Below are 72,089 nucleotides of genomic sequence, written 5' to 3'. Positions count from 1 at the left end.
TTGTCCAATTGTGTGGGAAAGAAGCAATTCCCACCGAAGAAAGAACTTATATGCGTTGCAGAATAAAGTATAAATCGAAAATAATGATCACTGTCTTTACGAAATATACAGAGTGTCCACAAAAAATCCTTCTATAACCTGGTGGCGGTTATAAAAGCATCAGGTTTTAAGTTTACTTTTTAGTTTTCTGATTTCTGGTAAAATCCTCACTCTTTATTATTTGTATATTTTTCGAATAACGCAAAAAGAAATATGATCTTATTTACACAATCACATATATACCACACAAAAGAGTAAATTTGAGCAGCGAGAAATATTGAAGGGTTCAATATGTGAAACTTCCGTTCGTTATTATTACAGACTAGCCGAATACCTTGACGGAGAGAATACGTTTCATTTTGGACATAAAGGGCACCAAAACTGTCACCAATGAACTTATGTAGCCCCAAAACTATGAATTTGACACGAATATCGTTAATTTTCAATTACCTTCGCATGTTCCCGTCCCCCCCTTAGGAGTACTAATGGGTCTGAGTTTGTGGACAACAACAACAACAACAATAATAATAATAATAATAATAATAATAATAATAATAATAATAATAATAATAATAAGCATAAGCATAATATATAGAACAATTATCTCCGATTGTTCAGACTTGAAACCCTACACTATGGAGTAGCGCAGCATTTTCATAAAAGGTAATTGAAATATAAGCACGTACGCAGGATTTTATTTCGGAAGGGACAAAGGTACTTGGGGAGGGGTTAAATTCAATTATATTAAAATTTGTAAACTTGCTCCTAGAATTAGACTAAATTTGGACAAAAATCGGGATTTCGGGGGATCCGGACTCCCAAATCCCACCCCCTGTGTGCGCCCCTGTTGAAATATCAACGTTTTGTAGCCTATTCCAGACAGCAACGTAAATTACGAAAGAGACAGCATAATATTTTAAAACATGGTTAATAGGATAAAAAATGTATTTACTCACATGGTCCTTAGGAATTTTAAGAAAGCGAATATATTTTTGTCATATCTGGAAGTAACTACTCGACGTTCCTCTAAACATTACGTACTTATACGTACGTTTAAGATTCAGTTAAAACGTTCATAGTTCGGAAATATTTTCAGCTTTCTTGTCTGCCACATCACACAACATATCACACAACCAACTAAATGAAAGATTACTTATTGCTGAAAATCCATCTTAAGACGTTTTGGTGTCCCCGAAACCGAACCCGCTTGCAAAATCTTCAGATTCACAGGATGTCTTGAGCCGGCGTGGTCGGAACTTCAATCTTTTCACTTGTAATTCAGCACATACAAAATCGAGAGCGCGGCAAGTTAAGTTGCTTCTCAACACGAAAACAAAACTAAGATTTTAGACACAAAGCTTGGCTTACTACATACATTGCTTTTCTCAACGTGTCTGCAAGTAACAAAAGTAAACACGCATCGATATCTAAAGAAGTTTCTGTCAAATCATACAAAGAAACAATAGAACAATAGTTTCGATAACATCAATGTGGTACTTCGGTAGGCTACACTTCCCGTAAGAAGCTCAATCCTAAATTGTAAAAGTGGTAGGAGAAAAGGGTAGTTCGGACTACACCCGTGGCCAAAACAAAAGACTCGTAGTCGGCTAGGATAGATAATTGAATGGACATTTTGAAGTATTTCTGCATCTTAAATGCACATTTCCATTCACTGTTACCCATGTCATGTATGCAACTGATCATCTAAACCTTTCTCCACCGAACTTACAACCTCATCCCGATCATGAGTTTCCTCTAAACAATCCACTCACTGACACTATCACTGTCCCGGAAATCTGTCTAACCGTCTCTCGCAAAAAGAACACTGCCCCCGGCATAGATAAAATCACATATTGTCATATCAAGGAAGGTCCTTATATCTTACATTACCTCCTTTCCGTTATTTTTACCTTCATCCTTCGCACTGGCTTTTATCCCATTCCCTGGAAAACCTCTACCACATTAATGTTTCTTAAAGCCAACAAACCAGCTCACTCAGTTGCCTCTTGTCGCCCCATCCAACTCACAATAGTATTTAGCAAAATTCTTGAACGTATCCTTGTCACCCGTCTCCACATCCATCTCACTGCCTATAATTTACTCCCTCTCCATCAAGCTGGTTTCCGCTCTTCCTTTAGCATCTCAGATCAACTTCTCCGCCTCACTACTTACATCACCAACCATTTCAACACTTCGAAACCATCATGTCTTCTGTTATTTGATCTCAAAAAGCTTTCGACAAGGTATGGCATCTGGGCCTTCTCTATAAACTCTTTCACTTCAATCTATCCTATTGTTACATTCGTCTTATCTATCACTTTCTAACCTTTCGCCATTGCTACGTATCCATTAACAATCAACTATCTCATCCCATTTTCCTTCACTCAGGTGTTCCACAAGGCTCGGCTCTCTCACCCCTTCTCTATCTTTATTATGTCGCAAATTTTCCTACTCTACCCGCCAATGTCACCCTTTTTCAATATGCCGATGAAATATCCTCTCTTGCTACTGGAAATACGATCTCTCGCCTTAATCTCTTACTCCAACCCGCTATCGATTCCTTTCTTTCTTGGTGCCACACGTGGCGACTTACCATCAATAACACAAAAACTCAGGCGATCATCTTCTTACCACCTGGCCAACGGTCCCGTGTATATCGTAACCCCGCCAACCTCCATCTTCACATTTCGCACACTCCTATTGCCATCAGTAAAACAGTCACCTACTTAGGCGTTATTTTTGATCACCACCTCAAATGGACTCCCTATCTTAAGTATATCTGTCAGAAAACCTATTTTCGTCTTAATCTTCTTCGTCGCCTGACCGGTATCACGTAGGGTCTTTCTGCTACCACACTTCTGAATACCTATAAAGCTTTCCTCCCACCAGCCCTCACTTATGGCTTTACAGCTTGGGTTGATTCTCCTCCCTTCTTCTACAAACGCCTACAAATTCTGGAACGCCATGCACTCCGGCTTGCTTTCCGAATCCGTCTTCCTAGCCCCACCCGTGATTTATACGCCCATACACCATATCCCTATATTCTCTATCATCTTGAAACTCTCCGCTTACGATACATCTCTCAGCGCTTCCAGCACCACCATCCTCTTCTCTTCGACACTATGCACTTCGGCGCCACCTTCCGTAAAACGACATTACTTCGCCATACTCCCTTATCTTTATTCTTTACTCTCTACTACTACTCCCTACCGCCAGATAGTTTTCACCTTCCTCTCGTAGCCGATTTTATCACGCATCTTGAATCATCTTTCATTTTTCCATCTACTGCACAGTAGTCCTTCTGAGTCACTAGGGCCCCCCTGTCTACATCACGATCCAGAGTATCCCTGGATCAGAAGATAACATGCATGTGTCTACTCTAACCATCTCCGTGTTGTTGTGATGTCTACTGCACCTCATTCTCATCTCATCCCATCCTAATTGAATGATTATGGTCAAAGGCCATAATGTCCTTGCAGCTCAAAGACAGTCCCGCTGCTGCGAATTGATGCTTCCCTCCACATTGTTTTTTGATTTTATCTAGAAATAAATAAATAAATAAAAACTGGTTTCTAACCATCCACCATTTACCTTTCTCCGTTCAGGTTTCCTTTCCTCCCTCATCCCTCAATAAAGGGTGTGATCCTTTGCGTGGGTGCTAGTCGTAAGTGGCTAGCTATAGAAAAAAAAACAAGAAAAATAGTGGGTGTTGACACACAAGTAACACGCTAGAGTGGTAGTAATTTTGTGTTGTTTCAATACCTCATTTTTTGCTGTGTATCAACCCATTTTTAAGACAGAAAAGTAAATATTTCATCTCATCAAAAATGTGCCGGTACACTGAACCATTGCGTACCGCCAGAATATCTCCTGCCTCCTCCACGTTGGGGACTGAATTTTGATTTAAACGGTATCGGAAGTGTCATTGCTCATTTCAGCGACCCCGAAAATTATAATACCTGTAATACCTGTAATTTTCCATTCTCCCCTACCCTCAAATTGCACCTTCAAAGTGAAATGATAAAAAGCAACCATCCCGAACCTAATATGTTCCTCTATCCTCCTAATATGTTGGGGACTGAATTTTGATTTAAACGGCATCGAAAGTGTCATTATTCATTTCAGCGACCCCGAAAATTATGGATTTGACACTAATATGTCATTTTCCCTCTCCCCTTCCCTCAAGTTGCACCTTCAAAGTAAAATGATAAAAACCTTCCCAAACCTCATCTATGTTGAAAATTTTATCAAGGTCGGTCTGATGATTCAAGAGTTATTACCTTAGAAACATAGTCACTTTTATTTTGATTGTTATAGATAGTAATCTGTCGCACTAGAAAACATGTATTTGTTTACATACAGGATTTTGTACATAAAGTTTTTATAAGTGTCTATATTAAAATATTAAATAATAGTAATTATATGTTTTAGTGCATGAGTATTAGTGAAATTTGCCTACTGTTCTTTCTCTTAACAAGTAATTTGGTTAAAATTATCAAAACTTCACCAGACCAAAGAGCATATTGAGAACTCAGTTTTATTCAAGCGACCTATTTGTTGCAACAGAACACTTCATGTTGGTAGGCTTGTATGTAACTGTAATTAATGCATGTAACTGTATGTAATTGTAACTGTAACTTCTGTAATTAATGCACATCCACTAATAAAGTAAATGAGCATGAATCTCCTTGCCATTCCTCATATCTGTACATGTCCTTTTACAGATATAAGTGAAGATCGCGTTCATAAAAATCGGCAAGGGGTATCATAAAGGGGAATTTTTTCGAGTATTTCTTTCAATATCTCGCACCGTTTGCAGGATTTGAGCTCACTTGTTGTTGGAATTTGTAATTTTTATATAAGGACCAGTGTTTTCTTTCTTTTTGCATGCATAATGTAATAAGTAAATAAATTACACACACAATTTATTATGTCGGTTATATACGGAGTTCATTTAAAAGAAAACTCTCCAAACAATGAAGATTAATCTTAGATTGGAGAAATGGTTATACTTCGTTTTCTTATCATTTGGCCATGAAACGAACACCTGAGAGATATACAACCCCTATATACAACTATGTGATGTTGGAATATATAACTCGTAGGGTATGAAGCTTTACTTTTTTAAAAAATCACTACTTCCAGTGTCCCCTAAAAATTTAATAAAGAACTAATGGCCATGTTTTTTTTAAATATTCATTAGAACTGAACAATGTACACAAAATTTGGAATCGACCAATGAAAACGGCATGTTTCTATCACTTGTGAGTTTAATATCTCATTGTCGAAAGGACTGGAGACAAACATATAAACTTTTCTGTGGGGACAAACATATACGTGTACGTATAAATCTAGTATTTTAATACAGATAATAATTGGAATAGTTTTATTTTCGAGTGCTATATTTTAATATTCGCAATATGGAAATTTTTGAATTTTTATTTTTCACGCGTTTGAAAAAAATGAATATCCTTACTAGTAAAATGTTTCCAATTTTTCCGGAAGGAAATGAAAAAACGGTTTTATACCAACATGTTCAAAATTTCAGGAAATAGTTTCTACCAGAAATTTTAGTACTAGTTCAGACACACTTGTACTTGGCCTAACATTAAACTCTGATGTTAGTTCCGATGCAGTACGTGCCTGTCCTGTTTTACCAGTCTGCTCAGCCTACAACGTCCGACATATGTAATGAAGTGGGGACGCCCAACACCTCGACGTTTCACCGTCGTTTCCCCTTGGTTTCGCCACATGTTGAAGACACTCACCACAGCACTCCTCTAACACCTGACAAATCCTGCCGTTTCCGAAATTCTCGTGCCTAGTGTTTCTGAATGAGTACTTTCTTCAAAATAATATTAAAAATTATAAAAAGATTTTCGAGACATTCGAGTCGAGTCGAGATTTTTACGAGCTGTCTCGAGTCGTCTCGAATTTTACAAAGTGTGTCTTAACTCGAATCTCGACTCGAATTCGAGTCGAGTCGAGTCGAGATTCGAGACATGTCTCGACTCGTGCGCATCCCTAACGAGAAACTACATAATTTATGCATTTTACAAAAAATTGTTAGGGTCATCAAGTCTAGGAGGCTCAGGTGGGTAGGTCATGTAACCAGGATGGAAGAAAGTACGAACGCTTTCAAAGTCTTAACTGGAAGACCAATCGGAAAACGACCATTAGGAAGACCTAGGCGTAGATGGGAGGACAATATTAAGATGGATCTCGCAGATATAGGAATACAAAGTAGAAACTGGATCCAATTGGCTACGGATAGAAGTCAGTGGAGAGCTTTTGTGAACGTGGCATTGAACCTCTGGGTGAGTCTAATTAAAACAATATTTCTTTAATTGTTTCCATCTGAATTGTTTTTCCAAGCATTGTTGGTACTTCTTTCTTTCTTTCATGGATACAATTTTGAATCAGAGCATTGCTCTAAAAAGTTGAAACAAGACGTAGGTACCATTGCTCTCGAGACAAAGGATTACAATAAGGTGATTGAAAACTATATTTTGGAACCGAAGCTGATTTGGAGTCAATGTAAGTGTATAAATATAATTTAATTGTTTGTATATAAATTATAAACTGTTATAAACACATTGTCTATAAGTTATATTTTTTCCTTCACTAATAGATAATACTAAGGACATATAATCACAAGATTCAGTCATCAATATTTAATGTTTATATATTTATAAAAATATTTAAAATTTAGTGTTTGTAATCAGTTGCCTGATTTTTTCCAAATTTAATTCTTCATCTACAGAAATCTGATAATATTTTGAAATATATAAAAAACTGAAAGAATATTTTGTTAAGAAAAACGTACCTTAAAATTTTTCCCTTGTGTCTATTTCTTGATAAACAAAAAAGAAAAAGAAAGAAAAGAGAAGAAAAGAAAGAGAAAGATTATCAAAACTTATGCAGTTTAAGCTTTGTTCCAAAATTCCTCCTATACTTGGGGAAATTTCAGAGGGTATACTACATTTATTATTATTATTTATTATTATTATTATTTATTATTATTTATTATTATTATTATTATTATTATTATTATTATTATTATTATTATTATTATTCCATACCAGTTAAGAAAAGAACAACTTCAGAAACCTTATATTTTGTCGACTTTCTTTGAAGATTAAACTGACAGTTGAAGCGCTTAGAGGATAATGGTGTTATGTTACATTTTTTCGAAACATTGAATTCTGGCAGTTCATTCACTTGTTAAACACATCAATTGGTTAGTCCTCGTCCCACTGACGAGATTTGGAAACGATGAAGGGTGTATGTTAACAGACATAGTTGTGGATGTCAATTTCCCCGAAATGTACATTTTCTTACACAGGGCTAACACCTTTATTTTCTAAGCGCTTCAATGAATAAAATAGATCAAATGTGAACACACTAGGAAAGTGAAATGGATTAAAAGAAAAGTAACTGTACATTCATTTAGTTGACAAATTAATATTGACTATTAATGAGGTTAACTTTATTTGTATGATCCTTTACACAACATGCTTTACAAGTTTGTTGTTCTTTGTTTTCAAGTTATGACTTATGATGTAGTTGCTTATATAGATCACATATTCTAATGTCTTGTGTATAGTAAAAGTCTAGGGAAAAAATTTTCAATGCTATTATTTATATCTTGCAAAAGTTGGAAAAAGAGGGAAATTACAGCTTAAAGTTCAACATATTGTCTCAATGGCTCTTCATTGATTTTCAACAGTTTGCAGTCACTTGCTCAAAATGCAGCAAAATAAGAAAAATTAACATTTTAAAACCTCTTAGCAGATCAACAGATAAAGTCTAGGATACATTATTCAATTCGCTGAAAATTATAGGGCGATTAAACTTAACTGTAGGCCTATATCCTTTAAGTCAATAAATTCGGCTTTGTATTTTAGTATTTACAAAATAATAAACAAGAATACAATTCGAAACTTCAAAGCACATACCGAGTTCTCCAGTAAATTGTTTATATAGCCACATTGTTGAATGGTTGTCGGTCTGGTGAAAATAATTTACAGATCCGATCAGTACATATTGTTAAAATTCTTGAAAATAGTTTCCTTGGTCGTCGGTACACTGCTGCTAACGCGAGTTTTACGCTGCAATGGCTCCCTGGAAGTTAGTTTTAGCTTCCATTTCAGAGACCTTTAAAATATCCTCTTTCAGAGTCTCTGTGACTGCACGTTGAATGGCGGAAACATCGTCGAAATGGTGACCTTTCAGGTCTCTTCAGCTTTGGAACAGATAAAAATCTTGTGTGCTCACATCAGAACTGTACGGTGGCTGCGGCAAGGTTGCAACCCTATCTGGGCGATAACAACGAAGGCAGTGTGTACTAGAACGTTGTCGTGGTGAAGCTTCCGGCTATCGGCAATCTTCGGTCGTTTCCGTTTAACAGCTCTGTGCAGGCGCGCAAGAAATTCTTTGTCGAAAACGGCGTCGATGGTTCGTCCTGAAGTGACAAAAGCTTAAAAATACCTTTGACGTCACGCGTGATCATCACTGCGTCAGAGCTGGAACGCGGCTGCCAGCCAGTGCGTTGCTTAACTTAGACCTCCACTGCTATCAAAGTAAGAAAGTGAGATAGTTTCTGATGAAGCCAAAGTGGATAGTTGGCGAAACGGTTACATGCTAATGTTTGTTGTTACAATAAAGATATGGTTTTCGGTCAAATAGTAGTTTAAATAACTTTTAAGTCGGTTAAAAGCAAAGCTTACACAGTGGAAAATAAAATATCAAACAATAGATTAATGCGATTGAAATGTAAAACAGACGTGTAACACTTTCAGAGTCCAAGAAAGTAAAAATTATAATACCTAATTACTTGAAGTAATCTTAGTCTCCAGCCACCCCATTTCTACCATCGTTCAGGCAACGAAAGGTGTCTATAATGCGATCGTTCTTAGCTCTACTTTGCTCCATCGAAAAGCATGAAGAGGTTGTGGTCGATTAAATAGACGTCAGGAGAATAAGGTGGATGAGAAAGGGCTTCATAATGCAACTAAAGAATGGTTTACCTTGGAACATGAAGACACCATGTTTACTGAGAATAACTGGACGCTGGCGGACAAGTCTGTTGTGCATATCATGGAGTTTAGCATTGTAATGATTCGCAGCAATGGATTCGCCTCGAGAGAGAAAGATACGACGAATAGCATCTACCCTAATGGCTCGATGGCTTAGTGATAGAGCGCTCACCTCTAGTGCTAGAGGTCCCTGGTTCGATTTTAGGCCATTCGAATAAGTGCTATTTTATTGATGTACAAGAGTGAATCTGTTGATTTTCTCGAGGTTCTCCGTTTCCTTCTACATTTTCATTCTACCAATTATTTCATATAAATTTATTAATAATCCGTCTCGTTTAGCCTAATGAGCATAACAGTAACACGGGTATTTAAGATTAATTCCTAACATTAGAACTAAGTATAATAGGCCATGGGGAGGAGAATCCTTTGATATATTGGTCTACAGAAGTAGTTGCGGTTAACTAAATAGAACAATTAATTGATGAGTGCTGAGCCTAATACGAAGGCATAATTCTAGAGACTTATTATTTTTCTTTCTTTTGTGTACTTAGTAATTACTGCTTTTGTTTGGGACTGACAGTTGTTGCCGTAGCCATAATGGCGTCATAACTGAAAAACACTGCCAACATCATACAATTGGAAAGACTAGTATGTTCGTGGGCCGGAAAACGGGGGAAAATGTAGGTGGCGTACTTAAAAAGATAAGTTATATGCGTAATTCCTGAAGTTTTTGGACTTAACGTACAGCAGACGTATAAATGAAAACGCATGTTTTATAATACTTTCTGTATAAGTGTTCCATCTATACGTACTTTCCGTATGAAACAATGTAGGCGGTCAGGAACTCATATACAAATGGACGTATATAACATGTAGGTGACGAAGGTAACATAAGTATATGCATGTGATATATGGAAAACTGTTAGATGTCAGACATCCTGCAACGGCATGATGTAACATCTAAGGGCAGTGCCTATGTAGCATACGGATAAGGTATGCTCCGTACTGATTTCTATAGTAAGCAAGAGGATACCGTATATTTGTACAATATACCGCTGTCCGGAGAACGGATTTTTCTCTGTGTAGAACAGACGCCATTATCGTTTATTAAGACTGTCGAGAGATAATAAAGACAATGCTAATAAGTGCGTACGTGTGTGTTTACATTTTTTATTACTTTTATTATCTTATTGGCTTTATCATTTCAATGATAATGTTCATAATCAAATGGATATACAGGGTGAACAACTTACAGTGACCCCTCCTTGTAACTTGTAAACTAATTGACAGAAATAGCTGAAATTTTATACGAAGCAAATATCAGAAGGTAGAAAAAGTTTCTTATACTCGACTATATCATCAGATTAACAGCAGTTGTCATCTCACTATAACGTTTCATTCTTCAAACACCACTACGTCAGATTGTAACGTATTTCAAATTTACATATGAAACGAAACACTACAACAGAACACTTTTTATGCAGTGTTGCTAACTAAAGATGGTACAGTATCACAAATATTCAAAGTTTGAAGAACTCAACAACAATAATAAAGGAATTGAGATGAACGAGGCGGTGTATATCTAAAGTGATTTAGCATTGGATACTATGACTATGATATGATTTATTTCCGATTAATAGAAACAAAGTTACAACAAATTGAATTTTTTTATACAGGTATTATTTCGAAAAAAATGCTAAGATAAGTAAGGTACGGAATCTAAGAAGTTTCAATAGACAAAACAATCAGTAAATTGGAGTCTCAAACAATTCCGAAGATATGATAAACTTTGATAGAGTTTGCAACACTGCTTAAAATTACGATTTTGTACGGAATGTTTAAAATTATCGTATTTCTTAACAGCGATAATATTTAGTAGTTGTAATTACAATAATTTTAAGCAGTGTTGTAAACCATAGCTATGTTTATCATATCTCAGGAAAGGTTTGAGATATCAAATTGCTGGAAACGGTATAATGACTATTATGTCTGTTGAAAACCATCTAACTCCTTAGGTATGACAGTTACCTTAGCACTTTTTTTAAAAAAATAAAGTCTACATAAAAATAAATTTTCAATTTCTTGTTACTTTGATCTCTTGGCACCGACCTTACTTTTTTTTTTTTTGGACAACTCCTTACCCTGCCCCAACGGACTTAAAGTTTATAAGTGTTTGGTTAGGCAACACGCACACCACCAATGAAAGAAAAGTTACTTGTCGTTTTTAGAGTTACCTGATGCCTATAATACAATTGAGTCATAAACTAGTCAAAGTACAACTTTATTAGCTCAGTTGTTTGAATTAATGTCCAGATTTTGTTTGGAATGCCACGTTAACGATGATTATAGGCATAGCCGTTGATATAATAAGATTTTCTTTGTGCAACTCTTCGCTTATTTTGCTCTGTACGCAAAATAACCCACAACTCACCACGGGGAAATGGTTGCACATCGAGTTCCGCCCACCCAGTAGGCATACTTGACATTTGACCTTAGGTCACGTAGTTTTTCTTGGTCTCGAAGCGGGGCATTCTTGTTCTAGACTTCAGTTTGGTTCTAACGTAGATATCTCTTGCGTTCTGGCCGCACTTTTTCGACGCTGCCTCGGACACCAGCTTCACTGTGCGTTCCACAGCTTGACTATGGCAAGGGAATGTTGTTGTTAGAGTAGCTGAAGTTCGGATGTTTTCTTCAAGCTGTTGATCCGTTATGTTTCGTGTGATTGGTGGCTCTGTTAGACATTTAGGCCAATTAATCATGTTGTAGTAATTTTCAGCTGTAAAGTTTAATTTCGGAACAATGAAGTCACGTGGGCGGCTTGATCTCGGAGTCTGCTGGCTGCGGCACTTCTTTTTTATCCTTCTCCAGCCTAACGTTCGAATTTGCGAATTTTCGTCTGCTGTCATCGCTATCAGCAGGTTTTCATAATGAGCGTAGTATCCGTTTGTTTGTAGAACAGAATGAACTATGTGTTGTAGGTTTTTTTTGGCAGAAAACGTGATAGCTTAACTATGCTAAACAGATGCATGACGCCCATTTAGCACGAAGGATTTCGCCGTATTGAAAACCAGACGGGAGCGTATAATTTAACAATGTACTGAAAAGGAAGCATAAACTTGAACTAGGTTTATCAGTACTGATGTAGTGGCGAAGCATCCTACAGGCCAATGTAAGCCATCGTGAATGTGATAATCATCCTGGTTTTCTAGATCGGTAGTACACATTCCTGTAGCAACAGCCTTACAAATTTCAAAGAGATAATTCTGGTCGCTGCTTAAACCATCTGTTTTTTCCATTTCAGACACCATTCAACGAGAATGGGTTAAAGGAGACGGTCGGTGAACCTTCACAATCCTTTAATTTCTTTCCAATGGGGCCGGAAAAAGCGTTGGGTCCGGTCGTCCCACCATCCAATTCGGTAACCAGGTGTCGAGATGGCAACTCGTTGGTATGAAGAAGACAAATGAGATGCTGCAGTTCCTTTCCCAGGAATCTTTGTATCTGACTTATCACGCCGTTATTCCATCCTGTGTTCGTGGCTTCACCATCGCTGCCGACTGCCTCAAGACTTGACACGTCGTACTGGTTCTTCTCTAAAAGCTCCAATATAGAGTCGGCAATATGCTTGCCAGTGCCTGACTTAGGTGTGGCATGACTCAAGTATTCTGAACCGGGCTCCGATAGAACTGTGATATGCTTTTCTGTAACCTCTGGTCTTCGTAGTTTGCCGTTAATTTTTTCTTGCACAAAAGTTGCATAATTTTTTCCTTCGAAGTAGATACTTGTAATCGCCCGGCCTAGGTGAGTCTTTTCTTTCTGGATCTCCTCACCCAGTTTTTTTCCTCTTCGTACCTTAGATCTGTCAACAACAAGATTTTTGTTCTCTGGCGGTTATGAGAATTGCGACCTGAAGTACGGCAGAAGCGATCAAATCAACCTATCTGTCTGAAGCTCCAGTTCTAAACGCTACCTCCGCTGTATTTTGAAGACAAATGCACTTTAGGCTATGTATCCTTCTTGGTCCCCCCTGGAAGTCAGATCCCGACGTGCTTCCCGATTCAACAGCTTCGCTGAATTTCCCTGACGACGCCAGTATCTTTGACCTGTGCCTATGCCTAATCCCACTAGTTGATGGACTTGTTTCTATACTTCCAGCGTCTTTCTTGGTTGTCTATCCCTTAAATCTGCTCACTTTACGAGAAAACATCTTTGACAGAGATTTGCTTGTTCGGACGTCAATGTTACCATTGCTCATTTTCCGTGATGTTCTCTGGTCCAAAGGAAACTTGAATTCTCGTTTTGGAATCTCGCGTGTCCTCTCACAGTTGCAATATTCGGCGGTTTTACATTTGCAAGGGACTTTTCCGCGTGTGCAACAAAACCTGCACGAAGTGTTGCTTCTTGTCCTTGTCGACTGAGATGTTTTTCCTTGGTGCGACACTTATTATAAAATGTTTTCAGCAAGTCAAAAACTCTCTTTTCTGGAACTATAAGAATGCTTGCTTTACGCCAAATATGTACAACTCTTTGTGCAACTAGTTTACAAATGTCAGTCACTGGTAATTTAGTTACACTTTCGTCACCACATAAGCCACTTCGAAACCAATGATAATGTCGCATAACTTCAGCGTACGTGGGTAACTGCACTTCACTAATTTCACTTGGAGTGCCAAATAAGCCTTGTTTCACACTTTCCCGCGTTAAACTGCTATGAGGCTTTTTTCATCTTGTTTTCCATTGCTTCCGAACTTGGAAACCAAAGTATACAAAATGTCTCTGAATCGTATCGCACTAAGAAAACTGTAACTTTAGGTACAATGCATAAACTCTCTGTCTTAACAGAAAGAGTAGCGAACTAAAACCGTTAAAGCTTAAGCTGCAATAAACTGGCCTGTTGGATTGGTTGGAGGAAGTACGGAATATTTATACCACCGCCGAACTTCGAGCAAAAATATTCTAGAAACGTCGGCGTGGATTCTGGAGCCAACGAAGAGAGCGGGAGGTGCACGAATCTTCTGGCGGAGCCGGACGTTGGAATGACGCTCGAAGAGCGTGGCCAAAGTAAGCGACCACGAAGTTGTGTAGCTTTCCGCTAGATGGCATTTGCGATGTACATAACAAGCGAAGAGTTGCCAAAAACAAATCGTGTTATATCAAGAGTTATGCCTATAATCATCGTTAACGTGGCATTCCAAACAAAATCTGGATATTAATTCCAACAACTGAGCTAATATGGCTTTACTTTGACTCATGAACATTTTAAAATTATTTACTGGCATTGCTACAAGTTTCTTTTAATAAAATAATTGTATTATAGTCATCACGTAACTCTAAAAACGACCACAAGTAGCTTTTCTGTCATTGGTGTTGTGCGTGTTGCCTAACCAAACACTTAAAAAAAATTAAATCTGTTGGGGCAGGGTAAGGGGTTGTCCAGAAAAAAATTAAAAAATCAGTAAAGTCGGTGCCACTAATGGCACTTTTTCTGCACTAGCCGTCATCGAATTTCCAACAAACGTGTAAAACGCTCCACTCTACTGTTTAGAGGTTATACACTGTAAATTGTGTTAAGTCGTACGACGTAATAAATACTATTCGACAAAACACGTTAAAATTTGAATTTGTTAAGAATTTCCGTCAATTACTACCATCTCCGGCGGAACTACAGATTTGGTTAAGTGAACATTTTCCTGATCTTATGAACAAGTAATTGCTATCCAATTACACAATGACGATTTCTGTGTCTATATTAAACTGGATACTGCTCTGCATTTTGAGCATGCTTTACGTACTTTGCCCGATTCTGTTCCTTTCCGTCATTCGACTGGTGTTTCCTCTTTGGTGCATATATTTGATGCTACAACCAATTATACTAAAGTTCGCATTTTTGAATTACCGTGCGAATTTAGTGATGGTATAGTGTGTGATACTTTGCCCGAATAAGGTGAGATTGAACAAATAATGCATGAAAAATGGGGAGTTCACTTAAAATATCCTGTGTTAAATGATATCTGCGCTGTTTATATAGAATAGGGAAAACATATCCCATCTAAACTTCACTTCATGGGTTATAAGGCGTCTATTGTTTACCCTGGACAACTTCATACATGTTTCCGCTGCTTAAGTACTGATCATGTAGTTTCCAACTGAAATGTCCCAGCTCGATAGTTGCCCTGTCCTCAGCAAAAAACGGAGGAACATCGTATGGCACCTTTATCCAATGGTACTCTCCCGAAAACTCCCAATACTCTTTAAGCCATCGGTCTATTTCCTTACGGCCCGGTGTTTCTACAAGTGTTCCTGATATGTCTCCAGCTCCCTCTCCTCCGTCCCCTCCCCCAGTGAATGATCATACTGAATTTCCTATTTTAAGTTCAGAAGCCATAAATAATCCTGTATCCGGCCCTACAAGAAAGTGTGGGACCGCATCAACGGACCTCGACTAGTCCAGTGTTACATAGTTCCCCGCTAAATTTGGCAACGTCGCAAAATGATACTGTGCCCTTATCCACCTCAAAAGTTCTTCTAATCAAGAACCCAAAAACAACTACTGACACTCCATTTGAATCTTCTTCGCCCCTTACTAGAGTTCCTCAATTCAGGAGGTCATTACGTAAAAAACGAAAAGTGATTTCAATTAAAACACATAACGGCAGCCAAGCAACCCAAAACTGTATGAGTGATCCGGAAATACATATCGGTGGTGGTGACCTTAACTGTAATATGGTTTGTAACACACACTCTGGTACAAGCAAGTCTCGTGATCAGTGTGTTGTAGCAGAACCTACTGTTTCGTAAGTTCTTGTGTCGCGCTTCTAGTCCTCAACATTCATGTAATTTCTTTCTGTCTTTCTTTTTTTGTTTTGATGGTGTATGCATTCTTTTATACGATTCATCCACGTGATGTTTCCCAGACTGTTTATTTTTATTTCGTTCTTTCATTTTTTTTTATATAAATGTTGGGACAGTTGGAGGCGTATGCACTGTTGGAGAGAGAAAGATTTTTCTTCCTTCATTTCTGTAGTATGGGGTATTGTTACACAGCTTCTCTAGTTTTTATTGTTATTTTTCACGTTGGTTTTCTTATATTTCATTATTCACTTAATGGCAAACCATTCGTATATTAATCGACCTAATGCTCGCCGTTTGTGTTTTATAAACATTGCTGGCATTCACCATCCAGCGAAGCGAAATAGTCTAAAAACTTTTGTGATTCAAAATGATTACGACCTGGTTCTACTTCAAGAAGTCAGCATGTCCAAATTTGAATTTCTGCCTATGTACACTGCGATTGTGAATCTTGGTACTCAGAACCGAGGTATTGCTATTCTAATCAAAAAAGATATTGTCGTAGAACGTGTTAAGCGACTTCCTTCTGGCCGTGGCATCAATATCTTTTGTGATGGATTTAATATTATCAATGTATATGGTATTTCTGGGAAAGTTAATGAGCGCTCTCGTGAATATTTTTATAATGAAGAAATTGTCCATCTTTTGCCAGATAATTGTGCTTCTATTATTAAAGCTGGGGACTTTAATGTCTGTGAATGACAAATCGACACCACTTGCATTTTCCACCCTAGCGTCACTTTTACCCGCCTTCTCAAACAGTTTAGCCTTCGAGATGTATGGTGGCAACATTGGACTGTCCCAAAATTTATCTTTAAGAATAGTTCCATGATGTCAAGACTAGATCGCTGGTACAGTCCGCAGCAAAAAACTTGCAACATGAGCATGTAAGTTTATTGTAAAACTACGCCTAACAGCGCAGGAAATCAGAATAACATCTAAGTGGCACGAATCCCGCAAGGAGAAACCTCCGCGTCCTCCCCTGCACATTTATTTTGCAGCAAAAAACTTCGTCGTTTCACAATAAACTTACATGATTAAGTTGCAGGTTTTTTGCTCGGACTGTACATAACGTCTTCTCAGTGTTCTAATATAGTTGAAACGGACATCCGTGCTATCTCATTCGGTGACGACGCAGCAGTTTATTGTGTTCCTAAGATTCGGACAGGTGTTTCCCATACGCATGGTAGAAGTTACTAGAAATTAAATGCTCAACTTCTCCATTCAGATACTATTAAGAATGATTTTCGACAACGTTGGCAGTTGTGGATACAACAACGTTATTTTTCGACTATCTCTCAATGGTGGAAAGGGGGAGAAGTCTGTCAACCTCTGATTTTCAGATTTCATTGGGCGCCAGCAATGTTTTTAAGTTACAAGATACACTAGTATCGCATTAAAACGTTTCAAGCACTCAAGAGCATTTAAAAGTTTTAGGCATGGCCTAACATAAAATAAAATGAAACTTTTTAATTTAATTTCGCATGGTTACGCCTTTTAGACTAGATGAGACGGATGATTAATGAAAATGACTCTTTGCAAATTGAACTTTTGTATTGCTTTCCGGGAATTGAACCCAACACCGCGTGCACCCGATCCAAATGCGTTTAATTCTTGACAAACTTTATCCCCATGGATGGGGTGATTGGAAACCCTAAAAGAAAGTATATGCCATATTGCATCAAAATTGAATCCTTGTTGTTATCAGAGAAAATTATATTCTTAGTATCATATTACTTCAATAATGAAACTTCGAAGTTTTGGAAACTTACATCCTTCACCAACTTATCCTTCATCGGTTTCAACTACAACCATTAGGAATGAGTGAGATGCCTTAAAGGAAATGTGTGCTACATTTTATCGAATTCAAATCATGTTTACATAGTTTCTACCAGAAAATGATTTTCTGTATGTGAAAAACTGCAGCACGGAGAGGGTTTTATTCCCTTTCACTCCCTTATTTTGATAGATTCTTGCAACATCAATCAATAAAGTTATCTTCAAAGATTGGCGGAAGGCATATACGAAGTTTAATTAAAATGAAATAAGTTTTACTAGAGTTATGCTGAAACAGACAGACAAGTAGACGGACAGAAACACAAATTTTAGTTGAGATAGCTAGCAGACACTTGCTACTTTCATATCAAGTACTTGTATATTTAGTTTCGGATGTAAGCTTATTTTTATATTTTATTAATGGAAATAAATCTGGAACACACTTACTTCTGATCTACGTAGGTGGAATCATACTTGCAGCCTTATATTATTACATTAGACAAGAATAAGAAAAATTTAACAGAATGAAACTACATATAAAACTCTAATACTTCAAGTAATGGCTATTCCTTCGACGAAAAGAAGGAAGGTGAACTTGACGAAGATTCGATCACGGATCAAGAGATTAGTAGGTTAGAATGTTACCCACTCGCCACATACTCAGGTGCTTATTTTCTTGTTATAGACTTTAAACATCCAGCTTGTGATTTCTGTTTCTGTTGTTAACAATTTCTCTGCTTTCTCTATTTGCCACATTATTCGTGTTGTTTATTGTGTAAACTGCATTTGCAAACATAATATATTTTGTTCTTTCACCAGGATCAACAGCTTTAAAAGTTTTAAAGGCCAATTACGTTGTTTAGTGAACTGATTTTCTCATATCTTCCATCGCTTCACGGGGCAAGAGATACTATCCCGCTAAAACATGCATTATTTTATGTGACAGATAATACATATATTGAAACTGAAAAAGTAACAAAAATGAAGGTAACGTTGAAACGAACAATGTAAAATATTCAGAGATTTTACAAAATACTGTAACATGTGAAATAAAATGAATGCGTGACCAACATTGACTTTTCCATGGAATGTCTATGGTTAAATAAAATCTCTTTCTGACTTTCTCGTGATATCAATCACTTTGCAGATACTAAACGGGGGCTTCTACCCGATTTTTCTATTTGTTTGCCGTTTGCTACACTGACATTTTTCGAGCAAACTAGAACACTTGTAGAACGACTAACGTTGTTCTCAACCAGCGCACTTTACGTGCATTGTTGGTCGTTTAACGTTGCAGGATGGAAAGATTGGAAGTGTGAATGCACTTTTGCTCGTGGTTATACAATTACTTGGACAAATAGGAGAATATCTCATCCAACTGAAGTCTTGAGAGGAGTGAAGATTTATGTATATGTGTGTATGTAGAGCATTCGTGCTCAGTGGTAGAACGTTCACCTCTGGTGATGGGAGTCCTTGGTTCGATCCCAGCTGCCGCAAAGTGAGCTTTGTGGTGGACAAACCGTATGCCTGTGTTTTCTCGGGATTCTCCCATTTCCTCCCACTTTCTTCATTCCACCATTTCATTCATTTCTCATTATCACCGTCTCCCTTGGGCTCGGTGCATAATCGTGGAACGTTAAACTAAATGTTTTTTCTTCATTTTTTGGAACTACATCTCTTGCCTATGATCCTTCCACTTCTCTCGGAAATGAATGAATGAATGAATGGATAGGGGGATTAAATGGGACGTCAGCATTTAGGCTATATGTGCTCGTCACGATGAAAATGGTTGCTCAGAACTGTAAGATTAAAAGAAGAAAGGCTAAAACGAATAGAGTTCAGTGAACGAAAACGCTGATAAATGATAAGAAGGAAAAGCATAAGCAAAGGTAGAGAATAAAAGAATATATAGAAAAACATTAAAAGGCGACAGAAATATAAAAATTTAGCAGCACTAAAATAGTAACAACAGACTAAAAGAGCTCGGAGGACGTGAGCAACCCCAGAATCAAGAATGAACTCAAGCACCCGGTTAACTATATCACTGGCACCCCTCAAAGCACGGGTAAGATGAGAGAGCAGTCCATAACGTTCTCTGAGATCTGAGTATTCAGGACATTCAACAAGAATGTGCTGAATACTCAGGGGGACAATACACTCTTCACAATACGGACGGTCCGTACCACGCAGCAGATAACTAAGCGTTAGATGAGAGTGTCCGATACGCAAACGCGCCAGGAGCACTTCAACTCTACGACTGAGGCGTGAAGACGTTCGCCAATCCCCTAGAATTGGCTTAACTGCGTGAAGTTTATTGTCAATTTCCTGTCCCAAACTGCTTGCCAGTGAGTGCGCATCAAGCTGGAAACATGGCGGCAAAGATCGGAGCTAAGAAGGCTATGCTCCAGCACAACTTCGACCAAGGAGGCGTTCTTGGCAGCAGTGTCAGCACGTTCGTTTCCACGGATGCTGACATGACCCGGCACCAAGCAGACAACGATGACAGTACCCTGTTGCTGTAATTAATGGCATGTCACAAGAATGTCTTGAACGAAGGCGTGCTTACTGAAGACATTCTGGAGACTGAGAACCACGCTCTGAGAATCAGTGCAAAGTAGCAGACGACGTAACGAAATCGTGAGAGCATGGTCTAAGGCAAGCTTAATATTACCTGACTAGGATAGCAGTGTAGTTTTGGGAGGATGGCGCTGCTGTTGTGTTTACATCAGTTTCTTGGCAAGCGCCGTGGGACAGGGGAGCGGAGAGTTTCACTCTGCAGTGTATCCAACGATTTTTAAAAGTTGCAGTTTGGATGTTATGCATAGCCTAATCTCTTTCCGCTTAATAAAGAACGCCGTAAGTTATGTGGTTGTAGTGAACCATTCCTGCAGTAATGCAGATGTATTGTGAATAGTGATATATGAATGGAAATTACCAATTTAAGAACAACATAGCACAATTGACAATTCAGTGAGCTCCTACCGTGTATTAAGCAGATTGTATAAAAATTTATCACGTTTTATTTGGTCATTATAAAACAGGAGCAGCCTGTAAAACGCTGCTCGCTACTTTGTTCGCAAGTTAATATGGAGGTTGTATTTTTGTTGTAGTTGTTTCTTTGCTTGTTACTTAAGATATTCAGCAAATAACTTCAATAACTTTTGAAACTGTTTGTCTTAACTTGAGCCAGGCGCGGATCCAGGCTGAATGTTTGGGGGGCGCTCGTCGAAGTCAAATCAAGGCAAGAGTGTATTGCATAGACAAAAGTAAAACAACTTTAGAAAAGAAGCTACTATTCTAACTATTTAGAAAAGTAGCTATTGTCTACAATTTCTAGAACAGAAATGGCGACCTGCAATTTCGAAGGTGGACATTTTTTTTTTGAGCAAGAATGCCAATGTAAGTAATTTTTTGCAATTTGGTGCTTTATTTGACTTCTGCAACGTAAAACAAAAAAGTAAGGCCTACCTATTTTAGGTTTTATTTTACATTTATAATACAAAGGTGAAAATTCTTAAGTTTTATTTTTAAAATTAAAATATGCTATTCTGGGGAGGGGGGCAATCGCCCCGATCGCCCCACCCCCTGGATCTGTCCCTGACTTGAGCATATGCGTGAAGTGGTTTATTACGAACAGGACAAAAAGAACTGCGATAGATTGATTACAAGTAATCCGGTTAGAAACACTGCTGCTTGAATTTTAGTTCCAAAACCGGCCGCCCACACTCGTTCGCTGGTCAGGTAATAGCAGTTAATTCTGTAGCGAAGACGGAACACAGGTGATGCAGTTGGAATTCTGAGCTGCCCTCGTCGGTGACAAAGACACACCCAACAGAATCCTCATCCTTAGAACCGTCCGTAAAGAACATATTAAAATCGGGGTACTGTTCTAACAGTGCAGCAAACTCCTGCTGGTACATCTCTGAACTAGTGTGCTGTTTCGAATGTACAAATGAACTTAAATCATGGCGAGGTAGACATCTCTCGGAAATGAACTCAACGGCACAATGACAAACTGACACACTCTGCCTCAACCCTCCATTGTTAGGAAAGTTATTTCTTTATTAGCGAGCAATAACCGAAATCCACTTCGATTGTCACGTAGAGTACCATGCTAAATACTCCAGTTCATAGAACAATTTGACCGATGGCGATAGTGAATTTTATAGCATTTAGATAATTTTGATGACAACAGTTATATGTTGACTTCATTTTCTACTGTTTTCAATGAAGATGGCATGAAATGACAAAGAGAAAATCCCTAATTGGCTGCTCTCTGACCTTACAATAAGAAGATGCTTTTAAATCTCGAAAGATGAACGAATACCAACTCAATGACAAAATATTAAGTAAATTTCGACCTAGCAGCAATTTGTAATTTCCAATTGAAACTCGAAAGAGCAGCAGCGCAAATCTGTCTTCAACATTGGGGAGAGGTGGAACGGGTTCCCATAATTTTTTTTTAACGTGATGTTGAAAACATATGTCTAGTTGAAAAACAATGCAGTTTAGGATCAGGAGAGCAGAGTTGTCTTCAACATTGGGAGGCGGGTAGATTTGAGCCTTATTCTAGAGGGACATCAATTCCATCTCACTTTCGTTTCTGGCAATCGGAAACAAATCATCACATTTCAAATAGGATTATTTGGGGGACAGCCCAGCTCGAAGATTGGAGGGGACATGTCCCCCCTCATCACCCGGGATTTGCGCCAGTGACAAAGCGCTTGTCTATGAAGACAAAATGGCTGATTTTTAGAAAATTAAATTTTGAACAAATTATATAAGGAGAATCTTGAGATTTCTTAAGATGACTTCCTATTGCAATTTCTCCTCACAAACAATGAAAAATGACAAAATACTCCTTTAAATAATAAAATATCCTACTATTTGTGACAAAATACATAAAATATAGGCTATTAATTATACAGGGTGGTCCAAAACTGGGGAAACACCCAAATAAAATCCAAATCGTTCAGAATTGTGAAAAAAGTGATGATAACAGACGAGGGGGAAAATCTTTTGCGACATATGCTATTATCTGCCTCCACCTTAAAATGGCGGAACTTTTAAAAATGGGTACCCTATCTTGTGATACATAAAATAGGATTGAAATTTTCCCATGAATCCAGTGGTGAAATATCTTTGGCTCTACGTCCAATCGTTGCAAAGTTTTAACCAATTTTCTTTTGTTTCAGGTGGCGTAACACGGAATGACACTAACATGGGATGAGCAGATAGAGATCGTGTTAATCTCAGAAACAGACATATCGCAGACGATTTCAACGCTCGTCACTCAGAACGGGAGCGCAGACGATTTCCCATAATGCAGTGTTGAAAGTTACAGCGAAATTTAAGAAAACCGGGTCGGTGGAGAACAAACCAAAAGCACGCAGGCCTCGCACAGAGACGGACGAATCTACATCCACTGCTGTGTTGGCATCATTCGCAAAACGTCCCACCCGCAATACCCGTCGCCTAGCCCAAGAATGTGGTGCATCCCGTACGTCCATCTTGCGAATTTTATAACTGTGCGTAAGTGGCACCTATACACGATACACCTATTCCAACATCTAACCGAGGATGATCGAGACTGCCGAGTCGAATTCTGTGAGTGGGCATCGGATTGAATCAGACAGACTCCTCGATTCGCATATGACCTGCTTTTCTTAGACAAAGCCAATTATTTTTTGACGGGCGAGGTGAAAAAGCAAAATCACCGATATTGGTCTGACAACAATCCACACAGTTATGACGATTCTCGGGTTGTTGTCTCTGACAAAGTGACGGTGTTGTGCGGTGTGTAGGGTACCTGTGTGATGGGCCCATTCTTTATCAAGGGTAATTTAAATGTAATTACACGCAACATACTTGAGAAGGAGATCCTGCCGTCCGTCGCATTAGAGAATGCCTCTTTCCCTTTGTTCTATGAATGACGGGGCACCATCTCATTTCGAATTATGTGCTCGTGAATACCTTGATGACCAATTCCCACGGAGATGAATAGGCCTGCAAGGACGTGTGAAATGGCCACCGCGATCCCCAGACCTCACTCCATTCGATTTTCTCTGTGTGGCTAGTGAAATCCGTTGTGTATGCTACCAAGATGATGGACATTAACCACTTTCAACGCAGGATCATTGACGCATGGGTTAGCACTCCTGAGGACATGCTGGGCAGGATAATAGATGACTGGCAGCAGCGGATACATTTAACGATTGCTCAGGAAGGATAGCACATTTAACGATTGCCGTAATATTGGTCAGTGGCCACACATTACCCGCAGTGTAATGTCCAGGTAAGTGAAGAAAATCGGTTGAAACTTTCCAACGGTTCATCGTAGAGACAACAACATTTCACCACTGGATTCCTCGGAAAACTTCAGTCCTATTTGATGTATCACATGATAGGGTCACCATTTAAAAAAGTTCCCGCCATTTCAAGATGGCGGTCGATGACGGCACATGTCTCAAAGGATTTTCCTCTCGTCTGTTATATTTTTTCCATTTTTCCCAATTCTTAACGGTTTGAATTTTATTTGAGTGTTTCCATACTTTTGAACCACCCTGTCTATATACTCATAAATGATTTAACATAGTAAAACTATTATCCTACAACAAATAAAATACAGTTTTCAAGGTTACTCATAAAATAATAATATTATACAGAATATATTCGTTCATTTTACACTAAGATCTTAAGGCAAATCTTATATAAGGTGTTTCACAACTCATGAATACGTAATGTATCAATAATATATCAAGGGAAATTACAGGGTAATTCTGAAGATTTCTCCTGTCATATACAGGGTGCAACCTCCAACTGTTCGTCCCCCGATTACTAATTCACCATTCCTCTTTTAAAGGAATCACCCCGAGAATCGAACTTGTGTCCACAGATAAAAACGGCTCATTAACATCTGTGTGCACCCAGGAGGAATAGCATAATTGAATTAAACAGAAAAATCAAATAAAAAACGAGCCCCCAAAAATCTCTCTCCAAGCAATGTACCGAATCCGGTTTAGAAGCACCAGATTCAAACAAAAACTTCAATACACCAAAACAGCAATCAAATAGGTAGATCAAAAAACCGTAATGAGGAAGTTAATAATATGAAAGGATTACGCCCAAGGATTAACTTATAATAAAACTTTATTCATACTAATAACTAAAAAAAACTCGCATCATTCATTTCGAAGAAAGAATCCAGCCGTTTATAGAAGAGAACCATTGAACGCGCATATCTCCCCAAAATTGGCCGAAGGATGCTAAACAAACTATTTCAACGAAAAAATTGGGTAAGTCTAACTTCGCCTCCTACGTGAGGTGTCAAACGGGACTTGAACCCATAGCCTCTCCTCCCACTAAAGGAGTGGCGTGGCCCCGAAGCCAGCTAAAAAAACGGTTCAGCGACTTAATTCGCTTCCCCCTTCACACAACCCTCTTGCTGTGTGGTACAGTTTAAGACCAACAATTTCCGTAGCCCCCCAGACTCTCTTCCTCTTAAGAGAGTTGTGGTCTGAAATTGTGTCAAAAACTAAACTTTTAGCATCGCGGCGATACAGCCCTCTTGCTGTACCAAGTTAATCTCTAGCCGCCTCTTCGGCAGAGAGTCTGAGAACTCCAGAAAAGAGATCCCGTCCCCTCTTTGGACAGAACCCCTAACCATTTACCTCTTTAGACGGTTGAGCTGGAATCCTCCCCCACCTATGATTCTCCTGCTCTTATATAGACGATACAACCAACGGTCACCAGACAGACGCTTGGTTTAAAAATTTTAAAATTAACAAACAAAAATATCAACGGGCAAGATAGCGTTGGTTTCTGGCTCTCCCCTAAGTGAGCTGTTTAAAAAAAAAAAAAAGAAATCCTGTTGGGAAAGAAGGAAACTGCATGTTAGTTAACAAGATATAGAAACAAAATCACACAAAGACAAAAATAAAAATATAGATTAAATGAAATGTAATAATAATTTTACCCGGCCGGGATTTCTCTCTAAAGCTATATTAACTGATAATACAATACACAAGAATAATTAAACAAGGTAATATATACAAATATAAATAGCAGCTCCCAAAGAGGGGGCTGCAAGGGTGTTTCAAAAGTTCCTGGTATACAGTAACACTGTTATTATCAGAGTTACAACAAAGTGTAAGAGGAATAACCGTTTCCAAATATGATGTTTTAAATTTAAAGTGACCGTTTTTTTTTTAAGAAATCGGATGAGTCGTTTGCGCAGTACGTTCTTTATGCGTCCAATGTTAAAAACGAAAATGCAACGTTGCCATTTACCTGGACCCACAACATAAGTGAACGAAGTTACTGTTTGAAATGGGGGCTGGCCATGTGCACGTTATCGTAAAAGGCAGAATCTTCATTCACTCATGTTGTGACTCTAGGTAAATGGCGACGTTGCATTTTCGTTTAACATTAGGCGCATAAAGAGAGTACAGCCCAAATGGCTCATCCAATTTAAAAATTATTTCACTTTAGATTGAAAACATCATATTTGGAGACGGTTTTTCCTCTTACATTTTGTTGTAACTCTGATAATAACAGTTACCCTGTATCAAGGAACTTTTGAAACACTCTGTATATTGTGAAATAGTGTTTCCATATGTTTTAATATTAAGAACTTAGGATAGGAAATTAACCTAATATATTCATTAGTAATTTTATAATCTTAGTTATGGAATACTTATTTATTTACAGATAGATTTATTGTTTCTTGTAATATTTGTTTCTTGTATGTTTAGAAACTAACTGGTATTATGAGGTTTTTAATAATTTGTAACAAACAATTGTTTTACACGTTTAAACAATACATGTATAAATGTTCCCAAGGTTCTACATCGCCAATATTAAAACAAATTATATTTTTTTGAATTTTCACAGTGATGTTGACTTAATCAACTCAGTCATTTGATGCCTTTCTGAAACAATATAACTGAAGACTAGCGTATTGAGGATTATTTCAAGTTGTGTCCGAAGATATTAAGAAATCATGAATCGGATAAAGTCATGTATCAAGTTGACAAAATGGAGGTCCGAAAGACAACTATCTGAAATACATGCTTCCTCTCCTCCCACATGTAATATTGATAATCATGCAGAACAAAATTTCAGTCTAAGATCAACATCTGACAGCTTCCTGTATTTGCCAACTAAGAGGAATCTGGAGTTTCGGGAAACTTTCAAGTGGGAGGCCGGCTATGAACGGGAAAAGAGTATGAAAGAAACACAACAACACCTGTTGATTCATTCAAATACTCTGAAGATAGCTAAAGAAGAGGAAAATTCTTTCCAGAATCTAGCGTCAAAGCACAACGTAACGGAACCTATTTACGAAAGCCAAATCAGTTCTAATGTAAAACGTTCTCTCTTCGAAGATCAAGAATCTAAGTCATCGGGTACTTGTTTTGAGAAAATGAATAAAGCACCAACTTCTAGGGATGCCAGCAAAAGTGGTCTGAATTCCTCTAATGTATTCTCTAATACGTTATTGACTAATACTTTTTCCAAAACTACGCAAACAGAAGAAACTAAGGTTAAAAACCGAAAACTCCAAAAACATCCAAACACTTGTTCCAAAAAGATTCAGAAGGGGAGGAGCTATATAGATTATAATCATGGTATTGCTGTAAAGAAAGACAAAAAAGTTCAAGTTAAGGCACAAACAATGAATAAGAAAATACAGGAAGGAAAAATAGGAAAGGACAAATCAACACAACTAAATGTAAATGATCATTACGATGAGCTCTTTGAAGTAGAAGAGGAACTTAATTTTCAGCAGAGAAGGAGTCCAATATTTTTTGTATTAGATAAAATTGAATTAAAATTAGAGAAGAAAGAAGAAAAACTGAAAAGAGACCTGATGAAAATTATCGACAAGAAGGACACAAAATTCCAAAAATACAATTTGTATGAAGAACACCGTCTTTGTGTTGAGTTAAGAAGTGAACTCCTAAATATGCTTACCAATGGGATTTGTGGCATTAAAGTTTTAACAGCCCAATTGGAGGAAAAAGGAATTTCAATTCGAATCTTGGAACTTATAGTAAAACAAAAACTACGGGATCTTCAGATGGAACTTAAAAATTACATCACTGCCATTCTGGAAAATATTAAAACTGACAAGAATAAAGAAAACTTGAGCAACCGCATGGACCGGATCTTCACCACGTGCTGGTGGATCATCGTGAGTACAATCTCCGTCGCGGGGATTGTGCTAATTTTTGCATAATCTTTTCGATAAAGGCTCCCTCTATTTAAATTAGAGGTTGAGCGCGGAATTGTTTGGTTTCGGACTACTACGCTGAAGATTATTTCAGCTAAGAAATTTTTCCAGTGAAATCGTGTGAACTATTAATTTGAGTAAGTGTTTGACAATGAACTCCAACTTGCGGTCTCATGTGATATCTTACGTATATTAATTTTAGTTGGATAAACTTTTGGAATTAACTTCTTACAACAAGCAATATATGGATCAAAGAAGTCACAGAAAGTGTTAGAAGAACGATGCATTTGAATTAGGACTAGCCACGACGACATATTCAAATACTATCATTATGGATGGATTCTAGTACACTTCAATGGATTTATTGGTTTCCTCTATCATTCTATTTTGGAGACGAATAACTGAAATACTGCATTTATCTTACGTCAATGGATTTGTTGTTTTTCGATGTTGCATAATTCGATATTCATGACGACTCATTGACATATTGCGTTAATGGTTAGCAAGTTCACTTGAACTCTTGTCTTTATATAATGCTATTTTGAATTTCATAAGCTTTCCCAAACGTAAAAGCATTATTTTATGGCCAAATACTTAACAATAGTTGTGGAGCAATAAAAGATTTAGGACCATAGAAATATTTCGAACATCGATTATTATGAAATGGTATTAATAAATGTACAGGTTATTTAACAAATTCAAGACCAGTAGCCTGATAACTCCTGGCACACGATTAATTGAAACTTCCAGTTTCTGCTTAAAAGAACTTTCCATTGCCTTAGTGTCCAATAAAAGTTCAGATTTTTTTTAAAGTGATATTTGGCGGACCTTCACACTTCTAATGACGACGATTAATTTGAAATTTTAATTTTTAAAAAAAGTTGAATTTTTTCGTAATTTTTGGACGTTATTAACAATAAAAGACCATAGTTTATTTATTTATGGCTGTTCTTTCATTTCATCTTATTTCATTTTTCACAATGCCTGTTTTTCTTAGTCTTTAAAGGATGTAACAACGTATCGCAGCCTTACGGAGCCTCGCAAAATTTATTAAACTAATAAACATATAAGTATGAAGTACTATTTTTATTTTGATAGGTCCGAAAGGATTAGACCAACGTAAGTCTTTTCTTGATGCAGAAACGCACAAGGATATTAGGAGAAATATGATAATCCTAGCGTTAAAAAAATTGAAAATGCAAGATCAAAAGGATTTCTAAGCAGTGACAATTTAAAGGGTGGTTCGAGGGAATTTTCCCGGGGGTTTTGATATTGTGCTTAATATGGGTTGCCAGATTTATTGTAATACTGCTTACACACCCGTATATTGAAAGTCGCCTTAAGGATAAGTCTTCTTAAATCTCAATTCTTGTAAGTTGAATGTTTCAAATGCTCAGTGGATAGACCAGAGAGGTAATATGAATGTTTCTTGTACTGTACAATTGTTATAAATATGTTTGTTTAACTTTGAAAGCATATTGTATACAGGCTATTATATGCACTGAGAAAAAAAATTGTAGGTGGCGTACTTAAAAAGATAGGTTACATGCGTAATTCCTGTAGTTTTTGGACTTAACGTACAACAGACGTATAACTGAAAACGCATGTTTTATAATACTTTCTATATAAGTGTTCCATCTATACGTACTTTCCGTATGAAACAATGTAGGCGGTCAGGATCTCATATACAAATGGACGTATATAACATATAGCTGACGATGGTAACATAAGTATATGCATGTGATATACGGAAAACTGTTAGATGTCAGACATCCTGCAACGGCGTGATGTAACATCTAAGGGCAGTGCCTATGTAGCATACGGATAACGTATGCTCCGTTCTGATTTCTATAGTAAGCAAGAGGATACCGTATATTTGTACAATATACCGCTGTCCGGAGAATGGATTTTTCTCTGTGTGCTCGCATGGAAGAGAGTTTCATAAGAAAGTTAGACATAGCTAAAAATATGTGGAAAATATAAAATAATGGGTTCAAGATTCCACTATTTTTAAGAGTTGCAAACTATGCTATGCACAAGTTCGCAAATCTTATAGAATGCATATGTTCGTCCATCGATCCGTCCGTCAGCCAGTCTATCGACAATTATGAGAGCAAAACATGGTAAGATGTATCAAGAAGCGGCGTTTTGCAATCGATCCAGCGTCCCAAGAGAGGTTTACATTTCCTCCATTAATCCTCATTTGAAACCGAAAGTGGTTCAAACTATCCATTTTCCACTTTCAATATTTATAGCCATTAAACAAAAATAGTAAGGGATTGCGAGTATGTGATATCGATTTTAATATCGATTCAGCGTCCAAGAAACATGTTCTATCTATGATCTTTGCAATCAGTAGCTATAGCGTAGTACTACTTCAAGCAGTGCCGAAACTTATATTTATTTCTGGAGGGGCAAGCATTAATGTGCTATTTGGGCCCTCTAGAGAAAATTGTTTTTCTAATTCTTGGCCCCCCTCTTTCCATCTTTCTCTTACTCTTTATGGGACCCCGGATTATGTGGACCCTACCGCACAGCAAGGTGTGCGGTACCGTTAGTTACTCCCCTGGGCCCGTTCCATACATAACAAGTTAATTAAGAGGACAATATTGACAAATCTCAAAGCTATACGACTAAATATTATTTCTAGGGCCGGGATCTGAGGGGGGTTGAGCATGCATGGAAAGCCTAACGCAATTTTATTTTTGATTATTGTTATAGGCACTATAGTAATCGTGAAAACCGATGTCGTCGCCCCCCAGCGTGGTCGACAACTTGGGGGAGGAGGGAAAAGGGGTGGGGCACAGAAAATCGTAGACCTTCATGTTGGCGGTCCTAGTATCCCTCCTAATTGTCACACAGACATGAACCATACCTCGTTGGAAAGCATATAGAACGCAAGTTCTGACGAGGTAACTTTTGTGCCCCCAGTGCCCAAAACGTAAAAGAAGAAGAAGAAGAAAATAAAAATTAGGAAGAAAAACTATTTTTTGTAAAATTTGTGGGACGCTGGCAATATTGTTGTTTGTCGTACGTAGGAAAAAAATAAGCTCACAAGTACGCCATACATAGGCAACAATGGTACGAGCTTCCGAAATTTTATCTCCCTTGCATTGCACCTACGTCCTTCATTGTTTTTATTTGAATGTTCCCAATGTCTGGCGCATGGTGGAAAGACTACAAGGTAGTTGCATGCGCATGTCGTCTGGAGCGCTGTCGTGGCTGTGACGTCATCTGGTTTGCAAGAGACAACGGGAAACGGCGCGGCTTTAAGTGACAAGTGGAAATTCTTTGTTACTTTGTTCTTTTAAATGATATCGAAAATGCCTAACTGTGCAGTGTACGGCTGTAGTAATTATTACATAAAAACTAAGGAAACTAATATAAAATACTTTAGATTTCCTCAAAAAGAGGGGGAATGTCTCCAGAAATGGATTTTAGCTTGCAGGCGCCAGGACAAAATAAACCGTAAAATATGGTACATAAAAGTAATAAATAAATGCAATGTTAAATGAAACTATAAAAAAGCGATTTCATTATGTATAAATAGTTTCTTTTTAGTATTAATAGTATGTAATAATAGTATATAGAGCTACAGTAGCTTGTGTTGATTCTGCATACAAAAATCCAATAGTACGATTTAAAAACACGAACTTTGGGGCAAGACCCGGATTTGAAATCATGAGAGAGGGGAACCGACAGAGGTGATCATTTCTATCGTCATTTCCTTCTAGATAAGATATTGAGATAAAATTTTCCCCACAGAGGCAGGCATGTAACTCGAGAAGGGAGGCTTACCTCCCTCGAGTTACGCAAATGGAGAGCATTGAACGCGTTAAAGTAGTTCAGGTCCCATTTCATTCTGGAGGTCTGCATTCCCTGTAGCCTCGGTGTTAAAACGGGACGTTGCACTTCAAATTAACTAACGAATGGAAGGTTCGTAATAACGATTAATGGTTACAAAGATATATAACAATGTGTTAGACCAAGAGAATAAACTATCCACCTACCATGTCAGGGCGACATTGTCGGGACATTTTTACACTTAGATTTTGACATTTTTGTTCATTTTAATCATAACTTTGGATAATTTACTTTGGATACATATTTAGGGGTTCCCTCCAGAATTACAAAATTAAGAATGACTGCAGTAAATTTTAAAATATGGTAGATTCTTAACTAATCAAGGAAGCACGGTGGCTCAGTGGCAGAAGGCTCACTTCTGGTGCAACGGGTACTGGTCCGCTTCTCGGTCAAGTGAGTTTCTGGTGGACAACATCGTGTCCGTGAGTTTCTCGGGGCACTCCTGCATTCTCATTCCACCAAATTCCACATAATCATTCATTTGCATTTATCTTTTGCCTTCTTTAGTCCACGGGACAGAAAAGAGAAAACTTATCAAGAAAATTATGTAATTTTATGGTTTATATGTTTTCTAGTCTAGCTGAAACACCCCTACATCGTCTTCACCTACGCCTAGCAATTTGTTTCTTGCTTGAAATAGTCATGTTGCAATTTCTTTGTTTGAGGTGCTTTGTATATACATATTTATTTCTATATATTTTTAGAACACAATAGTATATGTAACGTTTTATTTCGTACAAATGTTTAATAATACAGTTTGTTATGGCGTAAATTTTGACACTAATATTCAGAGAACTGTCAGTTTCACCAAACCTTTTGTTCAGATACAAATTCTATAAATAAGCGATTTCAAATAAGATGATTTTTTTATAAATCAAAAATAAAAACGATGTTTAAAATATTAAATACGTGCTTCCCTGCTCAATAAAGTCTTTAACCTCCCCTGGGATTTTGACGAAACTTACATGGGAGCAACCTCTTTTTTTTTTTTTTTTTTTTTTTTTTTTTTTTTTTTTTTTTTTTAAAGTCCAAGCATAAGGAAAATATACGTACTTGCATTTCTGTTTACGAAAACCATGAATTCTCTTTTGAGATATTCTCAAAATTTATATGGGGTCATCAGTAAAGAATTCTCTTTCAAGCAAAATAATAATAATAGTAAATCAAAACCGATCAATGTGTTACGAAAATATACTTGAGCATACATAAATATATAATAATGAAATGCATTAACGACATACTGTTATAGATTATTCAGGCCTATACATACTCGAGTGTATTACTTCAGATGTTTAAAAAAGAAAAGAAAGAAAGAAAGAAAAAGCAGAAAATGTAGTGAGTAATATTGGCTTGTTCAAGCTTCAAAGTTGTTGAATAAATGTATGAACTGATATTGCTGTTTCTTTTGCCATTGTAAATATCTTCTTTTGAATTCACTTAGCTTAAGCATTGATTACATTACGTTTATATAACTATTGTTTGTACTAAATATTTAACTAAAATTTAAAAGATCACTATAAATAGAAGTTTGCGTGTAAGATACCAGCGAGCAAGCGCTTGTTAAAAGTTCACCTGACTCTCGCTGGCCACGTGAGACCAAGATGACGTCATGCGCCAGAGCGACAAGAATGTAGCACTGCATTGCATCCACCTTGTAGTCTTTCCATCATGGTCTGGCGTGCATATTTTCGAAATATACTCAGCCCTAGCCAGAAGGCATTAGGTTTGGCAACATCGCACGGAAACGAATGCTCAATTGCATTCTAACCAGTTCCTACTACTACTACTATTATTATTATTATTATTATTATTATTATTATTATTATTATTATTATTATTATTACTACTACTACTACTACTACTACTACTACTACTACTACTACTTTTACTATGGATCTGTATAAGTACAAGGGCAAACTTATTTTAAGGAAAGAAGTTTAATGCAAATTTTAAAAAATAATCGTTAAATCACTTTTTCAATATTATTTTAATCTTATTTTAACGAAAGAAGTATTATAAAAAATGTTTTAAAGTAGTAAAAAAACTTTCCTAAAGCAGGACTTGAACCCACGCCAACAATGATTTACCTTACTAGTATGTTGCGCTAACCCACTTTTTTTTACCATTTTTTTTTATTTCCGGAAAACATGTTACATGACCAAGCTATTTAGCATATCACATTGATGCTTGGTAGACGTGATATTGTCACTGAACAATGTTAATTTACAAAGAAATTGAATGGTACAATAACAAAGAAAAAATCAATTGTCAAATATCACCTGTAAAAAGCGAGCGAAGAGTTGTTGTTCTTGAGATTGAGTGAAAGTCTTTTTTCTTACCCTGTTGAGATACTCTACATATAGGCGAGGATCACAATAAGGTCTGTATTGGTCTATAAAAAGAATAGTAGTACCAATTAACCAAACTACTGCCCGTCGTTTCATAGGAGGATACCACTGAAAGTCAGGGAAGAAGAGAATAGTAGATGTAAAGGCGGACGCTGGACAGCGGCAAATTAGTCCGAGAAAGCCGCATAGCCTCTGCCACACAGGTTGAGTGTCAACACAAGAAGTATAGCGATGCTCCAGAGTATCTATGTGCGAACACAAGTCACAAAGTTCGGATGTACTGCGGCCTATTTTAGCAAGTCGTACGTTGGTAACTACGAGATTATTCACAATGCCATACCAAACGTCCGTGGCTCGTCCCATGAGGTATGGTGCATGAATTGTTTTCCAAATAATCATCCAATTACGCTCTGGTGTTCGTTGCTGGCATAGGGGTATGACACTTTGAATAGTCGGCGCAAGTAACACAGTATAGAGGAGTTTTGGGGTCCAATGTTCCGGCATATCCTCAAAAGGCACTGTGGACCATGCGAGTGCTAACTGTAAAATATACGAAGGACACACATTTGGAAAGCGAACATATGCGGGATTGTTGTTAGGCCAGAGATGAGGCACCCAACAATGAAGCCACTGCGCTGTCTGTGGTGCCAATAGTTCAGTGTCCATATGCATCTTGGCTGTGGCCATATATAATGCTAGGCATTTGTGTCGGACACTAAAAAGATCAAAACCTCCTTGATTACGTTGAAGATAGAGCACCTGCCTTTTCACACGAAACATGTAAGTTTTCCAAATGAACCATCCATAGAGTGAATCAATTTGGCGCGCATATTTTTCTGGCAATGGAAAAAGGCGGGCAGTGAACCATAACTTTGAGCTGACATACACATTTAAATATTGAATTTTCTGAGCAAGCGTGAGAGAGCGCAGGTGAGTGTCTGCCAGATGCATACGCAAAGTTCGAAGTAATGGGCTCCATACGTGATCATAGGAAGGAGTCAGGTCAGCTGTGAAAGGAACACCTAAAATAGTCTTGTTAGTTGTGTGATCAAATGCTTGTAACAAATGTTCTGGTAACAAAGTATGGAAGTTGTTTACAGAAAGGATGGTTGTTTTCCGCATGTTGAGATGAAGGCCGCTTGCGCGCGAGAACAGCTCCACTTGCTGTGACGCACACATGAGTTGTTGAGAGGTTGAGCAAGAAATAGTTAGATCATCCATGAAGGCAATGGCTGTTAATTGCCGAAAGGGATGAGTGTCGCCCGCATTAAGCGTCGACAATCGATGGAGTAAAGGCTCAAGGGCAAGACAAAACAGAAGACCTGAAAGCGAACATCCTTGACGAACTCCTCGAAGGAGTTCAAACGGTGGAAGAAGATGCCCATTTATTTGTAGCTGCGAGGTCGCTCCTGCGTATAGGTGACGTATTACAGATATAATTTGGGCAGGAAAGTTGTATCCTTGCAAGACCCTGTATAAATAGTCGTGTGACACGGTGTCGAAAGCTTTGTGGAAATCGCAAGCTAATAAACCTACTGGGAGTCGTTTAAATTTGAAATAGGCTAGAATATCTCGAATGGTTGCAAGAGCTGTATGGATGTTCCGTTCAGAATGAAGCGCCGTTTGAGCTGAACTGATGTAAGGTTGGACAATCTTCTTGATACGTTGAGTCATGATAGCAGTGAAGATTTTATAGTCTGTATTGAGCAGAGTGATAGGTCGATAGTCAGCAACTCCAGTTTGGTTTCCTCCTTTGGGTATTAAAATAATGATTCCTTCGTGCTGATACATTGGACCACCTTGCAACAAAAAGTTATATATATTGCATAGGGTCGGACCTAGTAAAGGAAAAAATGACACATAAAGCTGGTAGATCAATCCATCTCTTCCAGGCGACGTGCGTCGCTTGACCGTGCGGAGAACGTCCTGTATTTCTTGAACCGTGACAGGTGTGATAAGTTGTTGTCGTTCTTCATCGGAAAGGCTGTGTGGAATGCTGGCAACAAAGGGATCTGACAACGAGGTATCGCATTGCTGAAGTGAGTACAGTTGGGTATAAAATTCCTGAAAATGGGCATAGAGTCCATCAGCTGTCGTAAAGGTTGTGCCAGTCGTGGACGTCACCTCTGTGATACATTGTAAATTTTGGCGTCGTAACCTATGTATGTAATGGTATAAGGAGATAGGTTCCGCAACCATTCTGCCTGGTGTCCCTTCGTGAACGCAGACACTGAGAGAATGTTCCAATTGTAGCTGTTTTAAGTGATGTTTCACTCGCATGATGGCGGCCATATATGAAATACTGCTTGGTTGTTTCCAGAGATCGCATAAGGTGGCATATAAGAATTCAAAAGTTTCTCTATATCTCTGACGTTTTTGTTTGCCCATTCCTTGAAAAAACAAACGAATTTGGGGTTTGACAAAATGACACCACCACATATTTATATTCGGATAAACTGTCTGGGTACGTGTCCACTGTTCCCATCTATCAGCAAAGAGTTGTTGTATTACGTCATCAGTTAAGAGCTGACTATTTAATTTCCAAAAAGGACGACCATACAACCGGGGAATGTTCTGAGGAAATCGCAATATGAGCTTTAATGATGAGTGATCCGAAAAGCTCAAAGGTAAATTTTGAATGTCAAACACGCTAGAAAGATATTCTTTTGAAATAAAACACATATCTAAGCGAGACTGAACTCGCGCCGACTTATATGTGGCTTGGTGATTATGATGAGTAGGTAACCAAATATCAGCGAGACCTAGTTGAGTGACGAACTTTTGGAAAGCTAAACATGGATTAAAAATACCAGTTGTGTCCTGGGGGGACATAATACAGTTTATGTCCCCGAGAAGAAGGAGTGGGTAACGTGTGGTGGGTAACAGTGATACAACCTCTTCCGCATAAAAGCGCTCGCGGGCCACACGTTGAGCTGTTCCAGAAGGCCCGTAAACACAGAGGATACACAACTTGTCTACGACACAACTAATCGCTCTACAAGACGAGGAGAGTTGTATGTGTGAAGCTACTAGTCCTCGTTTTAATAAAATTGCTGTACCTAACACGTTGGGAGCCACATTCGTTATTGCTGTATAATTGTAAACAAATGATAGATCACTAAAGGTCAGTTCTTGAAGGCAATATATGTCACAATCTTGCTCGAGTAAAAACTGGGCTAAAACCTGTTTATTGGCCATGCTACTAAGAGAATTAATGTTCAAAGTCATATATGAACGTCCGTTAACACTGGCTATCATCTTATAAACACATAAGATATAAACAAAAACATGTTTTAAAACGCCTATCCAAAGCAGTGACCCTTGTATAGACATAGCACCAAAACGTCCAACCGCCGTAACTGGAGGCGATTAATAGTAAACAGAACACAATCGTAACTCACCTGTTTATGTGTGTAACAAGGCAAGAAATATTGCTCGGGAGTACAGGCTGTGGACCATGGAACAATCATAACACTAACCCCAATAATAATAAGAATAAAAACACTGCCACAGTGCGACAAGAAACAGAAGCACGTTATAATCACAAACACCTTGGATTCCTTCTTGTTGTGTAGAGCGCTTATCTAGACACAACTTCCGTACACCATAGACTCACAGTTAACATCCTGAAGGTCACCTTGAAACTCACGTTCTTTTGTTTTTCGTTTTTTAACATGTTTTACGGATAATATTGGAGAAACACTATGTACGGCACTACTCGCGTCACTAGAAGGTGGAGGGGAGAGAACGAGCCGACATATCCGTGTTAACGTCATGCTCATCCGTTAGTGCCACGGTCGTCTGTTCTGGAAGCACGTTAGGAGTAGGAGATAGGCTTCTATCACGAAGGTCGTGGATGCGATCGTCGTTGTTGGTATTTTGCATATTCTGGTTCTTTTCGTCGTTAACTTCCTTGAGTATGGTTCGAGGTTTTAGTACACTAGCCATAGTTTGCGATGTCAACATTAGCGGTGGAAATTCTGTGGCCGTAAGAGCGGGAGGTTCTGGGACGGAGTCCCGCGTATCATCCACACTGGGAACTAGGGAAATGGGATTTCGGGCAGGTCCCGAATTTGTTTCATGTAACGTGGACACTTTCCGAAGATCCGTCATCACTGCTGGTTCGATGTCTGGGTTCATTAGACGAGCTGGACGCCGGCGCTTTGGGCAGAAAGAGATAAGATGTTGCAAGGAACCACAAAAATGGCAAGTTTGAAGTTGACCTCCGTAAGATACACAGCATTTCACAGTATCAATAATGAGTCTGGTAGGAATGTGTTTTTTCAAGGTCATAGAAAACACTCGATTGCCATTATAGATACGTGTAGGAAAAATAGTATTCCATACTTCATGCTCAATTTTGAGTATGTCACCATAGTCACTTAACACTTGAGACACTTTCTCATCGGGATAATCGAAAGGGAGGTCCATGATCTTTACACGGGTAACATGTACTTGTGCATCCAGAATGTAAACATCACTGGTGGTCTGATCGAAATGGGTAAAAGACAGTTTTTCCGGTGCGTGGTCAAGAAATTGTTTATGTAAGGCATTAGTTTTGAATTGAATGTACATGCTGTAGTCCTCATTGTGCAATTGTAAGGCTTGAAGATCCTGGAATATATTCTCGAAATGTATACATAACCAGGAATATAAATCGGCTGGCGAAGGTCGTTTACTGCGCGTGGTTTTGTCAAAAACAAATTTGACTGAGTTTTTCCTATGTTCTTGCATTGCTGGTATCGAACTTGATTACAGTACTTCTCAAACACAAAACAAAAATTACTGAATTAGAGTGCACACACTAAATGTAAGAAAAACAAAGTCACTTGCTTAAACAAACTTAGTAACACAGGTATTCGGAGCTGTACTTCCACACGTCCGCTCCGTTCAACCGTCTGTAACCACCCACTCGGCTACCAGGACCGACACCAGCTGGCGTTTACTTTGTGGTATATGTAGGTCATGACTCGTGATCGCGATATAAACGTCATTCATTTTTCCTACATTGTTGCCAAGCGTAACCCCGTTCACAATGCCTTCTGGCTAGAGTTCAGTGTATTTCGAAAATATGCGTCTGGCGTATATGTAAGATTTTTTCCTGCGTACGACAAATAGCAGTGTTGCCAGCGTTCCTCAATCGTTCAAATATGTGGCTTTCTTTTATTAGAAAATATACACTTTAGAAACGGGCAAATTCAGTACCCCTCCACTTACCCCTCGTAAGCCCAATGACCAAATATAGGGTATCACTAGTTAGAATATTGATTTATTTAATTGATACCAAATTTTTATGTTTGTAGCTCCTTTGGGTTAAGTTAAAAGACAATTTGAGTTTGGTATGGATAACATTTTTTGAAATGCATCTTTGGTTGTAAAGCCATTATCATATTGTTAATACATGTAACTGAAATAAAAATATAATATTAGTATTACAACAACTTTATTTGCATTTAACTTCATTTGTTGAACATTTGTGTTCCTGATGCTAACTAATCCAGCCAATTTCCAGTATCTGGTAGTTTTGAAAAACGAAAACGACAGTGACTTAAAACATGAAGATCAATTAATAAGAACGTATGAAAACTTGAAAACTAACCAGAATGGAGCACACAGAAGAATTTTTCTTCGTATGTTTGATTCAGTTAGAAACAAAGGAATATAACCCTAATAATTCACAGCCCAGACACTGGTGTGTTCGTGTTAGCCAATCATATTGGCATGATTTGAAAGACGTCGGTTGCCAGAGTGTCTGGTTAGTCGTTGGTGTTGGAGAAAGGAAAAGAGGTCTAGGATGTCATATAAATTCAGAAGCACTTGGAATAAAATTCTAAAGTTTACCAGCTCTTCATGACTTTACAGGCTGTGACTCAATGAGCAAAGTAGAAAGCAAACTGTATGCCTGCAGTTTATCAAGAAAATCGGATTCTGTTTTACATGGGCTACAGTTGTTACAGCAACAAGACTTGAATGATACGCAACTTCACCAACTAGAGTTTTTCAATTTAAAGATTGTTAAGAAAAACGGAAACTCCTTTGATGAAAGTATATACATTCACCTTATTGCAATACCCATCAGCAGCTAATGACATTGTTTGTTTACCGTTCACCTCCAACTCTTTCCGACATGTGCTGAGATGCACTGTTCAACTGTACTATTGGAATAACTCCACCATTCCGTTTGCAGAACCTTTAGATTAACCAAGTTTGTTTTCTTCTTAGATGACAATGAAACCATATATCCTCTTCTGATGACACAGCCTGCCATACCAAATATCATAATTCCACCTTGCACATGCAAAACTAACCTGCAAAACACTGTCTTGCAGATGGTTTGAAAGTAAGTCGTCTTGCAGCAGTTATTGTGCTGGTGAGGACAATCGCAAAAATCCTGTGACAAAATATTACTGCGAAGAAGCTGATAGTGACTAAGTACATTATATCCAATTGCAATAATTAAGAACAAACCATTAGTAGACCTATTAGATTTATCTTTTAAATTGATATGCAAACTTTAACGCAACAGTTACCATACGTTAGGTCTCAAGTGATTCATGTTTAGTTATATATATATATATATATATATATATATATATATATATATATATATATATATATATATATATATATATATAAAAGTGGAAATTTTGAAAATCAAGAACAGTCGTTTGTGAAATGAAGTGTTATTAAACTACACGTGAAGTTGTGGGCGTTATTTGTTATTGGAGAATGGCTGGATTAACATCAGGAACACAAATGTTCAATAAATGAAGGTAAGTGCAGATAAAGTTGTTGCAATACTAATATTATATTTTTATTTCAGTTACATTTAATAACAATATGAGAATGGCTTTACAACTAAAGACGCATTTCAGAAAATGTTACCCATAACACCGAACTCAAATTGTCTTTAAACTTATCTCAAAGGAAGTACAAGCATAAAAATTGGTATCAATATAAATAAATGAATATATGTATGAGGTAACCAAGAAAGTTCTGTGCTTTTTCATCCACCACCTTCGAACATCGATATGTCATCTAACAGTACGTGGAAAATCAAAAATAGTCCCCATTAACATCGATGACCTTCTGCCAACGTTCTGAAATGCCACGGATTCCATCGCAGTAGAACATTGTGGGTCGTGAAGCAAAGAAGGTACCAAGTGAATTTTCCACCTCTAACAGGGATTTGAACTGGAGTCCTCTAAGGTGATTGTCCAGGGAATGGAACAGGTGATAATCGAATAGTGCAATGTCCGGTGAGTATGGCGGATGCAATAGTGTTTACCATCCAGGGCGCAGAATGGGTCCCGGGTCATCCTAGCCACGTGCGGCTTAGCGATATCTTGTAACAGAAGGATCTCTTTGCTATTCAGAACTACTGTCTCCAGAGCTTTGAATTTTTCTTGAACAGGCTCAATTGCTGACAGTACACAATTGCATTGATGCTCTAACCAGCTGGCAGCAGTTCCCAATGCACGATGCCGTGATAAGTCAACCAAACACACAGGAGGACTTTCTTCTTGTGCAATGCTGGTATCGACTGTTTTGGAACCGGTCCATGTGATGCCAACCAATGATGACGGCGCCGTAGAGCTTCGTGCAGTACCCACTTCTCATCACATGTCAACACCCTCTCCAAAAATGGCTACTTCCACAGACGAGACAGCAAACAAACACAGGTGTCTGCTCGCGTTGCCTTCTGGCCCGGAATCAAATCATGTTGGACCCATCGACCCAAGTTATAGTGCTTCCAAAGTGGATGGAGATGCTGCCGAATGGTAGTTCAGCATTGTCCTGAATTGTGTTCCTCATATGTCTGGTCACTGTTCGCTTCAATTGCTGCCTGACGATCGTCATTTTGTACATGTATTGTTTTTCCGACATGTGGTGCGTCTTCGAGTGTTCCGTCACCGTCCTTAAACTTGTTAAACCGCGTAGTCCGCGTAGTCATGTAGCTATCCAGTAGCTATTTATTATGTTTGAAGAAGGTAAATTTAAAAATTGACATATATGCAAAGACATATTCATGATGTGGCTTTTTAGCGTCTTACATAATAATTTATATGGATAACAAAATGTTCATTTAATAACAATAGCAATGTAATGTAAATAATATTGATTTGAATAACAATTCATAAAAGTGGATAGAAAATTAATAATAATATGCCGGGTTCAGAGCATGCTTGTAATCACAACGCTAAGTTTTGTCGAGTTGAATTGAGCAGAGTTGACTTTAACATTCCTTTCAGTAGGGAGGCTATATGAGACGGGACCTACTGATTAACGTGGAATCCGAAACACATGAGCTCCCGCCGGGAATCCAAAGTGGGTCTTCCAAGTCAAAGGCGCGTATGCTAACCGATTAGCCAGGAAGGAGCTCTTTCGTCGAGTTGACTCCCAGCACCCTCCTTGTATTTTATAGCAAAATGAAATGAAATCTTTGAGTTTTACGTCCCACGGTTATGCCGGTTAGGCTAAAGGACACGGTGATTATGAGAAATGAATGAAATGGTGGAATGAAGAAAGTGGGAGGAAACGGGAGAACCCCGAGAAAACCCACGCACACTATTTTATAGTAACTTATCTACCGTAAATACGCGCGTAATTTTCGCCCTCGCATAATTTTCGCATCCCAATTTTGAAGGGCATTTTCTGTATATTTTATTTTCCTCGCGTAATTTGCGCACGCGGAAACTTTTTGTGAAACAGCATTTTTCCAGGAATCAATTACGGTAGCTAATAAACAATTGGCAACGCAGCAAAGCCATTGTTGTAAGGTAAGAAACCACACGACTTCTTAATCAATTTTTTAATGTTATTTTTCTACAAATTTAGAATTAGTCGTTTGTTGTCAATTCTTGCTACAAAGAAAATATGTACCGGTATTTTAGTGTTATTTTGAGTGGGGAAAAATTAGATGATGTTCACTGATGTTGCTAATTTTTTTCCCCGCATAATTTACGCACCCTTGTTTCAAAACAACTTTTTTCGTCTAAAAAAGTGCGAAAATTACGCGAGTAAATACGGTATATCTTTTTCATCACAGACTATTTTTTTCACCGCATTTTAACGTATTATACATCAAATTAAAGTACTTTTTATGATTTTTCAAACGTTATAGGGTATATGTTTTCATAAAATGGACCATTTTGAGGAAAATCCATTTATATGTAAATACGTTTTATAAAATCTTAAATATTTCTAATTTTCTCGCTTTTATTATACTTTCTTGTTTTCGTTACTGTTATAATCGACTACATTCGGGCTTAACCTATAAATAAAAAAGAATCATCAAAATCGGATCATTGGTTACCAAGATAATGATATTTTGAGACAACACTCTGAAAAGTTCAATATGGCGGCACATTTCAAAATGACGATCAGAAGGACATTTTGGCACCCAATTGAAAATAAAATAAAATGAATTGAATACTAAAGTGCTTTCAGTCTGCCAAGTTTTATACTTGTGACCGACCTGTCACAATCCGAGCCTTTTTTGTTGTTAAGAGACGAGACGAATAACCATTGTTATTGTGCGTTTATACACAATTTATATGCAAAACTTCCATACCGACGTTACTGAACGAGAGATAAACAAAATATATAGCATGTGCTCTAAGACATGAATGATTGCTTTACGGAGAAAGAAGAAAAACGAGAAGGTTGTATATACTCATGCACGCAGTTAAACAAAATTATTTGCTTAAATAAATCATACATTACTCAGAATGGAAGCTTAGAGTGGATGAGGATGAGATGCCTATATGTCGAAGATGCCTACAAATGTACTGCTTTGAACTTATGCAACAAGATGGTAGGGGAATGCGAGCAGCAGCAGAGATAATTGTGTCTGTTATTTTGCCAAAACCATAAGGTGATTGAAGTAGTGTGTGAACGAAGAGAAGAGAAAAGTGCGGTAAGTACCATTTGTTATAACTAAAAATGGTTGGTGGAGTGCACATAAGTCGTGGTTAATAAGTAGCTATTAAAGTTATAATTCTGAAACTGGCCAGGAAACATAAAGACAGGTTATGCCATGAACTGAGATGAGTCAAATGCAGTTGGAGACACATGGCGCGTAGATAAGGGATTAGGCATCTTGAACCGCTGAATCGGATAGATGCCTAAAAGAGTGCGGTGCAAGATGCCTTAACGTTTGAGTTGCATGCTGTAGTACAAGATGCCCAGGGTAGCAGAAAATGCAAGAGAAATATGTGGATACCTGTAGATTGATACAAATGTAAAAGCTAATATAACAGTTGTTTTTCTGATTCGATATACACGAATATACTGTTGTCATAGTGACTAAATATGCCCCTTTTTGTGTTTGCAGACAATTCCATGGATATATCAACGAATGTCCCAACGAGCGGAGTGATCGAAAGAAAGCTTGCAATTCGCAGTAGAACAAATACTAACAGGAGGGATGAATGCATTCCAGGCATCACAATTCTACCAAATTCCGTCGATGTCGATGAACCGTCTCCAGATGAGCGCACGTGCAGAACACGTTATTGGTGTTAAAGGGTCTTCAACGAACCAAGTTACGTCTGGCGAAAAAGGTGAAACCATTTCTGTCATCATATTCTACAAAGCAGAAGATGTCTTTCTGCCTCCTGCCTCCTACATGCATTTTTAAACATAAGAACAAAAAAGCAGATTCGGCAGACTCTATGACCAATGGTGCAACCATAATAACGAATCCAATTCCGACATTTACATGACCTGGTTACAGCAGCCTTCATTCCAGGTAGACCTTCGCAGATCGGGAAGGTATTACTCATTCTTGACGGCCACGCTTCCCACTGTACAAACCCCGATAATTATGCTAAAAAATAAAATAAAAAAAAACTACTGATGTTGAAGATATCGCCTGACCAACTTTCACATGAAGATACTCTAACGAACTCTGCTTCTTCTGACCGGTCTTCGACCAATGTAGAGTTGACCGCTGCAATTCAAACGTCTCCGCAAGTATCTTTCAATGATATTTGTCATGTATCTGTTCTGGTACCAAGAAACGTTCGATGTAAATGACAGGCGTGTGTATTGAATTATAATGTTCCAAATACGTCTGCGAAACACAAGAAAAAGAAGGAAAAGTACTTATGTGGCACAATCGAATAACTATTGCAGTGTTTGTGTGTTGTATTATTTTGATTCAGATAGTCCTACAGTGGATTGGATAAGGAAATTGACAGTCAGCAATGGTTTCATGGTACATGTTATGAAGATCCTGCTGAGTGCTCTAGTGTTTATAATCGTACAGGCTAAGGAATCTTAGGTCCTACTTGTTTTTGCTTACAGGTTAATGAGCGGATAAGGTTGTGCTCATATCACACTACGTTCCAAAATAATACACCACATTACGTATACAAGTGCCTGTTTGTACGTTATAGTTTTCAGAACATTTTTAGTGCCTAACGGTTTAACATTTATGTCTTTGTATTAATTGTCCAAATGTTTATTGTACTTTCTGGTATTGCCTTAATATTTACTTAATCTGTTATAACTGTATCAAAATTACTTTGTTTTCGTAGTAAATCTACGATTTTCTTTACGTTCGATGGTTTTTCCTACAGTGTGTTGACTGTTGTACTACTTACACGCATTCCATATAGTTTATTTGTGTACATTACACTAAACTCCTGTCAGTATTATATCGGTACATAATTTATTAGTCATCACAATAAATAAAAGTCCATGCCAAAAAGGTGTAGCATCTTACCCACAAGAAATAGGCATCTTTCACTGACAGTGCAGCAAAGATCCTATTTGGACATGTTTACTTATCCGCCCCTGTATCACTTATCGTACCTAGTTCTTTCACGAATGTCATACAGTGTCTAGAGGAAGGACTAAACTACTTATTCTGTGAGTGTCAGTCTTGAAATCGTATTTTTCTGTTTGCTGTTGTTTTATGATTAAAAACTATGGCATCTTCCCCCCACCCACCCTATTCTTTTTTTTTTCGAGTTCCAAAGCTTTTTTCTTATTAGATTCTGATTGAAATCTGGAATGCTGCTCACCAAGTATCTCTGAATAGAAAGCATCGCTATCGCAAATATTTACCACTTTATTTTCTTGAGGGAAGAGAAATACCTCTCTCCTCAGACAATCAGCATTTTGTTAGCATTTCTTTATAAGAATATAAGGGACAGTAATGCAGTTTTCTATGACCATGTATTTTTGTCTGCTCCTCTACTACAAAGAATTGAGAAATGTAAGACTTTTTCCTTCGAAAATGAGAAAAATTATATTTTTAGTTGAACGTCTCACGATTATGTCCTTTAAACGTAAGATAATTATTGGAAGTAAATGATTATGAAATTACTTTTTGTGCTCTCCCTCCGGCAATCGAACACGGGACCATGTGCACCAAAGACACACGAGCTAGATTTTAGACCAGCGGTAGGGATTTTTCTCCTACGAGTCATCATTTACTAAATATTAATAATGTAAATGATTTATCTGTTTCCGATGAATGGGAATTACAAGGAATTGAAAACTTATTAAATTTAATGCCGGAAATTCCCTGAATATAGGAATTTCTCTTTCGTGAGTGCTAGGAGTATATTTCGAGATAGAAAAAAAAAGAACGAGCTGCGATTGCAAACACCAGATATTATTGTTGTTGTCAATGTTAAATTAATTTGATTTATTATTCATTTTCTATGTCATATTGCATATATGTTTCCCTACTGAGTCTTCCTTATTTCAGTTCTTCGCTATAACCATGTTTTAAATCGGAGAATTTTGTGAAAACAAATTAAGATAACGATTAAGCATAAAAAAGAATATGCATACTTCTGTACATGGTAAGTTGATTATTATTTTTTTTTTACTGTCACAAGTTATTTACTAGATTATAAGTAATTTGGTATCTCTGGTTCGACCCCAACTCGCGTCAAGTGGGCTTTGTGGTGGACGATCGCCGTGTACGTGGGCATTCTTTGGGTTCTCTGTTTCCTCCCACTTTTTTCATTCCAATATTTTATTTATTCTTACTCTTCTTTAGCCTACAGGAAAGATTTCATTTCACAAATGCTACTTATACGACAATGGAAAAGATTGATGGAAGATTAATTTCAAATTACTTAACTTGGTGAAATGGGAAGAAATTTTAAGTCCATTACAGTTTTGTGCATCGTTTGCTGCATTTATGCTTCAGTTTTACATAGACTTCAGGACCGGGACTACGGATACCACTCCAGCTTGTAAGAGGGCTCTTTCCCCGATAATTCTGAAAATTGGCCCTCCTAAAAATGCAAATTTAGATATTTTCAATGAATAGATTTTTTTTCCTTTTTTCACTGTGCACATTCTTGAATGAGAGTATGCCGGTGAAACTAGAGATATTCTAAGATACTAATCCCCAACCTTAGTTTTCCCTATGCCATTCTCAACGCCTGCCGTTTAAGATGTAAGAAACGTGAAAAAATATTGTTCAATTTGTCATTTAAAGAATAGCCATTTTGTCAAGAAAAAATACAGTGAAAATTACACTAGTCAACAAGGTTTTTGCCACATGAAAGAAGAATGCTGATCTTTAAGGAACTTTGGCCGTTGAATTCGAATCTGCAATCCGTTTTTCTCTATCACACACAGTTTTCCCGTGACAGAGGATTTTCGGGAAATTTCCCCCCAAATTTCCCTTTTTCTTCATTTTTGTACCTCTAGCTCGGGTACCCTTAGACATATAAACATACAAATTATATTCTAGGTTAGCTTGATTTATACTTAGTAAATCCTGTAAGTTTCATCTGAGTCGCATCATTCTTCATTGAGAAATAAATATATTTCTATAAATATATGCTATGTGTACTGTCCATTTTACCATATACAATAGGTGCAGAAAAATCACATGTAACTTCCACGGGAATTACAATATAAGCAATGTTTATACTTCATTGGATTTGTAATGAAAAATACTTTACAATGATGTATACACCATGTCCGCCATTTTTATAAGAGGGAAATTCAAGAGGGATTTTTCGGGAAATTCCCTAAAAAAGTAGATTTTTTGTCTCATGTCACTGTTCATATAGTGATACAGAAACGGGAATTGCGCCAGATTAATCCTATTGAAAAACTGATCTTTAACTCCAACAGTATACAACAAAATTCTTAGTTTCCACGCCTTTTAAACATTATTCAAGATAGTAAACAAAAAATTAATATTGACCTACAAAAACAAATATCAATAACTCACAATGGATCAAATGCACAACTGCTTTACAAAGTATGAAAATAAAACATTTGTACTTACAATTAATTTTTCCTTTTGTAGTGCCAGTCACTTTCTCTAACTAAAAACCAGCAGTAGTCGCTCATCATATGAGGATCCCATTTACCTTGATAACGTTGCTCCATTTTTTGAATGTCCTGATGGAATCGTTCCCCTTATTCGTCACTTACAGCTCCTAAATTCTCGGGGAAAAATTCCAAGTGGGAATAAAGAAAGTGAATTTTCAGGGACATTCTACATCCTAACCTTTGATAGCTATCCAAAAGCTCTTGAACCAATTGATGGTAATTTTCTGCCTTATGATTTCCCAAAAATCCATACACCACTTTACTGAAAGCTTTCCAGGCGGATAGTTCATCATTATTTAACTTTGTCTCAAAGATGTTGTCCTTTAATAGTTTCCGAATTTGGGGCCCGACGAATATCCCCTCTTTTACTTTCGCGTCACTAAGTTTTGGAAACTGACTTCTATGGTACGCAAAACCTTCTCCATTCTTGTCCATGGCCTTAACAAAGTTTTTCATTAAGCCTAATTTTATATGTAAAGGCGGCAGCAGAATTTTTTCTGAATTAACTAAAAGAGAATACTTAACATTGTGTTTCCCTGGCATATATGTTTCTCTTGGGGACCATTCTTTTTGAATGTAGTGTGATTCAGTTGCCCTACTGTCCCACAAGCAAAGAAAACAACAGTATTTTGTAAATCCTCCCTGAATCCCCAGTAATATAGCAATGACCTTTACATCACCACAAATTTGCCAACAGTACTTGTTATAATGTATCACAGCTAACAACACAGACAAACTTTCATAAGTTTCCTTCAACTCTACGGAATATGCCATTGGAATTGATGGTTTAGTGTTCCCATGAAAAGCAAAACAGCCTTAAGGCTTGTTTTAGAGAAGTCGATAAACAACCTCCATTCTTCAGAGATGTGTTGGAAACCTAGTGCATTCATTAAACCATCTATATTTGTACATGCACAGAGGGAATTTTACATTATATAGTAACCTGAAAATTGTTTATGTCGGTTTCTGAAAATTGAAATTCTGATGGTAGGAGCCAGTAAATTCCATTCTTGAAGTCTCGATCCGAGCAACTCAGCTTGTTGCTTACTCAGATTTAGATCCCTCACTAAGTCATTCAGTCTGGACTGGTTAACAAGAAGAGGTGTGTTTTTGGTTGGGCTATAGTTTGGATCAAAGGAAGTTGATGGTTCGGACAACTCATCTACTTGCTCTTCTGCTGGAGAAGATTCTTCTGACTGTGCGTATGGATCAGGGATTGGGAGTTCAGGTCCATGTGGTATGGGTTTTAGAGCGGATGGAACATTTGGGTACTCAATATTAGATTTTGTTCGTTTAGAATGACCCCAAAGTTTTGTTAGACAGAAATAACAGTCTTCAGCATGACTGGTTGGTTGTCGCCAGACCATTGGCACCGCAAAAGGCATAGCTTGAGTTTTATCGCCACTTTTCCACTTAATAAGAGTAGAATAGCTTGTTACACAGCACACATGGGGAGCCCACACTTCTTCTTGATCACCCACATGACACCTAAAATAGCTATAATAAGCTTGTTGTAACGTTTCTGTTAATGCACGGCGCTGACTTTTCACAGTATATTTTCCACACACGTAACAGAAAGTGTTCGGTGTGTTTATACACGCACGCCGCGATCTCTTCATAGCGGAGAAAGAAAACAAACACGCACACGCACACGCACTTACGACCACTTGTCACAGGTAAATCCAAATTAAAACTAAACCTACAATATGCATGCAGTTATACAACACTTCCTTATCTATTTGCCATGGATCTGATAATTTATCAGTAGAGTCCGATTTTGCGCAGCTTTATAGCATCAGCTAAACACGTGTTGTTGTACAGCTGTATCAATGCAATCACATGCCAGGTGGTAGAAAACCACAGACCTCTTACTCCATGTCGTATACTCTCACTTTTCGTATTTGTGCCTGTATGGGTAAATGAAATTGTGTTTTTTTTTTTTTTCGTTGCAAAGAACGCAACATCACGTCTTAAAATAAGTAGTACAAACAACATACATGCAGCTATATTTATTTCTCTAGAAATAATAATGCGATTGTTCTGAAACTTGCGAGGTTTCTTAAGTATAAATCAAAGTTTTATATGGTGTCATTTTTGTATTTATATTTCAAGGGCCAGTGGTACGAAAATTTGGAAAAAAGGTATATTTTGAGGGAATTTCTCAGCCCCCTCCCCTTGTCACGCAAAAAACTGTGGGTGATGGAGAAAAACGGATTTCACTTTCGAATTCAGCGACCAAAGTTCCTTTAAGATCAGATGTTTTCTTTCATGTGGCAAAAACCTTGTTTACTAGTGAGCTATTGATTTATTGAATTGATATAAATCTATATTCTGGCGCAATTCCTGCTTCTGTATCACTATGTAAACAGTGACATGAGACAAAAAATCTACTTTTTTAAGGAAATTTCTCGAAAAATCCCTCTAGAATTTTCCTCTTATAAAAATGGCGGACATGGTGTATACATCATTGTAAAGTATTTTTCATTACAAATCCAATGAAGTATAAACCTTGCTTATATTGTAATTCCCGTGGAAGTTACATGTGATTTTTCTGCACCTATTGTATATGGTAAAACGGACAGTACACATAGCATATATTTATAGAAATATATTTATTTCTCAATGAAGAATGATGCGACTCAGATGAAACTTACAGGGTTTACTAAGTATAAATCAAGCTAACCTAGAATATAATTTGTATGTTTATATGCCTAAGAGTACCCGAGCTAGAGGTACAAAAATGAAGAAAAAGGGAAATTTTGGGGGGAATTTCCCGAAAATCTCTCTGTCACGGGAAAACTGTGTGTGATAGAGAAAAACGGATTGCAGATTCGAATTCAGCGGCCAAAGTTCCTTTAAGATCAGGTGTTTTCTCTCATGTGGCAGAAAAAAAGTTAAAATTTGTTGACTAGTAGGCTATTATTTTTGCAGTTTTTTCCTCATCAGGATCACAATTCCGGATTTACCTGTGCCCACAACATAACTGAATTAAGATACTGTCTTTTACGCTGAGTATGATGAATGGCGGCATCTTTGAACTGGGGGCTGGTCATCGACACGTTAGTGTAAAAGACAGTAATTTCATTCAATTATATTGTGGGTCCAGGTAAATATCAACGTACAAAGGAGTATACAAACCAAACGATTTTAAAAAATTCCTTCACTTTAGATTGAAAATATGTTTGGAGACGGTTTTTCCTCTCGCATTTTGTTGTACCTCTGATAATAATTGTTACCCTATGTCACAAGACTTTTGAGACACCCGTATATATATACCTTGTTGCTTCCTCTTCCTTTTACTGTGCCAGCAACACAGCAACACGAAACGGTTTCCTGTAGACTAAGGTTTTTGTTTTGGCTCCAGATGTCACTGGATGGGCTTCAAAGTCCCTGGTCGCGGTCCGTCGTTCTGTAGGAGCACCGTGAACTTTGCAGTAAGACCCATACATCTGATTGGAATGTCAGCCATTAGATGATCAACATAACATGAAGAGGATAGTTCAACATAAGGATACGAGGTAAAGTGTTATATACCATCTATTGTAGATCAAGCTTCTTAACCACTTCGAGACCACAGACGTGAATACCATGAAGAGAGCAACATGCCATAACCTATACATACGCAGGCATCATTGTTTCCATTTATACATTCACCGTAAGATTATTTCATACACCGCACGACTTTACGTAGTCAGAAACCAACAAAATACATGAATACTCATTCACGCAGGTCATCCTAAGGAAGTAGAAGTGTGATATATAACAATAACCCTCTGTAAATACACGCTGACTATCACAAACAAAATGACAGGTAACTAAATTCCATCTACAACAAGAAAGAGAAATAGGACATTATCAGGTGTTAGGAGATCTGGTCACGGATCTCAACTATTTACTCAAACATTGTATTCGTATACGTATCTGTATCTGCATCTTCTTCACCAAGTCAAAAACCAAGCAAATCTACGTATAACATTCACTATTGTATCGAAAACAAAGTTACCTGGTTTAACTTATACACTCTCTCTATATATATATCTCATTAATTATAGAATACAAGTAACTGCAATAATCCCTGTATATTTTTAGAAGGAAATATCCGTTTTGAAGTCGCAAAAATGTAACTAAAACTTTTGTCAATAACTTCATAACCTTAAAATTCTATGTTTATGTGTACATTTTATCAACAACTTTCTTCTTCTTCTGCTTAAATATAGGATATATTTTTTACATATTTATAAATACATTTTAGATTTCATGCCAGAAAAATATTAGATTAAAATTACAATGTATTAGAATGTAACGTGCAGTTTTACTATACGATCCACACAGAAATTCATAGAAAAAAAACATAATTCTTTCTCTCTGGTTTCATTTTCTGTACCTTCATCAATCATTTTCGAGGTGTCCTCTTGCATTCTCCGGTGCAGGTTCACTTTAACAGATCTGCAGAACACCAAGTAACATGTAGTTTTACTATACGGATCCATAGTATAAGTAGTAGTAGGAGGAGGAGGAGGAATAGGAGTAGGTGTAATAGTTGTAAGAGTAGGAGTAGTAGAAGTAGTAGTAGGAGTAGAAGTAAGTAGGAGAAGGAGTAAGAGCTGTAGCAGTAAGTAGTAGTAGGAGGAGGAGGAGGAATAGGAGGAAGTAGTAATAGGAGTAGGAGTAGGTGTAGTAATAGTAAGAGTAGGAGTACGTGTAGTAGGAATAGGAGGAGGAGGAGGAGGAGTAAGAGTAGGAGTAAGTAGTAGTAGGAGTAGGAGTAGGAACGGGTAGTAGGAATAGTAGTAGTAATAGGAACGGTTTAAAAGCCCCGCAGTGATTGGTTGGGCTCTGTTCTTGACATAAAGGGAAAAATTACACACTTGCCAAAGTTTTATGGCAGTTTATGGAGGATTACGTGCATTTCAGGTTCGATTTTAATTTTTATATTTTCACGTAAATACGCATCTCGCAGTCAGAAGTAAGTGAACATTATATTTCCTTTATTTATACACTACTCTATTAAAATATTATTAGAAATTTCTTCTGTAAATTTTATAAATGTATGTATGGATCCTTATAGCAAAACTGCACCGAATGTAAAATGTATAATTATTTTGTTACATAATTTTGCTAAATATTTAATTAGAAAACTGTATTTTTATTATATACTAAATCATTCCAAATCTGCATGTTTACTAGCAAATTGCATATCTGAATATAAATCATCTTTGAAAAGATGGTAAAATAGATTAAGTAAAAAAAAATACTTAAGCTTTCAGATGCGTAGCTAACGCTGGAGTTGACAAATTGAATTTACATAGGGCCAATCCTACCATCTTCTGATATCTGTCTGGTATAAATATCCTCCTGACATTTTTCCGATAAGTGTTCTACAATGTCCTGATAACAATCAGGTGGCTGATAAACCCTATCAGCTGGTTGGTACTTTGACAGGAAGTTCAATTGCCTGTTAACAGCTATCAACTACTTGTTAGTTGTCGTGTAGTGAATCATGGACGAAATCGAAGAATTGTTGATGGTGTCCAAGGACGATGAGGAGATTGTTCAATATATAGCGAGGCCTAGAAGACCATTTTAGCTCGAATATATGCCAATTTATAACGATAAGTAGTACCCGTTGGCTACAAGTGCCCGCACATAAGCGCCATGTAATTTGTGTAGTTAGAAGATGAAGAAATATATTCTATATAAAATATAGAGTTTAATTGTTGAAATTGAATGATATATAAAAACATATCTAAATTATTAATCTAATTTACATATTTTTAGAGGTGGAATATCAAATAAATGAATTAATTAAAAGCTCAGATTGTGTTATTACGTGTAGTATTATAAAATGGAGTGTAATATATAACGAAATTAACGTTATAAATTTTAGTTATAAATTTGACGTTTCAATTGTTTTCAGTATGATCAACAGAAAACCAACCAATCAAATGGTCCGTTAAAACCTTGCTTCGGGTTAACTATCTGACAGTATATATCAGGCACAGTATATTGTAGAACGAACCACGGGTTAAAGTAACTGACAACTTCCTGATATCTAATTCTGACTGATACTAACCAGAAAGAATATCAAGATATTGTAGGACTGGCCCATAATGAACAAAATAAAGCGGTAACGATCAGGTACCAAACGATCGTTTACAACCTTAATATGTATCGGAAATTTAAACATTAAGGGCCAGCATTTTAATTTTATATTGCATCCGTCTTTCAAGTAGTAATTGTTAACATTCAAAAAAGTTTTTATTTATTTTAGATAAAAAATTTCATACAGCTTGGGTGAAGATGGGAAGGAGTTTAATATGCTAATGGCATTGCCTCTTTGTATGGCTAGGCTTATCCTTTGTGTCAAAAAGTAACCACTTCTAGGATCTCCTGATTTGTTAATTTATCTCTATTAAATATTATTAGAAATTTCTTCTGTAAATTTTATAAATGTATGGATCCTTATAGCAAAACTGCACCGAATGTAAAATGTATAATTATTTTGTTACATAAATTTGATAATTATTTAATTAGAAAACTGTTTTTTTTATTATATACTAAATCATTCCAAATCTGCATGTTTACTAGCAAATTGCATATCTGAATATAAATCGTCTTTGAAAAGATGGTAAAATAGATTAAATAAACAAATTACTTAAACTTTCAGATACGTAGCTAACGCGGGAGTTGACAAATTGAATTTACATGATGAACAAAATAGAGCGGTAACGATCATGTACCAAATGATATTTTGCAACCTTAATATGTATCTGAAATTTAAACATTAATTAATGTTGAAAGAATTACTTGGTCTTGGGAAATTATTGGAAATATGTTTTGTAAATACGTTTCATTATACTGTACATATGTCTCGTTTCATTTAACTGTCGGGTTATTATGAAGAGTGATTTATTAAATCTAGTAGATACAATGGTTATAGTATTTAGAAAAGGAAATAAGAATTTCTCTTCTATTTGAGGAAGATTTGAAAGATAGAATATTTTTACATAATGAAATTTATTGACTAGCTTTACATATTTTTATAATATTTTTTTTAGCTTAGAAGACAATATTATTTTTAAAAGGATTCAAGGACTAAAACTTCTGAAAATTCTTACAGATTAGATTTTACAACAATATTTATTTAAACACATACAATGTTACATTTTAAATCATGCTCTGAGAATATCTGATTTGCTAAGGCGATCTCTGTTCTAAAACTGTCTGATAACACTGCATGAGGATTCAATGGCAGAATTTAGAATCACATTTCACCGAAAATGAAAATTACTTCATTATTATAAAAATTGCAACATAGGTTCCAAAAATTCATTTTATATATTATTAATTAGCAGAATTGCGTGAGTTTAGTCAGAGGGTGGTTACAGAAGGAAGACTTCTTCCAATGCTTTTCCCGGTGGAAGCGTTCCTAGCATCGCTGCTACGTCCCTCTTTGCACAGCCATACTTAATCTTTGTATAATCTAGGCTGAAGCTCGAGTGTCGCCTGTGTTGAGAGTTATTCGGCGTCCAACTTTTTAAATAAAGTTTAGTCTTTCATGACCCCAGGAGGCACAAGTTTCGATGGCGATGGTGACGAAGTGGTATTTGTCCAAGAGGTTGTTATATTTTCGTCTGTTTTCAGATTCCCTACGAGTTGCGATTATCCCAGCTTTTGTGGAAGAAGTAGGAAGACTAGAGGGGGCTAGAGTATCGGCACAAGTGAAATCCCATATTAAAGCCTTCCCTCGTTTCCATGGCACCAAAGACATTCCGTCAGGTCTCTTGCTGTCAGAACGACCACACCCCATTGGCTCTCTCACGGAAGGCGTTCCAGAAGAGATGAGGGCTCTCATGATCAGGTCATTAACATCGGAGTGGCGAGAGTATCTGCCAGCACTGTGAAGACATGATAAGCCATGTATACCTTTCTTATCCACTAAACTTCCGCAAGCAAGGCACCGGTGTTGTTCGCAGACATCTGCTCCCAAACGTAACGCACAAGCGATTCAAAAACTTTCGTCGGGAAGATGCAGCCCTAGGGACGGAGATGGAATAGCCTGTACCCAGGCACCTGCTTCAGGGGATGAAGTAACAAGAAGACGTGCCTTATCCTCAGGATTGGTGGAGGACTGAAGAAGAGAAGAAAATCTGGAGCTTATAAGAGTAGCGTGCCATGAAGATTTTAAACTTCTCTTATCAATATCAGGTAGAGCAAGTCTGCCGCACGATATCCACTGGGAGATACAATCATTAATCTCAGCTTCAGAATCTTGATGAATATCCTGGCAAAGAAGAGAAGTGATCAATGGCATAGAGCTATGAATGGAAGAAAAGAAATATGGAGTGGCCAAATTAAAGGCTCGGCGAATACCTAGACCTCCGTGATCCACTGGGAGAGATGCCTGTAGCCATGACCTATCCGTAAGAGAGAAGTTGAGAAGAGATTCTAGGCCAAGCTGGATGGTATTATCGTATTGATTCAGAAGATCTCTCTCGCGCCAGGATGGAGAACTACGAAGGAAATATAACAGTTTAGGCGTTGCTAATGAGGCCCGTAAAAGATAGACAGCTGAGTGTGCAGAAATCTTAGATAGGCGAGTGAAAAAGAAATCTAATTTGGATATTTTGTCCAGTAACATGATTCGTCGAGTGTCAGTGTTTAGTGCTACACCTAAAAGAGAGGCTCTGTCTGGTGATATAAGTTGCATTCCAGGTGCGACTTCGTTGAGAAGGGTGTGCAGGGTGTTAGCCTGTTCATTTGAGACTCCCAGGAAACCAACTTCACACTTGCTGAAATTGAGATTTAATCCAATCTCGCGAGATTGATTATGAATCTTTGTCAAAGCTTAAAGGACATCTTCCTTGTCTCCAGCTATAGTTCCATCGTCGAGATGCCAAATGTTTAACTCAATATTGATGTTGCTGACAATAGATTGAAGTGTCAACGCAAATAAAGCAGGTCCTAGGGGGTCGCCTTGTTGAACACCTCGCTGGGAGAAGATAATGTCTTCACCAAAAAATAGGTGCTGAATAGCACTGATGGATGAAAGCGTATATATAAGGGAAGTGCGTTTTTACAGCAGTAATCATAGAGTCTCTGTTGATTTCGTTGAATGCATTCCGGAAATCAAGTTTCAAGATTTTTTTTTCTTGGTTGTGGGGATGAGAATAATATAGTCGGGCTACATGCAACCTCTGAGCCATGTGCAATGCACACTCCGAACTGATGTGATGATAACGGTTCCCTAATTCTTTGACATATTATTTTAGCTGATAACCGTCTACAAACGTTACCGACAGCGATGGGGCGTATATCACCATATTTCTTCCTCAAATCTATAAGCGACGCTCCGAAAAATATTGGCCTGATTTCTTTAGGTACGTTTCCGGTGAAGATTATTTGAAGAAAATCACTGATAGTGTTCAACAGACGGTCTCTAGAGTCAATGTTCTGATATAGTAGAAGATCCTTGAGGATGGAAATAAATATATAAGATTTATTAATTATTATAATTGAACGTGTGTAATCCACTGAATGTTCAATATTTCATAAAATTTATATCGTTAATTAAAATGATTTCCTATGCAAAATATGTTAAATATGTATTGATTCCGAAATAATGTAAATCGGAAATCTAATTAACGTTAAGAAGAAGGAGAAAAAATATGGAGATAGATTGTCGTCGAATATGTAATATGTTATACACATAGTTACGAATTGTCTGACACTATTTTAGTGATTTGTTGATTTTATGGAGGATACAAATATGTTGTAAGTTAATTAAAGGCAATTAAACTTTTTCAGTACAATTAGACATTATTATTAAAAGATAAAAAATATAGTTCGAAAATGAACATAAGTGAAATTGTGTTCGACTAAATTAAGTCCAGGACCCCCAACTGCTAAAACCTCACCTAACGATATGCTCTAATCCTTTATACCATTACTGTAGGTGCCTGCACTGAATAGTTTATTAGTAATTCAGTTAACTATTATGTATTTTTACTAAAACGTGAGTATGGTGACGTCGAGATTAGATGGTATTATTCTAAGTACCATATATGAGCTAAATACAGGAAATGTCTAGAAATTAGCATCTGCAACTCACCAGGTTGATGTATAGTTTATGTCGTCACGATGATTTTATGAAAGGAAGCCGCCGTGGTTATTAATAGTTCGAGCTAAATATATGCCGAACCCTTTTATATGTGAATCTGGCGTTTGGAATCTTTTTCATTAATCATCTGTGGCTCAAAGTATAAATGTCTTCTGTGTTGTCAGTGTTGCCTTATAGATGCCTTCATCTACGTGTGTACTTCTCATATGTTTGCAGCTAATTTTTCACTGTATAGCCGTCATCCACAGTTTTGTGAATACTCACTCATGTGTTGAAGCTATGTCATGTTGGATTTACGTCATCTACAGTCCGATTATCGGGGCAATAGAATATTATGTTACAGGATACCTTCTACATTCAGGAAACCACATGAAGAGGATCTGGAAAGAGACATCCTGAACCTTTTATATTAAAAGTTGAGTCAACAGTTTCACTTCATTGTTGTATGAAGATAACATATGTGTGTGACTAGTACAGAGATATCTTAAATAAACAAAAATATATAAAGAACTTTAAAAAATTAAAATGATATTATCAACAGTTCAATATATAAAATAATAATGTAACAATGAATTGAAACATTATATTTTTCAAAAATAAACTTCAAATAGTACAATGATTATTAGCGTTTAACGATTAATGAATTGTCCAAATGTCATTTATATAAAAAATAGGTAGATCTCTTTGAGATGGGCAAAATTATATAGATTATTGTAGATCCTTATTAGTAATGGAGAAAAACGACGTTTCTGTAAATTTATAAATGTAAACTTTAGGACTACCACGCCATCTATTAAGATTAAACTAATACTGAGGTATGTCTTCATCACGTTTTCCATTATAACGATTGCAATAGCAAAATGATTCTTCACAGTATTATTAAGAAGATAGAACTCAAAATTACGATATAATTTTGAAGTTAAATGTTTGATTATGACATTGTTCAAATGCAAGACATTTATCAATTACTAAATCATAACGAGGTGAATACAGTGAGATGCTTGGGGATTGATTCTCATGCTTACTTTTCGAGAAAAACAAATTGTTATGGTACTAAAATCTAATAATAATTTATGATTTTTATTCTACTAGAACAGACTATTTATTTATGTAGTAGAGAGGGGGATACATTGGTACGATTTTTACTTACCCGAGATTTTAGAACATATCGTCAGTTTGAAAAACATGATTTTTTCCTACTTAAACTGTGATTCTTTAGCTACATTTACAATGTAGAATATTGTTTCTACTAATGTCCTACCTGAAGTAAATTACATTTTACGAAAGGTCTGTAATCTGTACCAATCTTCCCCATGTAGGAGCAGATTGGTACTAGCTTGGGGCAGATTGGTACGAGCAAGGTGAAATATCGCACAGACTTTTTGATAATAGAGATGTAATTTTTGGTTTTATATTTTCATTAAATGTTTTGGGATATAATATTCTATAAAACTTCCACAAACTCATGTATTTTAACAATAGATTTAAGGACTTACGGCAGCAAAAATGAAAAATAAAAACATGTTTCATAAAAAGAATGTGAAGATTTGTAAGAATCTTTAGTAATTCAACAGATCTAGTTCAACCTGTTACAAAAAAAATTAAAAAAGATAAAATAAAAAGTCCAATGCTTGCTTGTGTTCTCATCAAAATTTAAAGGTTCCGCAAGCTATCTACAAAGATAAAAACGTACTATAAATCAGGTTCTGTCTCTATAAGAAAAAATAGAAGTAAATAATCCAAGGGCTATCTACAGTTTTACATACTTTTGAAATTTTTTATACTTCAACTACTAACTGAAAAAATATAATATTCTTTTGGTGCGAGCGTACCCCTTGTCTCCAAAGGAGGCGGAGCTTTCTTATTACAAACGTAACCAAGAAAGTTTTGTCGCTTTTTCGCTCACAACCTTCGAACACCGATATGTCACCTATGATGTCCTTCGAAGATCAAAAGTAGTCCCATCAGCATCGACGACCTTCTGCCAACGTTCTGGAAGGCCATGGATTCCATTGCTGTAGAACAGGTGATAATCGGTTGTACAATGTCCGGGGAGTATGGCGGATGCAGTAGTGTTTCCCATCTGAGGCGTAGAATGGTGCCTGGGTCATCTTAGCCACGTGAGGCTTAGCGTTGTCCTGTAACAGGAGGACCCCTTTGCGATTCAGATGTACTGGCTCCAGAGTTTTGAGTTGTTCTTGAACACGACTCAACTGCATACAGTACCCACTTGTATTGATGTTATGACCAGCTGGTAGCAGTTTCCGATGCACTATGCCACGAGCATTCCACCAAACACACAGGAGGATTTTCCTCTTGTGTAGTATTGGTTTCGGCTGTTTTGGAACCGGTTCATGGGATGCTAACCTGTGATGACGGCGCCGTGAAGCTTCGTACAGGACCCACTTCTCATCATATGTCAACACCCTGTCCAGAAATGGCTCCTTCCTCAGACAAGATAGTCATAAAATACAGGTATCTGCTCGCGTTGCCTTCTGGCCCAAATCCAATCATGTGATACCCGTCGACCCAACTTGTAGTGCCTCCCAACTTGATGGAGGTGTTGCCGAACGGTTTCTTCACTCACACTGAATTGTAGTCTCAGTTCCTCACATGTCTGGCCACTGTGTGCCTTAATTGCTGTATGAAGACCTTCATTTTGTAAATGTGTTGATCTTACGGCACGTGGTGCGTCTTCAAGTGTTTCATCGCCGTCTTTAAACTTGTTAAGCCGCCGGTGCACGACATCCTCACCAAAGGCCTGGCAAAGTGACAGAACTTTCTTGACTACCTTTATAATATTAAAGTTTCAAGAACTTCGCCGAATAACTTTCAAATAGCTTGCTGAAAGTGGAATAAATATGACGCTTGCTATATGCTGGCTTTTAGCGTCCATGTACAAATATATATTTGAGGTTGATTTTGTTAGACATGTGCCTATTAAAATCACTTGCATGTTATGACCTGGGGGACGAATCTTCACATTTTTGCTATCATGGCTTCTAAATGGTTAAACAATTTTCCATTCGAAATTTTGTGTACCTATCGGCTATAAATATGTAGTTTCGGAAAGTCGGAAACATAATAAAAGGAAAGTTTTCCATATTATTTTGGTTAACTTATTTTTATGCTTAGATTACGCAAATCAAGCGATCATACAAGAGATAGTCTATATTATTAGTAACTTTTCTACTTGATGTTAATCACAATGAAAACTGTGATACATGATAAATCCACAAAGAGTAGTCTACCTTTATAATTACAAATGGTAGGGGTCGATTGATACAGAGCAGTGGGGGCACATTGGTCAGTACCAATCTACCCCACATGCATGTGTACTAATGTGCCCCAACCGAACTTCAGGATCATTAATTCCTGTAACTGAAAAATTACTCCACGCAGGGCAATTGAACATAAATGAAATTATTTGTAAACAATTACACTTTCATGCAATATACATAAGTTTTCAAAAATTCAGTGCTTATTACAAATATAAGCTTACAAAGACATAAGTGAAAACTTACTTTTGCTCTAAGAAATCAAGTTTTTTTTTTTCAAGAAATCAAAAGAAACGCTGCGTCCATCCATCAACTGTGCCTCACGATGTTTGTTTGTCACCAATGTTGCCAACACCAAACTGTTGTCCATTTACCTCTTCACAGTGGAAAAATATCTACATTGTACTTATGTGTCTCGTGTACCAATGTCCCCCCTTTCTCCTCTCGCATTGTTTCGTAACTTAAAAATAAAGAGTTATGTTTCTTAACGTTGTACTAATAAAGAATAAAAATTAAGGAATGAATGTTTCTTAAATGACCATGATAATATTCAAAAGGAATATTTCTTAGTTTTCAATACAGCTATTCTTAAGAAAGATATTTAAAGAGATAATGCAGGGTCACTTAGAAAAACCAAACAATAGACTATTTAATGAAACCAGGTTATTAGGATTTTGGTAGTAAATAAAAGGGTTACTTTGGATGCATTAATATATTTACATATGGATATGAGGTTATATTGAATTCAGACAATCATAATAACAAATAAAAATGAATAGAAGTGAGTTCACTCCTGTTCAGGAGGAGACCTCCATGTATATGAACTTCTTGAATAATGTATCTTTTATATATCTCATAAACAGAGTTATAATTTACAGTGTGATTGCAAAGTAAGGTGCTATTTCGACCATTATGACAACTAAGTTGTTGAGTTTGATGATATTGATAATTTCAGCTTTTGACCAGCTTGCTTATTTTGTGGTCAGCTTATATATTTTTCGGTTTCTGGCCTTTAACCTGTATGAGTTTCCTGTTTGTTTTTTATATTTTGATATTGACAGCCCATTTGTGTGATTTCACTTCCTTGAAAGTGAATCTATTTATTTTCGTATAAACAAAACCTTTTACTTTTATTTTCACTACACTGAAAATAATTAATATACATAGAACTTTTTACATAATTACATTACAGTATATGTAAAAAAATACATCATAGAGTATCAAATTGTATCTTTTGTTGTTTGTATTACTAACGATGAAGCACACAGCCCTTACAGTGATGCGCATACAATGTATTTTAACCCTCTAATGGGTAAGCATTGATAGCATTATCATTAAAATAGTTTACTTTTCTGGTGGAAGCATGTCTTCCTGATCATAATTTCGTAATTTTTAAAGTATTTTTGTACTTTGGTTATAAAATACAGCGTGTCTATTTCAAAGCAATATTGCCATAAAATAGGTCTTATGTGTAGCTACTGAGCAGCATTGTCCTATTATGGTCCAATATTATAAGAATACTCTCAGTAATTACCATCAATTTAATTGAAATATTTTCCTACAGATCAGGAAACCACAAATAAAAAAAATAAAAAAATAGCCCACTAGAAGCCCACTAAAAGGTTAAATTCTCATACCAATTTTCCTTTACAGTTATTTCTACTGTTTATCTTACACGGTGGCAATACAGAAATGCTTGCAACAATTAACCCAATTTCAGTGCCTTCAAGAGTGTACCCATAAAAGTACAAGGATTATTTGTCTATTTCATTCATATCGTTACTTTATACTGCCTTCATATATTGATAAAAACTAAAAGGTGCGAGAATAAATTACATAAAATCTAAAATTTAACATCCCCGGGATTATACCGTGCAAACTATCATTTGTTAAATTACTAATATCAACAAATATTTTTCATTAACTATTGATGATCACCTATACACATTAGCACAAAATAGGTGTTCACATGTTTCAAATTATAAACATCGACTGTAATTAGTTGCGTCCAGTGATTTATTTGTGGATTTTGTAGAAGGGGGGAATATTTATGAAAAATTGTGTTCCGTATAACAGAACAACTATAAAGTCAGATTGGGACAACGTTATTTTTAAACCTATATACTTTGAAATTATGGTACTAGTTTCATAGCCAGTTTCCAAGTTCATAATTTTTTCATTTAAAAAAATTATGATAAATATTGGTAGGGACGTTAGATAAAATTTGGTTAGGTAGATGAGATCACATTCGTTACTAGCCTTGCTACTTTTAGTCCTACAGCTGAGGACAAGTGTGCAGCATCCAGCAAAAGCCCTATACTTACATTGCAACCTGCATAACTTGTCATAACAAGTGCCACACTCCTACGTAAAACTGTTTTGTTATGACAAGTAATTCATTAGTCCATTGTTATTAGGTATTTGAAGACGAAATTCATTGCCCGAACAATAAATACTACAAAAGTTAAGAGTTTACTTTTTGCATAACAGTGATAAGTGCACATACACTTGAATCTAATTTTATTAAATAGAAGGGGAAAGACGGTGCTAAATGTCATTCTTCAAACCATAAATAAGTTTTAGTACCAGTAGAATTAATAGTACTGTCACACCGTACCTCACTTTAAAATAGTGAAGCAATAGGAGATTGGTTTAAATCGGACATCGTCTTTTTCCCAGTTGATTTGTCGGTAGCAGCATGATGTCCACTTTTTATCCAGCTGGTGACATACTTTTCTACATTGAAAGAAGTCTCGTAATGTCTGGTAGATTCGAGTTTTTTTTTTTTTTTTTTTTTTTAAATACAGATAAAGGGTTTCTAGCGTCAGTGTGCTGTAAGTTTAAGCTGGAAAAGCCTCTCCCACAGTATGCAGAAGAAACTAGAAGAACAATTATTTCATGCTAAGATTTTGTAGATTTGGTCCAATATTACGAGGTTCTCTCGGAATGCTGCAGAATTTTGGCTGTATTATCAGAGGAAAATTTTATTTTATCTTAATTTACATTACTTCTTTGTCGCCGTATAACATTCTTGCAGACAATTCTTCTGACCACTGGGATTGTAGCAAAACCTCGACCTTACTGAACGTTTCGTTAGGAAAGCAAGACCGTATGTTATCTGCTAGACCCTGACAGAATTGCAATCTGTTTTGCTGGTACTTCTCAAGAGAACTGTCTAAGGGTTTTGCAAGTGGGACTCCACAAAACTAACCAGTTTCTTCAAACTGACGTTGTAATTCTTCCATGAACATGCCATCCTTTTCTTGCAACGCTTCCAGTACACTGTACAATTGTTTCAATTTTGCTTATTGCCTGTACAGTACAAGGGATGCTGACCTTTCTTGTAGAAACAGGCTAAGGACATCTAGAGGTTCCAGCACATCTCGGATCATGGACATTTCATAAACAAAATTCCACTTAGTGAAATTTTGCAGGCCCAAAAATATTGCACGCTGCTCAAAACTTCTCTGCAAATTTGTAGAAGCTCCTCGAAAGTGTTCCACTAGCGCAGGGTAGGACTTCCACAATGCTTCTACTGAACGGTATGAACAGCCTAACCACCGTACATCAAAAACTTTAGAGCTCCTCCGTGGCTAAACGGTTAGCGTACGCGCCTTTGGCGCGGGAGACCGGGGTTCGATTCCCGGCGGGAGCTCATGTGGTTCGGATTCCACGTTAATCAGTAGGTCCACGTCTCATATAGCCTCGCTGCTGAAAAGGGACGTTAAACTCAAAATCAACTCAACTCATCAAAAACTTTAGTATATTATAGAAGCGAATACTTAGTTCTCCTGATATTAATTCGATTTCTCGTGTTCTACGGGGATATTGAGTAAACACCGTGTAATCGTCCTACAAAGTTTTGAAAATGAACCATATCTGAAACCGTATTAACCGTTGTGAACAACTAGTTCCATCTTCTGACTCATGTAGTAAAACACGAGTAAATTGGTCTCTAATTCTCGCTGCAGTAAAGAGGCAGCATCATTAATTCCGCCTTGCATGTTACTGGCGCTCTCAGACAAACTGCCATAAGTCTTTCCCATAATATCGTTTTGGAAAGATTCATACGTTCACATAATCACGGAATTACAAACTTCTCTGCTTGTTATTGCCTGTAACTCAAATAATCCTAAAATTATATTGATACATACGTGATTAACTACAGTACGGACATACACAATGAGAACAGGTTTATGAGACACAGTGGAGGATTCATCCACCATTAGCTCGAAGGGTTCAACGAAACGCGCAAGGTATTCGGCCAGTTTGCCTTCATTTCTGTAGCTAAAAGTCAATAATATTTGCACATGTAACATAGCAGTAAAGAACTTGTCCGAGGTCCATTAAATTTATTTCTTGTAATTTAATAAGATGTGGGAGCATCGTAAACGATAAACGATTTAGGACAATAACGTAGGCAGTCCTAAATATGGTAGCTGTGTTTTTAACACGAATTTCATTCACAATTTTCCACCTGTCTTCTGCATTTGCCATTGAAACCTATATTTCTTCCCTATCCCTTTGTTCACATATTGACATATGAACATTTTTTGTGTGCAATAGACTTTTCGTAGTCAAAAATTTTATAGAAACGTTTCTTTGATGCTTTTGCAATAATAGCGTTGCACCATACACTTTGTACATTTATTCTTCTTTCTGTATGAATACCGAAATAAAATTAAATCTTCAACTTTTACGTACCACGTTTATGCCGGTTCGGCTAAAGGAGACGGTGATGAAAAATAAACGAAATGATGGAATGAAGAAAGTGGAAGGAAACAGAAGAACCCCGAGAAAACTCACGCACTGTATCAATACTGAGTTTACGAACGGAAGCACATATAATACACACAACGCGAATGTCATTAGTATTTTGTTTAACACCTAGCCACGTCGTTTAATTTTCCAGCTTGTAAATTGTTTTTGATCACATATTGAAGAGAACAAGCCACTGGGGCTAGAAATAACCTTACCATTATTAACACTAGGTTCCGAATCATTTTCATTTTTCTGATGAGATATCTCTAATGTAATTTCGAACGTTGCACTATGTTCAAAGCCTCATACTTTGTGTGCTGGAATTACTTGCCTCATCGTCAGGAGCTTTTCGTTTGTTAAAATATAGTCTAATATCCATTTCCTTTTGTTCTTTTTAACGTGCTTGTCAACGAAAAAGATACCAATTCACAACTGCTATGACTGCTCACTGATTACTGAAAACGTTGTTTTTTTTATTACTGTTCTACTCAGATTAAGAATGATAAGTAGTGATGCCAGTTGAAAGAATTTTTCTTCGGGAAGCAATTCTATAAACAAGACCAACACAGCTCGCGACAATCAACATACTGAAAAAATGAATTATTGTACTTTAAAACCGATTGTATAGCCTAAGAAAGGGGGAAAATATCTTCCCAGGCTGGGAAGACTGAATTAAATCTAGAGACAGGGAAGTCAAACTTAGAAGGGGGGAAATTCCCAGGCTTCCCTGGCTACAAATAAATCCCTGGTTGCGTCTAAGTATCTGCATGTAAAACCAGTAGTAAACAAAATGTTTACTGATATTTAGTGTTTTGTTTGAAAAGAATTAAATTATATAACAGGTAAGAATTATGTTGAAGTTTACGTTCCGGCGCAATATTAAACACTATTTATCCCTTTAGGTTACCAATCTGTTTCATTTACTGTGCTTCAGATATCTATAGTTAAAAAGTTGTGCTAATTATTGATATAATAGGATAAATCAAACAATAGATACAATATGTTACTAAACGATTCACATTTTTCTTATGCAGTACATAAATCTACATACAAAGTATTAAAAATGAAAGATATTATGTTTGTCATTTCATAACTCTTAAACCATTAGACCGATCTCCATCAAGTTTTCGATATAGGCGAGGTTCGGGCCTGGGATGTCTTCTACCATTTCACTTTGACGGTGCACCTTAGGGGAGAGGGAGGGGGAGATATTTAAAATGATCGAAAATGACCGATATTAGTGTCGAATCCATAGTTTCGTAATCGCTGAGGTAAACAAAGACACTTCCAATGCAGTTTAAATCCAAATTCAGCCCCGCAACTGGAGGGAAAGGGGGATATATACCGTATAGATTTAAATGATCGAAAATGAGCGATATTAGTGCCGAATCAATAGTTTTCTGGGTCACTGAAATGGACAGTGACTGATAGTTCTGATGCCATTTAAATCCAAATTCAGTCCTTTATGTCCAAAATGAAACATATTCTCCCCGTGCGAAGAACGGGTATTCTGCTAGTTAATAATAAAATAACTCCAGCAGATTAAAAACTATCAATTACATCACATTTCCAACAAACGACATACATTTTCACGCTATAAAGATTCATTTCTCTCGATTTTCTCGGAAACTACGCATGATAATTCACCTTCAAGTATATTGTTTCATTTATCTCGGCGGGATCTATGAATTGATATGTGTCTTATTTGGACAATACGAGGGCCACTACGAACGTTTTGAGATACGCATTGTTGTGGCACAGTATTTGATTTCCAACAATTACGTTCGGTAGTGGTATCCAGAGCGAAGAAACGAAGCAAGTTTCAACTCGCCTCGCTTATCGGCGTGGCCGTATCTTCTTCACTTGTTTGTTGATGTGAGCAGTATTCGGCTGTCTAGAATGAAGCTTAAAAGGGAACATTTTCAGGCAATGATCCTTTATCGCCCTTTCACATTATCCAGCGATTTGCCGGATCCGTTTCCGCAGAATTGCCGGACAAGGTAGAAAGACATTGCAAGCAATGAAGCTCTTCACATATGTGCGGCAGTCGCCGGACATTTATTCGGCGAACAAAAACAGCCGGACCTCCCTGCTAGAATCCGGCGCGGCAGATCGCCGTGTATAGCCAAGCGGGACATTACAACCTGCGTGCAGTTAGCCCCCCCTCATGTTAATTTTAAAATTATTTTTATGTCAATCGTTTGATCATCGTTTGATCAGGTATGATCAACAATTTTTAACGTTTGATCAACTATAGTAACAGAGATATAAGCGATAATTAGTAGGGGGGGCTAACTACACGCTAGCCCCCCCTTCACGTCAGATTCGAAATTTTTTGATGTCAATCGTTTGATCATCGTTTGATCAGGTTTGATCAACAATTTTCAACGTTTGATCAACTTTAGTAACAGAGATATAAGGGTTCCAAAATGGGGGCCAGCCCCCCCTTCACCTCCGATTCGACTTTTTCTTATGTCAATCGTTTGATCATCGTTTGATCAGGTATGATCAACAATTTTTAACGTTTGATCAACTTTAGTAACAGAGATATAAGCGATAATTAGTAGGGGGGGCTAACTACACGCTAGCCCCCCCTTCACGTCAGATTCGAAATTTTTTGATGTCAATCGTTTGATCATCGTTTGATCAGGTTTGATCAACAATTTTCAACGTATGATCAACTTTAGTAACAGAGATATAAGGGTTCCAAAATGGGGGGCCAGCCCCCCCTTCACCTCCGATTCGACTTTTTCTTATGTCAATCGTTTGATCATCGTTTGATCAGGTATGATCAACAATTTTTAACGTTTGATCAACTTTAGTAACAGAGATATAAGCGATAATTAGTAGGGGGGCTAACTACACGCTAGCCCCCCCTTCACGTCAGATTCGAAATTTTTTGATGTCAATCGTTTGATCATCGTTTGATCAGGTTTGATCAACAATTTTCAACGTTTGATCAACTTTAGTAACAGAGATATAAGGGTTCCAAAATGGGGGGCCAGCCCCCCCTTCACCTCCGATTCGACTTTTTCTTATGTCAATCGTTTGATCATCGTTTGATCAGGTATGATCAACAATTTTTAACGTTTGATCAACTTTAGTAACAGAGATATAAGCGATAATTAGTAGGGGGGGCTAACTACACGCTAGCCCCCCCTTCACGTCAGATTCGAAATTTTTTGATGTCAATCGTTTGATCATCGTTTGATCAGGTTTGATCAACAATTTTCAACGTTTGATCAACTTTAGTAACAGAGATATAAGGGTTCCAAAATGGGGGGCCAGCCCCCCCTTCACCTCCGATTCGACTTTTTCTTATGTCAATCGTTTGATCATCGTTTGATCAGGTATGATCAACAATTTTTAACGTTTGATCAACTTTAGTAACAAAGATATAAGCGATAATTAGTAGGGGGGGCTAACTACACGCTAGCCCCCCCTTCACGTCAGATTCGAAATTTTTTGATGTCAATCGTTTGATCATCGTTTGATCAGGTTTGATCAACAATTTTCAACGTTTGATCAACTTTAGTAACAGAGATATAAGGGTTCCAAAATGGGGGGCCAGCCCCCCCTTCACCTCCGATTCGACTTTTTCTTATGTCAATCGTTTGATCATCGTTTGATCAGTTATGATCAACAATTTTTAACGTTTGATCAGCTTTACTAACAGAGATATAAGCGATAATTAGTAGGGGGGGCTAACTACACGCTAGCCCCCCCTTCACGTCAGATTCGAAATTTTTTGATGTCAATCGTTTGATCATCGTTTGATCAGGTTTGATCAACAATTTTCAACGTTTGATCAACTTTAGTAACAGAGATATAAGGGTTCCAAAATGGGGGGCCAGCCCCCCCATTACCTCCGATTCGACTTTTTCTTATGTCAATCGTTTGATCATCGTTTGATCAGGTATGATCAACAATTTTTAACGTTTGATCAACTTTAGTAACAGAGATATAAGCGATAATTAGTAGGGGGGGCTAACTACACGCTAGCCCCCCCTTCACGTCAGATTCGAAATTTTTTGATGTCAATCGTTTGATCATCGTTTGATCAGGTTTGATCAACAATTTTCAACGTTTGATCAACTTTAGTAACAGAGATATAAGGGTTCCAAAATGGGGGGCCAGCCCCCCCTTCACCTCCGATTCGACTTTTTCTTATGTCAATCGTTTGATCATCGTTTGATCAGTTATGATCAACAATTTTTAACGTTTGATCAGCTTTACTAACAGAGATATAAGCGATAATTAGTAGGGGGGCTAACTACACGCTAGCCCCCCCTTCACGTCAGATTCGAAATTTTTTGATGTCAATCGTTTGATCATCGTTTGATCAGGTTTGATCAACAATTTTCAACGTTTGATCAACTTTAGTAACAGAGATATAAGGGTCCCAAAATGGGGGGCCATCCCCCCTTTACCTCCGATTCGACTTTTTCTTATGTCAATCGTTTGACCATCGTTTGATCAGGTATGATCAACAACTTTTAACGTTTGATCAGCTTTACTAACATAAATATAAGCGATAATTAGTAGGGGGGCTAACTACACGCTAGCCCCCCCTTCACGTCAGATTCGAAATTTTTTGATGTCAATCGTTTGATCATCGTTTGATCAGGTTTGATCAACAATTTTCAACGTTTGATCAACTTTAGTAACAGAGATATAAGGGTTCCAAAATGGGGGGCCAGCCCCCCCTTCACCTCCGATTCGACTTTTTCTTATGTCAATCGCTTGATCATCGTTTGATCAGGTATGATCAACAATTTTTAACGTTTGATCGGCTTTACTAACATAAATATAAGCGATAATTAGTAGGGGGGCTAACTACACGCTAGCCCCCCCTTCACGTCAGATTCGAAATTTTTTGATGTCAATCGTTTGATCATCGTTTGATCAGGTTTGATCAACAATTTTCAACGTTTGATCAACTTTAGTAACAGAGATATAAGGGTTCCAAAATGGGGGGCCAGCCCCCCCTTCACCTCCGATTCGACTTTTTCTTATGTCAATCGTTTGATCATCGTTTGATCAGGTATGATCAACAATTTTTAACGTTTGATCAGCTTTATTAACTTAAATATAAGCGATATTTAGAATGGGGCTAAGTACATGCTAGCCCCCCCTTCACGCCAGATTCGATTTTTTTATGTCAATTGTTTGATCAGGTTTGATGAACAATTTTCAACGTTTTATCAACTTTAATAACAGAGATATAAGGGTTCCAAAATGGGGGTCAGCCCCCCTTCACCTCCGATTTGACTTTTTCTTATGTCAATGTATATCCAAAGTACCTTAACGTGGAATATTGTGATTCATCGTATTAACCACTTCGAATAAGCGGAAATAAAGTAACCAGGAATTGAAAATTTGTCTTCTTTTTTTGAAAAGCACTTTAATTTCCAGAGCCAAAAAAGTTTTCACCTTTACTTTTTACATCCATGTGTTGGGGAA

This window comes from Thermobia domestica, chromosome 15 (assembly GCF_964235325.1).
Source record: "Thermobia domestica chromosome 15, izTheDome1.hap1.1, whole genome shotgun sequence".
Classification (NCBI taxonomy): Eukaryota; Metazoa; Arthropoda; class Insecta; order Zygentoma; family Lepismatidae; genus Thermobia; species Thermobia domestica.
The sequence above is the reverse complement of the archived record's forward strand: the minus strand, read 5'-3'. Positions refer to the sequence as shown.